At 40.6% G+C, this 72,089-nt stretch overlaps 3 protein-coding genes across 4 annotated transcripts in view; all 3 read left to right on the forward strand.

Moving 5' to 3' along the window:
• Positions 1-8,048: 8,048 nt before the first annotated feature.
• On the forward strand, positions 8,049-12,657 carry COMMD3 (COMM domain containing 3). Its single transcript, XM_024199560.1, has 8 exons — positions 8,049-8,194; positions 9,851-9,962; positions 10,062-10,125; positions 10,211-10,245; positions 10,586-10,646; positions 10,734-10,790; positions 10,886-10,945; positions 12,016-12,657. The coding sequence occupies exons 1-8, from the start codon at positions 8,056-8,058 to the stop codon at positions 12,073-12,075; spliced, it is 588 nt and encodes a 195-aa protein (XP_024055328.1). The 5' UTR covers positions 8,049-8,055; the 3' UTR covers positions 12,076-12,657.
• A 2,259-nt stretch (positions 12,658-14,916) lies between these two features.
• On the forward strand, positions 14,917-25,870 carry BMI1 (BMI1 proto-oncogene, polycomb ring finger). 2 transcript variants are annotated; one of them, XM_024199535.2, is made up of 10 exons: positions 14,917-15,353; positions 20,357-20,490; positions 20,851-20,947; positions 21,683-21,738; positions 21,838-21,888; positions 22,168-22,276; positions 22,363-22,408; positions 23,002-23,100; positions 23,608-23,688; positions 23,774-25,870. In XM_024199535.2, the coding sequence occupies exons 2-10, from the start codon at positions 20,379-20,381 to the stop codon at positions 24,101-24,103; spliced, it is 981 nt and encodes a 326-aa protein (XP_024055303.1). In that variant the 5' UTR covers positions 14,917-15,353; positions 20,357-20,378; the 3' UTR covers positions 24,104-25,870. The 2 variants fall into 2 exon arrangements, with proteins under 2 accessions (XP_024055303.1, XP_024055313.1); XM_024199545.2 differs by lacking the exon at positions 14,917-15,353 and adding an exon at positions 19,660-19,693.
• Positions 25,871-41,311: 15,441 nt separating this feature from the next.
• SPAG6 (sperm associated antigen 6) overlaps positions 41,312-72,089 on the forward strand; it is a 53,392-nt gene continuing 22,614 nt past the window's right edge. Inside the window, exons 1-6 of the mRNA XM_024199486.1 lie at positions 41,312-41,421; positions 41,559-41,654; positions 59,380-59,546; positions 63,472-63,655; positions 70,017-70,222; positions 71,184-71,357. Coding sequence (XP_024055254.1) covers positions 41,397-41,421; positions 41,559-41,654; positions 59,380-59,546; positions 63,472-63,655; positions 70,017-70,222; positions 71,184-71,357 — 852 coding nt within the window. The 5' untranslated portion in view covers positions 41,312-41,396. The remainder of the gene's footprint in view (positions 41,422-41,558; positions 41,655-59,379; positions 59,547-63,471; positions 63,656-70,016; positions 70,223-71,183; positions 71,358-72,089) is intronic.

The raw sequence follows: 72,089 nt of genomic DNA on the forward strand, positions 1-72,089 counted from the left end.
GAATAGACTTGGATTTAATTGCTTAAGTGTCTGCAGGATCTGACTGTATGAGCACACTAGTTATGTCAGAAATGCTAAGCATTGGAATTGAAATATGTGATGTAACTGTAAGAAATCTAACACATTTCCTTCACACAATCTGTGAATTGTTTGATGTATAGAATTGTTTCAATGCAAGGGCCTGATGCTTCCCTCACTGAGTCAACAGGAGCAAAATAGAGCTCCAAAGTTGTCAGTACTCCTTATCAACATTAACTTTCATACACTATTATAGTTTCATAGATGATTAAAAGTGATCAATGCAATATGTAATTGCTGATATGATCAAACCAAAATAATTTGACACCATACATAAATTCGCCCAATTTTGAACACAATGCTCAGGTTACTGTAAGTATTTCAAGAAAACATCAATACACTATTCAAACTGTACTTGCTTTGGGATATGCAAGTATGTTTTATGGTAGCTGATACCCCTTTTGAGATAATGTATATGGATGAGCGTTTCAACTATTGTAAATCACTGTAACTCCAGTAATTCAAGGAAGCTGCACTGATTTAAATAATCTGAAATCCTTACATTTTCTAAAAATTGCTCAGGTATTCCCCACAAACTGTAACAGGAAATTTTGCTGTAGGAGGACCACAGAATTTTATTTATCTACCCTAGCTGTTTCTAAAGTGCCTATCGTTTTGGTATCTAAGCATCATTTTGGGCCATCTGTAAAACAAACATTTTCAATTAAACGCCTCCTTTCCTCCAAATGTCAACACTTTTAATTCTACAAAAATACAATATAGTTTCATTCTGGCATCCACTACAGTTTTTACTTTCCTATCATTGTTACAGACCACACACTATCTTTGTGGCTCTTATACAAATACTTTTGCTGCTTGCAACTGCTGAATCTTTCATGTGAATAGAAGTAAAACTACCATAGAAAAATCTCTGTAAATGTCAGATAATAGATAACTGTTTATATTTTGAGTATCTATCTTCCTTGATAAGAAGCTAACTAGATACAGAGCTAAGAAAAACACTTTCTGTTTGTTACATAAACATAAAATGATTTTATCAATTTGGCCACATGCTAAATCAGATTTTAGTGGCCTGATATTAAGCACCTGGAGACAAAGTGATATCTAAAAACATGTTCCCTTAATTTCTTTTGAGGTTTATCTATTTTATAACTCACATTTACTGAATGCCATCTTACAAAAATTACTCCTTTTTTGCTCTTCTATATGCTGCCTAGTATTAATGTGAATGCATGGTGACAATAATAATCACTGAACATAATATTCTCTGTATAGGCTTCCAACAGTGAAGCTATGATCTTTGCAACAAGGAGATATAAACAGGTAAAGTAAAACTGATTTAAAACATTGACAAGTCTTAAAATGTATTTGGTTTGCTCTCCAAAAATACTTGCAAAATGAGATTCTTTTCAGTAAAACTAAAGCATATGGAAATTTAAATGTGGAGGACAATTTCTCACTGTACTGAATGCATGTCTGTGTTTGAACCCTTCTTGGGAAGCATAAATTATATACACAACTTATAGATGTCTATAAATCGTTTCAGCGTTGTGATTTGAATGGTAGCAAAAATGTTCATATTAAAGTCTACTGCAATTAAATGTATGTTGTCCATAAATACAGAATAAAAATATGAAAACCCAGAAAGATTTATTTTGTATCATACTTTGTCAGTATTTCAAATGGTGTTTATTTGCAATATAAGACTAAAATTTACATAAAATGAAATCAGCATTTCTACTGAAGCAGCAGGCTTTACTTTTTGTGCTTCTCTGTTCACTGCTAAAGATTTGCACCCTTTATATAGGCCTCATTTATAAATCTCCATAAATCTGGTCACATATGCTAGAATTTTATCTTGAAGAAATATCAAATGTCTACATAGCTTACTTTCTTTGTGTGTGAGAAAGTGGGAGGCTGAGAATACAATAAATTGTAATTCATTTTATTAGCAAGACTTAAAAATGATCCTGAAACTCACAAAAGGGCAGAACTACTATTATATGAGATGTATTATATTATACTATATATTATAATGGTGCCTGCTAAAACATCTACATAAGTCTTACATTATTTTAATTAATAACCCCTTTTATAGGAGAGCAGGCATAAGAGTATACAAGGTATGTCAAAAAGTGGCACAGAGATATGAGGTCTCAGCCTCAAATCAATTTTATAGTGAAATTTGGTTTAAATGGATTTGACATTTTTAAGTAAAATGAGGGGCAAATGTAGAACCTTTATGCTTTAAAACACTTGCTTGTATTGTTATAATTCAGAACTGGCTTTGATTCTTTGAAAGAGCGCAATTTCCCAGACTACTTCTGCTTCTGAATATGTATTAAAAGAAAAAAATTCAAATGACTAAGATGTTAACTTTTAAAAAGTGGATAATTCAGATATGCAGAATATAGACCTTGATAAAGATTTTTGGTTTTTGTTATCTGGGCATATGGGACTGTTCCCATGTGCTAAGGGAAAGTGGAAAAACAGATCTAAATTTAACTTTATTCCTTGACAAATAGAAGTAATTTGTGACTAAGTCAAAATGAAGTCAATTAATAGCAAATAGATAATGCTTCTTTTTCATTTTTGTTTTTAACACCAATCCCACTTAATCCAGAAAGCTTACAAAACTGGAAACATTAGTTTTCACTGTAAAACTGGAATAAGGAATTTTGAATACATGATTAGAAATAAACTAAACTACAATAGTTTTCATCAGAGGTTACAGAAAGTATACAATACATCCTTAATATTTTTGATATATTTCACTTAAAAATTGATTTGTTACATTATTGATCAGCACTATCTCTGGGCCACTTTTAGGCATGTTTTGTTGGAGAGGCCCTTTCTACAACCAGACAATGTATTGTATTGGATCAAGGATTCAATACTTATCCAAAAATTGCCAGAAAAGCTGCAAAATTATTTTTAGAAAATATATTATGACTAGTTCTACACTTATACCTAATGAAAGAAATACCTACAAGAGCCTTATCAACAGCACAATATGGGTCATGGTTTGGTTCAGGGCAGTATTTTGTTTTCTGCTAATGAAGATGGGAGAAATGTTCCTGGGCCATTTTTGTGTGTATGTTCTTTTAGTCTATCATTGCAATCATCGTTATTACAACAGTGATTGATCTAAGAAAGCAAACAGGGCCTATATTTGTCATGGGTTTCTCTTTAGATATGTACCAAATGAAAGTTGTGTTTCATGGTTACTATTTAATTATTCCTTACCATTTTTCTTTTTCTCTTATAATCTGTTTCAAGTATTTTTTCCAATAAAATATGCTTTATAAAAGGAAAACTCATTACTTACCCGAAAGAAAAGGGCAGGATCCTAAACTGTATTTTGAAATCAGAATTATTTGTACATGCTGAATAAACTCAGTGTTACATAATCATGAGCACTATCCTTTACTTCTTACCCTGGCAAAATTCCATTCAGTCAATCTCTGGATCAAACTCTCATTGATGTCTGTAATGGTTATGCATAATATCGATGGCAGGATATCTTCCTAGATTATCACATCTTCTTTTCCACTGGAGAAGACTACGTAGAAGACAAGATGCAAACCTAGAGCCTATGATTTTGGTCCAACTTCGTACACTTCATGAATAACTATTCTAGGCATGCTAAATGATTTATCATTCAATTTTGAATATTATTGCAATGTTAGTTTTAATGAATTCTTTATAGCTGAAAAAAATAGACAATGGGTTGTGGCAGTTAGTATGACTGATTAGTTATTGTTCTAATCTTAATGTATTTACTTTGTACCATTTTTAATATTCAGTTTAGTTTTCTTTTGGAAAATACAATCAATAGAGTTTTTACACACTATGTGAGAGCAACAAAGTAACACTTGTATTAACCTGACAAATTTGTGAATCAACTTGACCTTCTATCTGAAAAGACAAAAGACTGAGATATTGGGGCAGATTAAATTAAAAATATGATTTTTGCAATGAAGATAAACTAAACTAATGTATAATCTTTTCATGAATTTCAGGCATTTAAGGAAATACATTGTTAATTATAATTTAGTTTTCAAAATGTTGTAAATTTAAAGAAAACTCTAGAGTATGAATTTCTGTAATAGGCTTTTGTGCTATTTATGTGTATTTCAAAATCTTTCTTTGAGTAGTTATCCTTTATTTTATAGCTGTGATCTCTTTTCCTCTGTAACTCTATGTTCATATTTCTGTCCTAGCCTCCATTTTATGTTATCTCCTCTCTCCTCCATTTTATATAGTCTCTTTCATATGTGGGTCAAACAGTGACTATATACTATTATTATATGACACAGCTGCACAGATAGCCTTATTTTCTCTCCCCTTCTTTCTGTGGTCTTTCACTATTGCAAAAGGAAACTGACCAAGATCCCTGTCTGCCCAGGCTTCAAAGATCATAACTCCGGTGACTTTCACTTTGCAGCCAATGTGTCAAAACAGAAATATTGTTTCAAAATGCATAGCAGATTTCTAATGTTTATTTTCTAATAGTATGAATGCATTATCTTGTATGTATATATCTAGTATGGTATGTATACAATACATTACATTTTAAGTGCCTGGTCCTGCAGTCACTGGGTGCTACCCCCACCCCTAATTAGGAAGGTGACTGGGCCCTAAGTACACAAACTCTGTTTATACAATAGCTTGACAAGACAGCCCATAGTACAAGAAAAATGGGAACTAAATGTTGTTGTTCTTACCCATTTACATTATAGGCTGTGCCAATGTGAACAGTCATATACAGACTCTTAGCCCATTTATTTTTCTTTTTTAAATTAAGAAACATAAAAATGTATGTTAGAGTAACATTAAAGGATTTACTTAAGTAAGTCTACACAATGAGACTGTCTTCTTGAAAGGAAAACTACAGTAATTCTAAACCTATAAAACCAAATCCTGCAATTCTTACTCAGGAAAAACCCTCATTGGCTTTAACTGCAGGATCAGGCCCTTTAGATATCTATCTATCCAGCTATCACTAGACAGAGAGATAGCTACCGATATGAAAATTGTAAACGTTTTTAAAGCTAATATGCTATTGTTTAATCACCTTGATAACTATAAATGGTGCTCGTAACTCCCAATGAAAACTGTCTTTTCAGTGCTGCTTCCCAATCTGTCCAATCTGCTGAAAGCCCTGTCATCAACCTGCAAACAAAAAGTGATAGCAACATACTTCAGAAGATGAGCAAAATGGAAGTCTCAATTTATGTAATAATTGTGTTGATTTTAATTATAATATTTAATATTAAATATATATATTCTTTACCTGTTATTCTTACAAATAACAGCTAGGATGAGTAAAGCTGAAAGAAATTAGAGAAAAGTATTTTTCTTTCTATTTTTTTTTTACTTTATGCATTTGGCAGCACAATGTGTATAGACAGACAGTTTCACTGTTTCCCCTGTCATTTGTGTAGGTCTTTAACATAGCAACAGGGGAGAGAGAAATCTTTTTAAAAATAGGAAAACGTGATTTTAAAATCACAAAAATAGACAAGGACACTCAGGAGCAGGTGTATACTTTTAAATCATATTTTAAAATTACCTAGATTTTAAATTGATGGTGTCCCTTTAAGAAAAATTCTCCTTGACTTTAGTGGGAGTTTTGCTTGATTAAGGAGTGCTAGATTATACATGGAATGGCTAAAGAACATTCACATATGCAGGACAAGTATCATGTCTAAAAATGTTTTAAATTGTTTTATTTTTTATTCAAGGGTTGTCATTTTATTTTTATGCAACAGAATTCATATATTATCATGATAAGGCCTTTTACATGAGGATGTCAAATGAGAGTCAATCACATGATTTGGTCCTTAGCTGACTCACAAATACATGCCATCAAAGGGCCTTATTACTTATTATAGACTGTTAATCTTAAAACACAGCATTTAAATAACAAGTAAACAAAATATAAAGTGCTTATATAACATATTATGTCAACACCTTGTATCTCAGGAATATATTACTTACATGGTCATCAATCAAAATAATACTATTTCTCAGGTGGCATCTATCTACACCAGTGTTTTCTATATGTGAGAATGCATATTATATTGTTGCTATAGTGATAATATAGTTGCAGTTAAAGAAGCATTTTGCTTCTAAGCCCCTATTTTGGTTGCTTATAACTTAGCAAAACTTACCATTTTGGTTGACATTTCTCCTGGCAGTTCATTAACCCAAATATGACTTACTGGGAAAGCTTGGTAAAATTCCATCCAGCAAGTTTCAGATAAAAGTTTGTCATGTTTATGAAATTTTTAGGCTACACTTTTTTCAAACTCATATTACTCTAAACCAATTTAATTTGAAAAGTTATGCTTTAGTAAATTTGAAAAAATATTAAGAAATAAAAGTATTAATGAGTTAAAATAGTTGTGCTGCAATACCTCATTTTCCTTATTGTTTCAAGGGCCAAATCCTTCACACAATGAAGTCATTGGAAGATTTGCCACCGACTTCAGATAGGAGCCGGGCTGAGTCCACAGTGCAATAATCCAGATAAACACAAACTATGTGCATATATCTGAATATGCTCATTGAAATACAATCACTTGTGTTTATTTTAATAATTACACATTCAAGCAAACAGTGTATTTGTGTCAATGTGTGATCATTTGGATCTAACTCAAGTAAATGCACAAAAATTCTGTTTTTGTATTTTTTTTAAAGACATACAAAAAGTACATTAATAGAATGTTACAGATGAGATTTTAAACACACAAATTACTCACAAAATTCATGGATAGTGTTTCCACAGCAACATTACATAGTTCCTATATTTAAAGCATAACTATATTGCCATATATATTAATAGAAAATTCTACATATATGAAAAAGAGCTGAGTTATATTTGCAGTGGGAATCATAGCATTAAGGCTTAAATCCACAAAGGTATTTAGTCTCCTAACCTCCACTGATTTAAATGGAAAACCTTGGGGGTCTAGGTCTAAAGTTCTCTGACTTTTGTGTATGTAAACTCTCAACCATAACATTATACTGATATCCGTTTTTTTCATTTTATAGGTATACATATTACAAAATGTCTGTATGTACAAGAGAAACATTAAGGCCGCAATCCTACAAATACTCATGGGACTAATAGTATGTAAAGTTAAGTATGTGAATAAGTGCTTGCGAGATCAGGGCCTGTTATTGTATTGCATAATGGAAGAACAAATACTAAATCAGACAGATTCAGATTTCCACAGCACTTGAGAAAGTATCAGGTCAAAATATAAAATATACATCTACCATTCCAGCTTTTAAAAAATATTATATAATAATACATAAACAATAATTATTGTTGTAGACAATTCTAATGACCTCTCTCCATAGTGTCCATCTATCTACAGTATACCAGTAGAGTTATTCAGCAATTTATTTGTGCAATTCCTAGAGGAAAGAGAGGCATACAAAGGTCTGGAAGCTGCACATTGATGTAAATAACATGTAATACATTTCACAAATGATAATGTAAACCATAATAAGATATATAGCAGAAAAGAGGAGAAAAAATGCATTCCCTGGGGCTGGAAAGTTATTGAAAGTTCAGAGCCAGGGTAAAGCCAGTTTACAGTGTGCGCATGGAATTTCCTTGGCTGTTCCCTACAAATAAATCAGTGGTGGTATTTACACTGCAAAAAAACCGGGGTGGGGGGGTTAACACCAAAAGTGTGTAAAATTCATGGATGTCCATTAGATTTTTATTATTTTTAGTTAAAAAATGGCTTTGCTACTACCCTGGCAAAGGAGACATAGAGGACATTGAAAAGCAGAAGCGGGGGGTTAAATACAAAAGCACTTATGTGTGGTGTCTAGCTCGGCAGAAAGGGTGCCTAGCTTCCAACAGCAGCAGCTCCTCTCGCTTTCTAGGGCTGGGCTGTAACAAGCAGCCGCCGCCACTCTAGCTCCTCCGGAGCTGCGAGATCAGCTGAGCCTTGGTGTCACGTGGGCTGTGTGTCGAAGGTCACAGCGCTCACAATGGAGCTGTCGGAGTATGTGCAGAGCGGCTTGCAGATCCTAGCCGATTCTGGCTGCTTTTCTCCTAGCGCCTACACGGTTCTGCTCCAGACGGCTTTCCAGAGCCTGCTCAACGCCCAGGCGGACCAGGTAGCTTTAGGTAAGCGCTGCTTCTCGAGTAAGAGCCAGGAGAGGAAAGGAACCTGCAGTGTCTTTCTGGGCGCTGGAGAGAAACAGGGAAATGGATCTATTTTTATCTTCTGCTACATTATTGTGACTTGTGTTTGCAGCTAATTGTAGCTAGAGCCAGACCCCTAGATCCCTGTACTGTAACGCATACTATGCCACCTGCACCAAGCAAGACAAACACCAATGTAATCGCTTCCCCACGGAGTGTTCTTCCCCCATGTTTGTTATTTCACTGCAGAAATAACTGTGCATTTCTCGCTTGTGGCCTAAAAGAGATTGCAAGCTCCAGTTAAATGAAAGGAGCTTGGATGTTTTGGACAGTTGGGTAACTATCACTTCTTGCCTGGTTGGTTATTCGAAACAGCTCTGTAGGGAGGTTAAGCTACGTATATTTGCCAACGGGAGAGGTTAAAATGAAGATGGCATGGGTCAAATGTGTATGTGGCAGTGGGTTCAGTTTGGTTTTGGCAGCTGCAGTCCCAGTCTTTAGTTGATGTCCCTTATAAGTATTTTTAATTCCCAGCTCCATTTATTTTCAGTGCAGTTTAGGTAATAAAAATCTGTTGCCTGGTCAGTAATTGCACATGCAAAGTAATCGTGTGTTGACATTTGACATGCAGCTTCGCACAGCAGTAGGGTGGAACAACAGGATTTGTTTTAATTATTCGGCTAGTGACTGCAATATAGTCCAAAATGTTTATTGGGAAATGCAAATCACTTTGGGGGGTGATTGTAGCTAAAACTGTAATTGTTGAACAAAATTCGAATTTACTTGGGGGAGGGGTTAATCAGTCTTTTGGTGAAATTTAATCTGCAGACAGTTCCGAAGTAAATTGTTATTCGGAGGAGTATTTACACTAAACGCGAGTACTTGAGTGTTTAATTGTGTGATGTATATAGCAATTAAAACGAAGGCATCCGCCTATTTGTGTCCGTGCGTCCTCCTGGGTCACGAACAAAAGTTGTGTTTGTTTTGTTTTCCCTGTGGGATGTTTCTTCCTATGGCAATCCCAACAAATCCGTGCAATTAGTTTATCATTGACATTATTCTTAATTGGATCATTGAATTTAATTCCATAAATGAATTGAATAAAATGGGGGTGGGGGATGGATGGAAGGGGCGATTAGGAGAAAAAGAGCTAATATACTCAGAAAATTTGTGAAACCTTTGTATTTATATTCTTTTAAATTTTATGAGCCGGATTCTGATCTCGGTTATACCGGTGTAAATCCGGAGTAATTTATACTGGTATAATCGAGGTCAGATTCTAATTCCATGTCTCTGGTGATAAGGCTCTGAAAAATGCTTGCGGGTGGGTGATGGGAAGTTAAGGGTTTCCCTATGATACGTAAGAATTTTAATGGATTGAGGGAAGATGCATGTACCCACTTATTACTGAAACTAACGTATTAGCAATGATTTTCACAATATGAAAATACCTGTCTTTTGTGCTGTATTTGGTTTAATAACTTGCCTACATATTTAGTTTCCTGCCACCCTCTAAATTATGAAACATTTTACTTTGTAACTTCTTAGAACAGTTCATTTTAAAAAGAAAGAGACGCCCTTTTAAGTTGTTTTCAGGCTTCAGGAACAAGTATATCATCAGTAATTCATTTATTTTAGATCACCCAGTCTTGAAACATATTGACCCAACAGTATTAAAACATTGTCATGCAGCAGCTGCAACTTGTATACTGGAGGCTGGAAAACACAAAGCCGACAAATCTACTATAAGGTATTTTGAAGCCACCCTATTCTTCTAGTGGCTGTTACTTTAAATTATACTGCTAATTTCTATTCAAAGACTAATACACTTCTGTTTTTCTCTCTCTAGCACATATCTAGAAGACTGTAAATTTGATAGAGAGAGAATAGAACAATTTTGCACCGAATATCAGGTTTTAAGCCAATTTTAAACTATATTTCCCTTTTATAATTATTCATTCAGTAGAAGTTGGCAAATACATGTTTTCCTTTTTTCAGAAAAACAAAGATACGTTGGAAATCATATTGGGAAGGTAGGTTATTCTGTCAACAGAAATCATTTTTCAGTTATAGATATTATTTAAACAAGCAAACAAAAAACCCAAATATATTATGGGGGGATTATAATGAGCTATTTAAATGATTAAAGTAACAAAAATCGTTCAATTGTATTTAATACTTTTGAACACAAATGTAAACAAAATATGAACTTTCCTTTCCCCATTTAACACTCTCTTCTTTAAATAAAGTTGTGAACTTTTGAACAATCATTTGAGAAAATCGTAAAAACTTGTTAGCATTTGTTTACCAAAAGCCTTGAAGAACTGACCTTTACTTTTAGGATAGGATACACATAACCATTGTATCTTTCAGTATAGGCAGGTGTCCTCTGCACGTAACCGATGTTTCTTGGCGCCTGGAATATCAAATCAAGGTAATCTTACCACATTAGGAAACTTTGATTTGATTTCCTTCTCTGTGGTAATGTCTGATTTTTGTGTGTGTTTCGTTATCACTTTAGACCAACCAACTTCATAAAACGTATCGACCTGCCTATTTGGTGACCTTAAATGTGGAGGTACTGTATATCACTTTTCCCAGTATAAGTAGATAAAAGGCAACTCCAGGCTCAGGACACATTTTAATTAAACAGGTGTTATTCTTTTCCTTCAGAACAGCGACTCAAGATCACACCCTGACGTTAGTTTTAGTTGCACTATGGAACAGTTACAGGTATTTTCTTATATCATCACTGTTTCTGTATTTGACTCCAGCGCTGTGAATTTTGATCGGGTGTCAATCAACTGCAAAGTTTGTAAACAGTTCAAAAAATATATGGGGTTGGGAAGAATGCCTTTTGTAAAAACATATTAAATGAAATATTTTATTGTATCTGTACTTTTGATGTGAAGCTGCCAGCTACACGAAGTTAGTTACCTGGGAATTACTCTCTTGTTGGTATGGCTTTAGAAACGGATGGAAAACATTTCTTAATGTAATGCTAATCTGAAAAGAAATCCATCAATTTTGTACAACTTTAATCTCCTGTGATACAGAGAAAATATAAAGGAGAAAATGGTATGGTATTTGGATAACCACTGCATGATTGATTAAAGTGTATAAACTGAAGAGTTTTAATCGGTGCTAATTGCACCTAAGGAGGAAGTAATGAATTGAAATATACATTGATCTCTGCTTAGCAATTAAGCATGTAATTAAGTAGTTGGAGGGCTGTTATACTGAAAAATATTAGGGAAAAACTGTGAAAGGCTGGGGGGGGTAGGGGGATGCAAAGATATTCCTATTACAAATTTTAAACTCAAGTGAAATGTTTCCCAAAAACTTTGTTTTACCTGCAAAGATATATTTTGGTTAGGTTTAGGTTTTGCTGAGTTAATTAAATTTGACATGCCTTGACTGCAGGATTGTGTTGGCATAAACGTTGTCATTAAATATTTTCAAAATATTTGAAATTTGCCTATGGCTATTGTGATAAGTATCTTTTAATGTTAACTGTGAATACACTGTTGATACAATCTTCATTTTACAATGCACTTTATTATTTTAGTAACGGATCCATGTGAAAGGCTATTTTTTGCAAATATATGTGGAACACTTTAAGCATTGAAGTGTAGTAAACGTTATTGCTTTAATGGACATTTACATTTGTATCAAATATAAAAGTCCTCTGAGGCAAGTGCTGCTATTCCCATTTTGAGTATCTAAAAATAATGTATATTTGTCTCTATTAATAGCCAGTTTGTCGCAAAATATGTTCTAAAATGAAGTACTCCATCTTTTAGGATTTAGTTGGAAAACTAAAAGATGCAGCAAAAAGCCTAGAAAGAGCATCTCAGATGTGATCGAAGGAAATTGACAATCCACCGGGTTCAAGAGGAAGAAAAGTGCACTGACTCCTAACAGTTTCTTCGTAGGGAACATGATGAATCAATTTTCTTCTTTTTAAAATATCATGTAGTCACAAACTCTTAGACCTTATTACTTATGTATCAGCTCTTGAATCTGAAATTCTGTATTCTAGTAAGTGTAACTACTCTTTCTGTGCAGTCCAATTTATGTTCTTTGTTAAAGTCCTGTTTACTTATCACAACTATTCTTACATTAGATGGCTAGATAATTGATTTGTCTTTAAAATATTCACTTTATTTTACTTTGTGCTTTCTTCTGAAATATTATTTTTCTGATATTTTTCCACACGTTATAATAAAATGGATTAATTTCTTCTCTCCATTTTTGTGGATGAAAAGTTCCCAAGGGGAGGAAACAGCAGCTCCGTTTATAATGACATTTCCTTGGAGGAACAGTATTATCGTTCAAAAGCCAAAAACTAGTTCAGTGCGATACTGTTAAGGTTCTAGCGATATAATTTGTTAGTTTGTAATGCCGTTGTCCGTCCATTGCTGTATCCTTCACTCTAAGTGATGTTGCACCTTGTGTGAGATTAAAATTCACTCAAACTTTACAGTTGGAGGCAAAACTGCCAGTCGTTGATCTTGCCCCGGATTTACTCATTTAAAAACTCAGAGCAAGCACCACTCCACAGAGGCAGGCAATGGGTCAAGGTCTGCTCTCGTTGAGAAGTCCATCCTCTGTTATTTCAGTGCGGATGTAGAGTTGGAACTGAAATGGGACCTGCGTTGTCTCCACAACCTCTTCACACACACACACACACCTTCTGCCCTACTAGCTGGAAGCTTGTCCCTCCAGAAATTATACCCTGTGTATGAAATCAGTGTTGATACATAACTCTTCTCCCACTGATCCTCTTCCTCGCAGCCGCTGTCTTTAATCAACCGGCGGGGGGAACTCAATTGCTGAAGAGAATAAACACCGGTTTAAATGCAAAAGCGGGGTTGGCTCCTGCAGTCCTGACGGGCAAAACGCGGAGGCGCTCAGGTGAGGACTGCCGCTGTTGGGTACAGCGCTGCCACTCCTTCATTAAAGCTCCGGAGCCAGGCAGGGGGGTTTATTGCTCTGCAGCGATCCTAGGACGTCAAAGGAGGGGAAGTTAAAATGGGACTGGCCTTGCCCACTCCCCTCCCCCGTCGGTCAATACCCCCTGGTATGATCCCTTCCCTCAAGGACCCACATTCTCTATCGCAGCCCCTCTGGCGAGCAAGCCCCCGGAACGGGCGGAGAGCGGAGCTTTAGCCTTGGCAGCTTTACGCTGTGGTGCTGTGTCCAACACGAGGGAGCCTCCCGTCCACACAGGGGCTGTGTCCCGCGGGGGAACAGGAGATGGGCACAGCCCCAGCAAGCAGCGCCGTGCCTGGGGGAGCGATAGGAGGGGCCGAGTCAGTCAGGGTGGGAGAGGAAGAAGGAATATGCCCGGGGGGTAGGAGGGAGCCAGGCGTGAGCGCAGGATGCACTGGGGACAGGGTACATGTGGCGGGAGTGGCGGTGTCAGGAGGTGTCAGGGCGTGTGGAGGATGCAGTGAGGAGCAGGATGGGTATACTGGGGGTGGAGGATGCAGAGGGAACAAGGGTATGGATGAAAACGGAGACCAACGCGTATGTATAGAAGAGAGCGAGGAAGGGGTAAGAGTCTGGGGGAAAGGCGGGTCCGGGAAGGTGGTGTGTGTGGGGCGAGGTGGAATGTGTGTCTGGAAGGGGGCAGAGGGTATGTGCAGAGGAGGGGGATCTGTGCTGAGTGTAGAGGGGAAGGAAGGTGGAATAGAGGAGGGGAGGCTGATGGTAGCATGTGGATGTGGAGGCAGCAGGATGCAGGCGGTGTGTGAATAGCAGTGTGGAAAGGCAGCCGTGGGACTGTTTGCAGATGGAAGAGGGACAGGAGCAGGATGTGCAGAGTGGGGGCAGGAGGCAGGGAATTGTGTGTGTGCATCGAGGGGGGCAAGTGTTATGTGTCGAGGGATGGGGGGCGGATGCGTGTGCTCAGTGGGGGAACTCCCGGGCAGTCGCACAGAGTGCGGGCAAGGACTGGAGGAGATGCGTGGAGTGGAGGGGGGAGAATGGGCACCGTGTGTGTGGAGCAGTGAAGAGAACCCGCGTGGTGAGCGCGGCGGTGGGATAGAAGGGGGTGTGGGCTGAGCGTGGGGAAGAGGCAGCTCTGGGTGTGTACAGCCCTTAGCTGTGCAGAGATGGGGCAGGAAAGGTGGGCAGAGGAGGAGGCAGCTGGTGTGTGTAGATGTGAGGCGAGGAGGAGGACGGAGGCGATGTGTGTCGAGAGGAGGCATGGACCGTGTGTGCAGAGCGGGGAGTGTGTGTGAATGGAAGGAGGGGTAGCAGGGCTCGCAGTGTCTGTAGCCAGCGGGGGAGAAGAATAGGGATCGAAGGGGTGTGGAGGGAGAGGAGGAAAAGGCAAAGTGTGTAGTGCGGAGGGAAGCGGAGAAGTGGGGAATGTGAGTAGAGGGGGGGGCCGGGGCAGCGTGTGTGCAGCGGGGAAAAGGAGGAATAGGCAGGGTCTGTGTGTGTGCAGGGTAGGGGGAGGAGGAGGAACAGGCAGAGTGTGTGTGGAGTGGAAGGGGGAGGGGGTGGCGTGCGAGGAGGGGGAGGTGGCGGCTGAGTTGTGGGATTGGGTCATGGGGAGGCTGACGGGCTCCGACTACACCGACACTAATTCCCAGGCCACCCTTAAGGAATGAGGAGCCCCACGTGATGCTGGCGGGGCGGGCGAACTCTGAGCCATTTTGGGGACGGTGTCAGTTTCCACTGTGTGCCTTCAGCGTTGCATTTTTTCCCTCCGCCGCCCTCCCTTCCCTGTTTCCCCACCAACAACTATGAAATAATAATAATAAAAAGGAGACCAAGAGGCAGAGCAGGGGGCCGAGGGGGAGACAATGGGCTGGTGGAGACAGAACCCATCCGGATTAGAAAGATTTTAAACTCCCAGCTCCTCAGCCACCCAAAAACCAGACTCAGAGGGAGAGAGACAGAGGGAGCGAGAAGGGTCGGTGGAGGAGAGGAGAAAACCCGGTTGTTTTGTAACTAACATGAGCTGAGAGCAGCAGCAGCAGCAGCAATAAGCTTATTGCAATTGACAGCGTCTGCAGTTCATTTCAAGATGGCCGCTTGGCTCACATTCATTTTCTGCTGAACGACTTTTAACTTTCATTGTCTTTTTTGGCCGCTCCGATCATCACCCACCGGCTCCTTTTTCCGGGTATGTATAAAGCGAGGTGTCTCCTTGCCAAGGACGGGGGGCGGAGGGGGCTTGGCGGCGGGTTTAGGCCGGTTTGGGGGCTGCAAAGGGGAGCCTAGGTGTCCCCCAAGCTCTCCGTATGCGAAAAGCGCTGACAGGCTGCTCCAACCACACACACACACACACACACACACACACACAGACTCACACAGCAGCAGCAGCAGCCTGTGCACTCACTTTCGTTACGCACCCACATTTGCAAATTTTAGTTCCTTTCTTTCCCCAGCTGCCCTCTAAAATGTTTCTGTGCACATGGCCCCCTAGGAGAATATTTATATTTCCAGTCCCTGTTTCCAGCCCGGCCTCAGCGCCCTTTGTTTAAAGGCAGATTTTGATTAAACGGGGACGGTTCATGAAATCTGGAGCTGCCTAGGTCAAGAGATTTCAGTCCTCTCCGAAAGAAATATGCTTGGGGGGGTTTAAAGTGTGAAATACTGCACCCATTTTATAGAGATAGGGCCACTGGGGGGTAGTGATCCTGCTGGGGGGGTTGTTAGACCGGGGGGGACCGCAAAGAAAATGTTATTAACTTAAGTTGGACAAACACTTCTGTGAAATTTGATGGCTTGTAAGATGGCGGTTCCCAGTTGTTTCCAATGCCTCCGTTTGCATTTGTGCTTAAAATGCTAAAGTTTCTGGGCTTGTACCTGTTGAGGGGGGACAGGGGAGACCAAAGTTGAAAAATAACTTTTTGTGAAGAAATCACTTTGACTGTGATCCTTGAAAATTGGGTGTGCAGATTTACCATAGCGAAGATGGTGTGACTGCAGGACATAATGGGTTTTTTTGAATGACTTTTTTTTCTTTAAATGGTATTTTCCTTCTAAGCCCGGGAAGGGTAAATTAACATGAACTTCTTGGTAAAGTCTTTAAGGTGCCGTGGATTTACTCCTCGTGCTGTTTATGGGTGGCACTAGAAAGTTGATTGTATATGTTTATGGAATTGTGTGTGGCCTTGACAATACACAACTTGGCGCTTTGCTAGCCATTTATTGTTAATATTTGGAAGTAAACAAGAAAAGAGAAGCAGAAAAAAATCAATTTATATAAAAGGAAAATCGTCATTTTCCAGAATCTAAAAACTAAGCGTCGTACCCCGCTCTCCATAAAGTTTAGGAAGATGTAGACATATATACCCAACGCCAAGTATAGCATTCAATAGTTTTCTGCATAGTTTATAGTAGCCAGTGTTTCTTTATTTTACAGGACTCTTAAAGACTAGAGAGAGTCTGTCACTCTGGAAATGTAATCCACTAAAAATGCTTAGAGGCGCTATTTACAATACATCCCGTAAACTAAGACAGACTTTTGTTGCAATTTACCAAAGATACAAACTATTGATCTATACCAGATCATGGCGATACCTACAAATTCACGTTAGTTTATTTAGGTAGACTGATTGGGTACTTCAAGTAGTTAAATTTATGAGCCTGATTTTAAAGGCTGGGGGATTTTTACCCTCTGCTGCCATTCTTCAGTTCTTTCTTTACTACAATATGCTGTGCAAAGACGTTCTTTGGGGAAATACTATCCTTACAGCTCCTTTAAAACATATGTGGACATTCTTTAGTGAAGGGACAATAATAGTATTCATAGTAAAAGTGGCTCTTATTCCTAAAGATAATAAGGCTTTAGATGACAGGCTTGTTATTACTGAACAGCCAGTTCTTCGAGTGGATATAGGTGCAAAGTACGCAAAACCGTCTGAATGAAGTTACCTATATTTTAGGTATACTTTGTTACACACCTGGAAAACCGAATTAGATAGTTTATTGCACTCAGATTTTTTTCATAGTCTAGCTGATTATAACCACAAGAACGTGCTTCTGTTTTTCTTCATTTTGACATAACCCATGTAAGGCCTCTAAACAGTCAGTTGGCTGTCACTGTTTACCGCTAGCAAGTTTTACCATCATGTACTGTTACATTTAGTTGAGGTTTTTTTGGTTGTGTGTGTAACTATATATATATTCATGTTAAGGGACAGTTTGTGTTGGCTGTGGTGAGTCTATGGATTCTTAACGTTAATACCAGTAGAAAAACCTGAAAGGATTTTCCTCTAACCAAAATATGATGGTCAGGTTTTGCTGTAGTAAAATATATACTGTGTGTGTGTGTATAATGGATACACACATCTAGAGAAGTGTGTGTGTACCAGGTGACTTGTAGTGAGTATTTGGGTGTTTGATTCAGTTTGCTGCATGAGATCACAGATTTCAAAGACAGCTCATAGTATGCGATTAGCAGAAAAAGAGTTAACTTTAGGCTATAAATAATATGCGGTAGGGGATGCTGCGACTAAACAAGGATCACGGTTGAATTAAATTCTCCATTTAGGAAGAGGCTACGCTTGCGTGAAATAAAACATGTGTTAATATCTTTTGAAGGGCTGCCCTGGTATATCAGGGCTTGGGAAGAATTCTAAACCAACCGTCCTATGTGACCTCTGCCACGGTTTATTTTGCAATATAGATGTGTATGATTTACACGGTGTTGGGTTTAACAAATAAAACACAGAACAGTGAAAGCAGCAGCCTATTCATATTTGAGTAATGTAAGAAACCCCAGGTCAATGGCATTGCAGTAATATACTTCAGAGACTGAAGTAAAGCCGCCTTGCATTTATCCTCTCGTACAAAAACATGCTGTCGATATCAATAAAAAAGAGTGGCAGGTTGGAGACTGTTGAGGCGATCTTTGGAATCAGAATACAGTGACATTTGTGTCTTGACTCCCTGCGCGGTGCCACACTCAGCCTTGGGGATATCACCTCACCATAGCCCTTTGCACATGGCTCGCAATCATTTCATAGTGGAGAGTTTGTCTACTGTACATAGCTAGTTCAGAGAGTCTCATGTAGCAGCAAGTGAAGTTTTCTTGCTCAGGTCGCTCGTGGGCGCTGTGGACACTTTCTCAGAAATGTTGTATCCCTCACCTGGCCAGTTTGACTGACATTCACAGCGTTTCGGAACCTGGTTGGTATCGTTGGGTTTCACTGCTTGGTATCAAAGCTTGCGAGGATCTGGGGAGAATCTCAAGCACTATCCAACAGTGAGTTTCATAAACTCAGACATTTCAGTCGAGGGTAGCTTCTAGACTTTGTCCCAGGAAGGGTGAGATCAGGAAACTTGGTCCGTGGAGTGGGAGCACTGGAATGGGGAGGTGACTGGCATGCATTTGAGCAGCATTGTTATGTCACACTGTTCAGGTTCTAGTTGAAAGCAAATAATTTACTGTACAATTGGCGCAGCTGGCGATTTTTTTTTTCCTCCTTGGAGTTTATTCTTTTCCCTCTTATTCTTTCCTATATATGATTTTTGTTCGTGTTGTTGCAGCCGATGGGGGTTTGTAGGCTGCGGGCTGGGAAAATGACATTTGTTTTTCACTCCTGTCGCTGCACAGCGTTGACAAGGTGTTGATTTAGCTTTAGGAATGGTCAGGTCACGTGGTTCTTTGCATATTGTCACTCCCGCACTGTTTAAAGTAGCTTTTATTGCTCAAAAGGTGATTTGTTCAAACAGTCTGAGATTTGCACACCGGCTTCCTCCCAAACGGACACCTCACCCCCTTATTGCAAATCTCTTTTCACCTTAGCAAAACTTTGCACCGTTCCTGTCCGAGCCGCGGAAGAATTTCATTTTAGACCCCAAAAAGCGTTAAAACGAGACCCAGTTAAATAAGCATCTCTGTAATGCGATCGCAGGGAGCTGGGGCGAAGTCTACAGCTGGCGAGCTAGGGGGATCTGCCTGGGAATGCGGTTCTGCTGGGCTGGGCTGGAAGAGGGAGGGAGCAGAGGGGAAGAGGAACGCTCTCAGACAAGCTCCTTGCACCGAGTCGACGTGGATAGAGGCCCCTGAGAGGATCCGAAATGGCCGAGACTCGGGAGGAGCCTCTTGCATTTGCCTCCACTAGTCTAAGACCCCAACACCGGCTCGGCGCAGCTCTCTGGCCGCCCGAGACCCCTCCCACCACCAGCTCCGCTTTCAGCCCCCACCCCCACCCCCATCCTTCTCTTCCAAATCCGGCTCCGCTCCCTTTGCACCCTGCGGGATCGTGCGGCCGCTCTGCTGAGCCCGGCTCCACCAGCCCCCTCCGCGCCGGACACCACCTCCCCCAGCTGCACCCCAGCCCCAGCCTAGGTTCCTTCAGGCCCAGGCTCTGCCCGGCGCCGCTTCGCAGACACCCGCAGCCTGGCCGGGCCGCGCCCCCTCCCCGGCCCGGCTTCCCCCGGCCCGCATCCTCTCCCCGGCTCCCCCCCGCCTGGCTCTCGTGTGTTCCCAGCGGTGGCAGGATGCCAAGTGTAAGTGTAAGTTGCTATAGCAACCCCCTCGGATAGCTGAGCAGTCCCGAGCCTGCACCGAGCGCGGCGCGAGGGGGGAGCGGCCGCCGCCCGGACCCCAGCCCCGGCCGGGTGGGCAGCGCGCAGCCCCCGGGGCTGGCCGGAGCAGCTCCGAGGTGCGTGTCCCCCATCCCCACCCCTGGCTCTCCGGAAATGCCAGGGCGGGCGCAGCGGGAGACGCCGGTTCCCCTTTGTGTGGCTCCCCTGCAGCCCCGTGCCCGGCCCGCCCCACGGAGAGGGGACCTGGGTCCCTCCGCACCCCGGGCTGCGGGCTCCAGCCGCGCCGAGGGGATCTGGGCCAGCGAGTAACCGCAGCACCCGCGGGGGAGCGGGTAGGTGCTGTGCAGCAGGCTCGCCCTCCCGGAGCTGGCAGAGGGCTTGGACCCCGGCCCCCAACGCGGGGCTGCAGGCACCTCTGGCCGGGACATTTCCCTGGGCTGTGTCACCCGGGCATCGCGCCCGCCCGCAATTCCCTGTCTGGCCACTTCTCCCCCTCCGGTCTCCTTCCATATTTCCCTGCCTTTTGGGGATGCAACTTCAGCGTGGGTGGGGAAACGCGGGATCTCTGTCCCTGGGACACTGAGCTCGTCCCCTAGTCAATGGTCCTCTGTGTGTGTCTTTCAGAGCCGCCTTTTCTTAAGCAAAAATGCACCGAACAACCAGAATCAAAATAACCGAGCTAAACCCCCATCTCATGTGTGTGCTCTGTGGCGGGTACTTCATTGATGCAACAACCATCATAGAGTGTCTACACTCCTGTAAGTACAATAAGGTTCTTCGCATTGTCCCTGTGCTGCTTCGCACCTTTCCCGTGCAACCGGAAAAACGGAGCTATTAGCTAGAACATCCAATATGCAGATGTGTGCGAAAGATGATTTGTTCACATTTCATTTGACAAAAGCCTTAGTGTTTGTTAACGTAGTGTGTATATCTATATACACACCGAGTGTCTCAGTTTCACGTTAATTGCAGCTAATTAGAGAACTTGTTTAGCTTAAGCAGCGTATTTCTGACAGTGGACCATTTATTAGCTTGCATAGTGTAAAAATCGCACCTCTGTCCATATTTGAGTATTACCTAATAATATTACTAAAAGCCTTACGTGTTTTTACTTATAGTCTGTAAGACGTGTATCGTACGTTACTTGGAGACAAGCAAGTATTGTCCTATATGTGATGTCCAAGTTCACAAAACCAGACCGCTTTTGAATATAAGGTAGGAGAAAAGTGTAATTTTACTTTATAAAAGGGGTCTAGCTGTGAATATTTTGATGTTATCTCTTCATCTACAATTTAAATCTGAGAGGAGTTGTCAATTTACATGCTAACGTTTGCCTATGTGCTGTCTTTGGAGTCTTGTCACGGATTGAAATCGAAGACTTGACTGGATGCGAGACAGAAAGTTTTTGTATTTTTTGGAATACACTAGCCGCTTGAACAATGTCCTTTTCCCTCTCCTTATTTATCACAATCCCATATTTTGCATCTCCATGTTCCATTTCACACAGACATCCTGCAGTGCAACCTCTTAACTGTTCTTCAGAAACATCAAAAATATTTATGAAACTTAAAAGGAAAAGTTAAACTTTAAAAAGAAGTCCTCATCCTTCAGCAGGATCCTTCATTGCTCCTTTGTGATGTTTATCTGCTCATTTTGGTTGGTGGTTACAGGTTTTTAAAAGGCCTTCATTCAGACTGAGTGAACACTGTAGGAGATAGATTGCTAGTGGACAGAAAATATTTTCAGTCAGATAAATTGCAAAAGAGTTAAAATTTATTTTAATAACGTCAATTTGTAAAGTCTTGTGGGTTACTTTTAATATAGCTGAGCATTTTATTTTTGTAGACGATCCCTCATTGCTACGGGATTGATTGTAAATGAAGAGCTGTAACTTTTATTCAAGTGTTGCTGCATTTGCTTATTTGTATTTTGGGGTTGTTGTTTTTTTAGGTCAGATAAAACTCTCCAAGATATTGTGTACAAACTAGTACCAGGCCTTTTCAAAAGTAAGTAGTTAAATCAAATAACAATGCATAACTACTATGCTGCTTTTTTACCTCTAGTACAGAGTAAACTAAATGAAACATATATGCTTTCCCATCCAGATGAAATGAAAAGGAGAAGAGATTTTTATGCAGCTCATCCATCAGCTGATGGTAAAACTTCCTAGTTTATTAAACCTTTGGTAAAAATAACACAGACTGGACCTTATACTTTAGCTAAAACATCTTAGTATTTTCTCTTTAATTTACAAATTATTTAACCATAAATACATTTAAGACACCCTAGATTCAGGTTTCTGATTAAAGATATAATAATGGCTACTTAAATACTAATACATTATCTTAGTATTGAGGTTTTCCCTGTTACTGAGAATTGCCATTCTGTCTGATTTTAATTTAAAAATATAAACTATTGTGGAAATTTCTGTGCAGCTGCCAATGGTTCTAATGAAGACAGGGGAGAAGTTGCAGACGAAGACAAAAGAATTATAACAGATGACGAGATAATAAGCTTATCCATTGAATTCTTTGACCAGAATAGGCAAGTTCTGTGGGCAATATTTTATGTTTATCAATGTTAACAGCTCTATCTATTATTTGTTGTAATTGTTTCATTGTTTTCTCCAGATTGGAACGGAAAGGAAATAAAGAGAGAGAGAAATCAAAGGATGAGGTAAATAATCTATCTTTACTCGAGACAAAAGCCTAGACAGAAAAACAAAAATTACTTTTTGGACAGTTTGGTGGGTGAGCTAAATAAATAATTACATCTATCTGCCAGAAGAAACAACCCCCATAAAAAGATATTAAACAGAGGTTTGCAACCTCTTACTGTTATAGATAGAAAGAAATTACTTTGGTAGACAAAATAGAAGCTGTGTTAATACTTTTAAAATGGAAACTGAAGTAGTTTACTTTTATTTTTTAAATGTCCTTTATTAGAAGAAAGACCATTTGAATTTTTAAAATATAATCACTTTTTAAAAATATTATTAGTAGAGATGTTTCATCTGTTTTGGCCCCCTTACATATACAATTACTTGTATAGTATTTGATTTTGCTCTGCATTTTTTTTTTTTAGTATTTAGTGCCTATTTTCAATTTTATTCATAAGGAATTCTCAATAGCAATCTTAAAACTGTAGTTGGTCATTTTATAAAGTTTGTATGCTTTTATTCAATTATACTGTGTCATCCTAAATTAAACAGTTAAAATGTGCTGTTTGTTCTCAGTACATGGACTGACTTTTTCCAAATATACTGTTAGGTGAATGACAAAAGATATTTACGCTGCCCAGCAGCAATGACAGTGATGCATCTAAGAAAGTTTCTCCGAAGTAAAATGGACATACCTAATACTTTTCAGGTACCTGGATATTTTTTTGTTTTGTTTTGTTTAACAGTCCTTTTATTCTAAACCTTCCAGAGCTGGTTAGCTGTATTGTTGTTTATTTATTTTATTTTAAAGTGGGTTTCTAATTAGTTGTTTAACTCAGAACCAGAAAATAAAAAGAACTAACCATATTTAAAATGTATAATGTAATATTTTGTAAGAAATAAGAAAATACTTTAAAATCCCACAGAAGCATTTGTGTTTGTGCTGTAATTTTTTCAAATGTATTTCTGCCCTCTAAATACTGAGGAAGTTATTTTGCATAGACTTTTTAAAAAATTAAATACTCTTTTCATATATGCCAGATAAATAGTACGTATCAAAAGTTCTCCTTTGCCAGGCAGTTTTGGAGTAAAAGGTTTTGAAGTCCCATTGATAATATTGCTTTCAGATCACTTTTCCCTGGAAGAAAAATATATTATGCTTTAAGTTATTCTATTCTGATACTTATTAATTGAAGGGTTAATGTCTTAAAAATAGATCGATGTGATGTATGAAGAGGAACCTTTGAAGGACTACTATACACTAATGGATATTGCCTATATTTACACTTGGAGAAGGGTAAATACCTGCCGTTCCTCTTCTCACGCTGTAATCTTTACTGGTGCAGAGAGTGTGCTTATAGTGCCTTCTCTTTGTTTTGCAGAATGGACCTCTTCCTCTGAAGTATCGAGTTCGACCGACTTGCAAAAGAATGAAGATCAGCCACCAGAGAGAAGGCTTAAATAATAGCGGAGAATTAGAAAGTGACTCTGGGAGTGACAAGGCAAGCAGCCCAGCAGGAGGCATCCCCTCTACTTCATCTTGTTTGCCCAGCCCCAGCACTCCAGTGCAGTCTCCCCATCCTCAATTTCCTCATATCTCTAGTACTATGAATGGAACCAGCAGCAGCCCCACCAGTAACCACCAATCCTCCTTTACCAACAGAGCGCGGAAAACATCAATAAATGGCTCTTCAGCAACTTCGTCGGGCTGACACCTCAATGAGACTGCCGAAAACCCTGATTTATATAGATCTCTTCATGCCATTACAGCTTTATAGATGCTAATACATGTGACTATCGTCCAAATCTCTTTCTTTTGTAGTGACACCGAACTTGGCTATGAAAGATGGACTAGGTGACTGTTTATATGGACGTTAATTACAACGAAAGATTGTTCTGTAAAGAATTATTTTCAAAGGACTGGGAAGCAAACAGAAGTATACCATGATGTGTTAGGAAAGAGGTGGAGTGATTTCTGTCCCCATCATTTAGACGTGGGAAGCTCCGGAAGTGGATATAAACCTTGGGATGTAGTTTGTTAATCCAGACTAACTCCTACATTACATTCTCTTCAATTGTTATTGTTATTATGCTGTTTTGTGAACCTGTAGAAAGCAACTGCTTTTTCATCTTGAAATGCAACAAAACGGAAAGAATATGCATAGAATAATGCATATATGTAGCCATGTCACTGTGAATAACTATTTCTTGCGTATTAGCCATTTTGATTCTTATGTTGCATCCTTACTTTTCTGTTGCTGCGCAGAACCGATCAAAATGAAAGTAAACTTCAGTTTTACAATTTGTATGCCTAAAAGCGGGTATTACCGTTTTATTTACTGACTTTGTTTAAATGATTCGCTTTTGTAAGAATCAGATGGCATTATGCTTGTTGTACAATGCCATATTGGTATATGACATAACAGGAAACAGTATTGTATGATATATTTATAAATACTATAAAGAAAATATTGTGTTTCATGCACTCATGATATGGTTGTTAAATTTCCAAACTGGTTCGACCCTTGCAGATGCCACCTGTTTGAATTTTGCTGATATTGCAGAGAACACTTTGTATGTGTGTGAAAGCTTCAGTCTTTGAGAGCTATCACAAATCTCTGTTAACCTGAAAGCAATTGGCAATCTTAATAGGATTTTATGGGCTTTATCTTGTTTCAAGTGATATATTTTTACTTTTACCCAACGATACTAATAGTTTAAATGGTGCAGTGAAGAAAAATTAAGGAACATGGAAGTGATTTACCTGTTTGGTTAGTTTTATTATTTGGTGTGATGGAATTGTGTTTTTTAAAAGCACATGGAATCATTATAGAAGCCATAAAATATGTGGTATAAATTTTAAGGAACCAGCAGGTTGCTGGATGAAGGCATTTTATCTAAATTTGTTTTAATATATATGTATATGGTACAGTACTAACTTCATTAACATTTAACAGGTACTTTAATATTTCCAATAAACTGTGGAGAACGCCTCCACTTTAATGTTCTGCCAATAGGAGCATTTTATCAGAGGCTTCCAAACGTCTTATTTTTGAACTAGAAGGAACACTTTTAACTTAAAATATGAATAGCCCCGAACACTTTTCAGTTTGTGCTTTGCTTTGGTCGAACTTCATGTGTGTTCATCACCCACCATTTATACATTTGTGAGGGTGTTTATTCTATATGGATATTGTTTCATGTTTGTACGGGAAAATTGTAGTTAAACATTTCATTGTCTCCAGTTTGCAACAGAAGCACAATTCTATTGCTTTGTCTTGCTTATAGTCATTAAATCATTACTTTTGCATATAAATTGCTGTTACTTGTCCTGCTTGTTTTTATAGATCAGGTGACTGCAAATCCGCCACAGGGATTATTGATGTATAATGTCTTGTTAAACGAGATTTGATATTTTTTCCTGTAGTAAACATGTACAGTTCCATTTCAGCAGTTAAAACGTTCAGTTTTATATACAGGAATATCTTTCATTTATAATTGATCAAACAAATAAAAGGGATACTTCATTCAACAAATAGCAAATAAGCTTTGTTAATCATGTGATATGAAAGGACAAATAGAATGTTGTTACTGAAATACTCTGTGTGTGTGTATGACAGGTTTCGGTAAATAGAACAGGTCACCATAGAATGAAAATAACACAATTGTCTTAAGAGTGCTGATTTATTTCAGATGCATGCATAGTAAACAAGCAGAGTTTTTTATTTCACCTGAATAGTTCTTGGGACTAAGTGGTTAATTCTCAAATGTTGACAAAGGAGATTTATTTTTCTTCATATCCGTCCTACCCACACTTTAGGAATGGTGGGGCTAGGGGGAGTAGAGACTGTGTCTCTCCATCTCTAGATTACCTTTTTAAAAACTTCAATGGAACAAAATATTTTTTAAAAGTAAAGATACTTCAATCGCACGGAGAATTGTCTTGGCCTGGTTCCCTATCCTATATAAAATATGAATTAATTCACAACAAAGGCCGGCATTGAGCCCAAAACACTGAATTGCACATAAATCAAACTAAGCTTCTTTATTTTGGAGCCAGTTCAATAATGATAAATGTTGCAATAAAAACTGAGTTAATATTGGTATACACAACCTTTCCGTCAAGAATAAGTGCAATGAAATGTGAGTTGCATAATTCCCTTTAGAACTTATAAAATTTATATGGTACACTGGACTTCACTTCATCCAGTCCTTCTAAAAATGATAAGCCCCTCTAACGATCTAACGGAGATGTAGTACGTCTGTTCTACACTAGAAAATGTTTTGCTACGTGCTGTTTTGTTACTGTGATGCACATATATTGCTACATTTATTTGGGAAAAAATACAAGATAGCATCTTGATGCTTACATCAAAGCAGTTCAATCATTCTCCTGGTTTCACGAGATTGTCTTAGCAAGTAAAATGCACTGTTGTCAGGGGAAGAATGGGTAAGTCTTTAAATGGTTCTTTATAGCCCGTGAAGATGAAATGGACATTTAATGTGATAATACAAGAAATTCCTCATACTCGGATTCATCTTAAAGATTATTTTTATCGGGAAAATAAGCCAAAGTGTGCGATGTCCAATTGCATTTGCTGTAAAAACATGTTCATCAATCAAATCTATCCTATACGTGGATAAAGTTTAAGGCAGGTTTATTTTGTATGCATAGGAACACTACGTTTTTCATTGCTCGTTGCTCCAAAATTCGGTTCCGGTTCAGCTGACAATTGCTCCACGCATAACTTGTGTCCACCCAGAATGGTGCATGTGAATTTAATGGCCCACTCGATCCACTCTTTTGAAAAGTATTTAAGAACTTTTTCCCCACAAGCAGAATTGTGTCCCCTGAGTTACGAAGTAGTGCTTAAAACAACCCATTTCATTGTCTTTCAATAGGCCAATATCAGCGTGTAGCTATTGCAGTTCCAAGGTGAACTCCAAGGAGCCTTTAGCGTCACGTTATTAGACAGGAGAGCAAGAAGCTTCTTTCATTCACATGCAAGGTGCCTGAGAAAAAAGGCATCTTTTTAGATAACTTGGTTCAAAGAAGCTTTTCTTCAGTTCTTTAGAAATGAATGGGGGCATTGAGACTCTGATGTTTCAAATTCAAAGGCAGAGAAAATTTAAGAGTAAGATAAACATGTATGTAAAGTGCAGGTAAATTTATTTCTTTCATTCTCCAACACTGTCAAGCATGTCATTCCATTCCCCACCCTCACTTCTGCCAAAGATTCGACCTGTTTCGTTAGGAATTTCCAGTGAGAAGCCACAACGACTCTTTGCAAGGCTCTCGCGGATTAATACTGAGGGGGAAGCGTGAACACTCTAGTTTTTTACAGCTCTATGACTTGCAAGCGATCCTTCATATTGACCCTGTCCCTGAATCTATTGTACGTATCCTCTCCTAATATATAGCTGGTTATTACCTTTCAAAACATCACAAGTGAGCTCTTGCAGTTCCGACCTTTACCACCAAACAGATTCACAAAGATCGGGTGCTTCTAGATGCACATGTACAGTACAACGGGCTCCCGTTTTCTAGCTAGACAGAGAAAAGCAAAGGCAACCTACACTGTGAGTTACCTGGGCAGGACTCTGATAGTTTTCCTCCGTGCAAGCACCTTCTGCCTTCCTAATTTTGATATTGTCAAAATACTCTGAGACAATGTTTACGTAGATAAGCGTTTCCTGTTTCCGCTGTTAATTTTTAATGTCCTTGCTTCTACTCTGGGTACTTGAAACGGATTTCCTTTATTTTAGTACTGTATAGGCAGTTTCTTTTTCTTCGCCTTTTCTTAATAGGTCCTATACAAGGAATGCCTTTGCAATTATTTATAGGCGCATCTAAGGGGCTGAAGACATTAAGTGTTCCGATCTTAAAATCGTTACCATGTCAGGAAACCCCAACGGGACAGCTGTTTTAGTGCCGTATGAATTCAAATTCTGATATCGTAGTTTTCCAGATTTGCTTCTTGCATTCCCTTTTCTGCAACCAAACAGAAGAGTCACAGAAAGACAAAAGATCAAACCCTAACACCTTCCAGAGTCTCGGGTGTCATCTCAGTGCTTACTGGATTTGAATATCTATATTTATTAATGCACCGATTAATTGTATGCATTTAAAAATGTCAAACGCGTGGCTAAAAAAAGGACCCACGAATACATTTGGGGCTCGTTTCTCGAAGAGAAGAAAGAAAACTTGCATTCTGTGCTGTCGCGTTGAAGCTGGGCTGCAGCATGCAAATGTCTTGAAACCATGAAGAGAGCCACGGAGGCGATTTTGGTGCTTAAGCCTGGATACCGAATTAGGGATACGACGTTCTCCTTTCAGTTCCTGTGTGACTCGCTACAGATGTTAATAGGAGCCATGCAGCAGCCTTTTTTAGTTCTCTCTCTCTCTCATCAGCACATCGCACGGAAACTGATGCCCGTACCTCCATGTGGCGACTGGCACATATTTTCCTTCTCGAATTTGGAGGAAGCGAAACTAGCGGTGTTAAGCGCCGAAAATGAATTGTTTTGCGCTTTTTGGAGGGTGCAGGCGGTGAAATGCAGCCCTGCCGTTACCTGGGGGTATTATTTTCCCGCATTAACGCGCGGTTATGTGAAAATAACCACATTGGCTTCTTCATCTGGAGCAGTGAGCGTCAAAGAAAATATGTGGCATCTGCAAATTCCCCCCACCCACTCCGTCCGCTGCGCGTTTGCTCAATGCCTCCACTGAAGCGTACAAGGCTCCTCGCTGCGGCGGCTCATACCAGGGGAAGAGGCCATCTTGCGCCTGCGCAGCTCCGCTCGCTGGGTGAACTTCCCACTTCTCTACCGCCAAATTCAAATGGGAATTTTCAGGCCGCGCACAAGGCAGAGAGCGACGGAGCAATCGGGAAGCGGAGACGCTGCGGGGAGCCCTGACGTTTCTTCTGATCAGCCGCCAGGCCACAGAAAGACACATGCTCCTTGCACAGCCATCGCAAGCCGGAGAGCTAAGGGGGAAACGAAAGCAAGAGAAAAGCACCCACCCTTTTTACAAGTAGCTTGAAAATCATCATTGCCAGTTTGCCAGTTGCGATCATGAGCGGTCGCCACGTAGCAACCACTGCCCGCTGTAACCCTTTGCCCAACGAGCAGCCACAGCCAAATTCATCCCTTAACAAAGAATCAACCATTGCCAGTTGCCATCTTTCTCCCCGGTAACTGTACCCAAAGCAAGCACCCATTGCAGTAGCGATCCTGGGCAAATTAACAGTCATTGCCAAAGCAGCGATATTTGCCATACAACCAATAATTCCCAGCGGCCACTGTTAGCAAATAAACAATGTTGGCCAGCTATAACCATTTCCAGAACGAGAGCCATTCCCAGCTGCAGGTCCCTGCTCATTCTGCGAAAGAAGCATTCTTTCCAACCAAGGCTATGCAGATCAACTAACCCCACATTTCTCTGGGCATTGCTGGAGAAGGGAAAGAAGAAAAAGCTGCTCCTCTTCTGTTCTTCTGTGGTGACACTGTGTAGAGGACACGAATCCCTCAGGCACCGATCGCCGTCCACACACACACATAACTCCAAGCCGGGACACGAGTGCAATGCAACCAAGTCACAGACAGAGAGACGGGTTTATTTAATAACTAGAGAGCACTGATCCGTGTAATAAGGAAGAATGTCCCTTGAGAAGCCGTGACCCACTGACACGCAGGTCCCAGAGTCTGTGAATCACGGAGTCCCCACACACACTCACACGTGTTTCCTTACGATGCTACTGGGAGCCCTAAAGAGGATCCTGTTTTGAGGGAAAGTGAACTCCTGACCACAAGGTGAATGGGTGGGGCGGGGGGTGGCAATGCTCATTGGCTGGTTTAGAGCAACCCCCGCACTCCAGCAGTCTCAGTTCTCCATGGGACTTGCTTCGAACGCGAAATATTTAGCTTACAGGGAGGTCCCTCCAAATTCTGCCTGCATCCAGCGGCAAAAATAGGAAACAAAGCTCCAGCAGACCAAAGGTAAGGCGGGGCCATTTGAAGAAATCCAGGCCTCCCCCCAATAAACGAAGGTGACTGTAGATGCCATTTGGTGCTTGTATTTTAATGGCACGTTGCTGAATATCGCACCTCAGATACAGAGACAAAGGGCTGTATTTTTGATCGCTGTAAAAAAAATGCAAATTCTTTTCCCCCCTGACCACCTTGATGCTATTTACATTTTCCACTGCAGTGTGGCTTCCCCGTAGCGACTATTTCGCACAAAGAAGCTCAATGAAATCTCCTTGATGATACAGAAGCATTTAAAATCGCACAGCTAATAATAATACAAGAAAATAAAAACTACCCCCTAAAAAGTTTCCTCTGGTGCTATTTCCCAGCGACAGTGGTGAAATTACAGAGTGACTCAAATCCCAGATTAGTTGGAAATGCTCTTTCTGTCTTGTTCTGACCTTTGCTGAGACTAACGATCATTGACATTTCCCTCAGCACTGACATTTTTAACTCTTCAATTCTGAATCAGTGAAAATGATCGCCAGGAACCTTCTCTACCCAGGCACTTTTTGATCGACTAGAAAAGAGAATACACAATCTCTGAAGCTGCTGCTGCAGTGGAGGCCTCAGAGACTGACAGACCGTAGGACTTGCTTTCAGGTGGAGATGTTCGAATGATCAGAGAAAAATGTCATCAGGGCGCCTGGTGAAACCTATGCAATACAATCTCTGCCTCTCGTGTAGCCTCAGCAAGCAAACATAAAGCAACTCCCTTGGCTCAGATGTATTTCTTCTTAAAATAAAATAATTATCTTGGTAACATTATTTCTGCTGCTCTTGGACTGTGCATGCGAGTGGGTGAGGAGGACGTCTGCTTTCTAGCAAGGGGTGGTTTTTGGTGCTAGTGAGGCCGCAGCTCGTGCTGGAATTAAGTCATTAGGGGTTTTGATTGCACATAGGTGGCAGTTTGGGAAATTCCCAGGTGACCCAGTTTGTGGCTGAGACTTGGGGCCTCAATCGCCGGGCGCGGAAATACAGAGTTGCATTTTCGCAGTGGGTCACCCTGAGGGGGGGGGGGGGGGGAGGGGAAGAGGTTGTTGTAAGGACACGGAAATGCGATGACAAACGAGTATGAAGAGGGCTGCATATAACCTAATCACATACGTACGAAGAAGGGTGTCTATAACCTGATCCTAACAGGATTAAGTATGCCATCCCCTACGGACACTGGAAGGGGAATAGATAACTTCCCACTCTGTGCTCTGAACGGTGTGTACAAGTCACCCTCTACAAATGGAGAGGCGTGTATGCAATCCACCTTCCGTGCTCGGAGAGGGGTGTATAATACCTCACCCTCCTGACATGGGTAGGGAGGGATATATATAACTTCACTCTTTATCCTCGGAGTGGGGTGTATATAACTTTGCCCTCTGTGCCCTGAGGGGCGGATAGATAACCTCACATTGTAAGCACTGAAATCGTATCTCCTTTGCGTTGACTGTGACCACAGCTCCCATGCAGGAAGGTATACAATCCACTTATGCAGTGAGGGGATCTGCCATCTTGTCTCTCTTTAAGTGGATTGGCTTTTCCTTTCTTGAAAGTGTGTGCACCCAGTAACACGGGGCCTGTCGTAGGAGTACCTTCCTCCCCTGCCTTGGCAGCTGCCTCGCGGGGTTCCCAGGCGTAGTCCCCTTCTCCGTGCTCTCTAGGTGACTCCAGTGAGCCCAACAAGCGGTGGCCTCTCTATCCCCGGCGCTTTGCTTGCCACCTCCCTGCTAGGTGCTTAAAGCTCGCAAGCTGTTCAGCTGATTTGTTGCTAATAGCAACCACACGACAGCGATTTCCAGCCCGCTCTGCTGCTGGTGCCTCTTGTTACACCTCCTTTTTCTCTCGCAGACAGGGGCATCTTATCCTGTCGGCGCGGCATTTATTTGCCACCACCCTTACACGCAGCAATTGAAGGAATAAAGTGTGTGTGCTTTTGTGTCTTCGCTAGGTAACACACAAAGCTGATCTTCGCGGTCAAGATTTCAATATTGGCGTGCCAACCTCTACGCCTTATTAGCACAGACGTTTACTTCGCATTGTCTGGGAGCATTGTTTTACATTACCAGCGTGCGGATATATCTCAGCTCTCTCTGTGCATGTTCTGTGTCTCTATCTAGATAGACACGAACAGTCTTCAGCCGTAACTCAAATTATACACTCACACATATTAATAGACACACAAAAAAAGACCTAATTGCTTTCAGATCCTCAAAGTAATTTAAGGCTTCTTTCAGTTTTGGAACACAACATGCTCTTCTCTGTGTCTGCCCAAGCTCTGAAGGTTCTACAGGAAACCAGTGATGTAACTATACACACGTGTCTGCCTCTGTCTGAATAAAGTATTCAGGACTACGAGGTTATATTTGCTGGTTTCTTTTATGTAAACTGACTTGTATTGTTTTACCTTCCTTTTAATTTAGTTACATTTATTTTGTTACGTCGTTATTCTTATCCTTTCTCTGAATTAGTACTGTGACCGGGTACTAACTTCCACAAAGCAAATGTACACGATTCAATACCATTTACAAACCTCTGTTAAAATGCCAATGTTGCTTTTTCAAGTCATGAGAAAGGAATGACTAATTTCTAACGTGTTTGACATTTCTTTAGGTTTCTGGCATCAGTCAACAAACTTATTTTAAAAATATATGTATTTTAAAAGATTTTGTAAATTAAACTTATCGACAAAAATCTGAGAAGAGGACCCACAAAATTATTCTATTTAGGTATAGCTCAACATTTAGGAAAAATGGAATATTATGTTGTTCTAATTGTACTTCTCTTATTGAGTCTCTGTAAAATTAACTCGGGGGCCAAGCCAATGTTAAAGTTAATTAATGAACTAAAACGACTCGTTGACTACATTTTAATATAGGAAACACTATGCCATGACGATCCCCAAGACCAATATATTCTTCTCTAAGAAAGCATTTAGTTTTCCGGACACCCTAAATACCAATAATAATTCACTTCGCTGGGGAAAAGTTATCAGCTGAAGTTAACAGCGTTAACCTCTAAGCCACAGAGGAAATCCAGTGAGCTCTCTGCATCACTCTTTCCACCAAAGCCTCAGACCTGCTAAGACTTAAGTGATGGCGACACTAGGCAACTAAAACGTCATTTTGCGGACCTATCTGAATATTCAAAGCAGTTATTAACAAACTTAAACAAGTCTGGTTGCCAAGATAAGTTGTAAGTATAATGCAAGCAAATAAATACTACACAAGACTAATGAGTAGCAGGAATTCTGCTATATTATTGTAACTTTACATAATTCTAAGGAACATAGAAAATGTGATTTAGGAGCTGCAAGTTCTGCCATCAACTTTTAAATCCTTCTCAGACACTGGAAGCATTAACGGATTGGCTTGAAGTCGTAAACAGGAGTCCTTAAGACTGTTACATTTAGGTGATAATACAAATCCAGGACAATAGAATACATAAACCCATCAACTAAATGTAACTCGATTTCAAGCAGTCTTGATATATTTCTCATTCTTTGTGAATATATAATTACCTATATAGTCCAAAGCAATTATGCCATTTAAATGAACCATATATGTGTGATGATCTTAGACTCCTTCCGGGAAAAAAAAGTTACCTCCAAACTTCGCACAATTTAAACACAATTTAAGCGATAAGAGGATATAAGAAATACTTACCTGATCTCATACAGGGAACTGAACAACCTGTTGCAATGCATCCTCACTGACACAAATAAGAAAGTAAAGCATGTGAAAAGTTTTTTTCTTCAGAGTTTCAAAAAAGCACAGGCCAAGAACAGCTGTGCTATGCACTGAGTTGAAGTGAATATCGTCTCATTTTCTCATGAGAACTGCATCTTCTAATGAATCAAGGGACAAGATTAAAGACCATCCATATTAATGTGAATTGGCGCGATTCACTTGAATAATGGTTGGGTTTCTTGTTTTATTTTAAACTTGAAACCAGTAATGCATCAGCTATCACGTTAACATGCCTAAGGCTACAGGTTTTCCATTATAAGCACTCACAAGCCAAGCAATTAGGTCTGACAACCACGTCATTTCCATAAATGACTTTCTGTCTGGAGCACTTTTGCAAGAATCAATGATGTCTCTAGACTGAGTTTCTATACGATTTTTCATAGTTTATTACTATTCTATGTAAGTAGACCATCACAACGTACAGGAACGAAATAGAGCAGGAATATTTGGATATGTTAATTATTATAATTTTGGCTTCTTAATATCTATGAACACTTGACTTGTTTAGCCAGCCAAATCAATTATATCTGTAATTAACACCTTTACTTCTTTAAAAAACGTTGAACATAAATCATTAGTGTTTGTTTATTTTTGTAATTTAACTTAAGAACCCGAAATTAGAATGACAGAAATGTGTTTAACAGCTGTTGCCTTTGTCAAATACACGTGGTGACAATTTCCCAAAATATTTTCTGTTGCAAATGACCTCTTTGACAGTCTCATTTGACGAGTCCTATTTATTTTTGGAGCGAAACATACAGCCACTTTTTTTTAAGTAGAAGTTTTTGAACTAAATATACATTGAAACAGTTGATTATGGTGGATAATGCTGTTAGTTTCAGTCCATTTTATTTGCAATTGAACAGATTTCACGGATTATTTATTAACGTAATATAACTTTCTTCAAGCCTGGGTAAACTTTGCTAAACTTTTAAATGGGGCTGAAAGAATAACTTCTTTCAACTGCAAGGTATTCAAAAACCTTTCTTATTACTTATCAGATAACACGTTCGTGTCATAAGTAATATTTTTCATCGTAGTTGTTACATTTAAAGCCTTAAAGAATAACAAACAAACAAACAGAAACAGTTTCCAAAATCATGATGAGATTTTGTTTTACATTTTGAGCTGTATAGCTTTCTACTATCCATTAGAATTTGAAATACATCGGACATAGAGTAACTTGGCCAATATTTGGGTTAACTACTATACAAGTAAGAAGTTTTGTTCACAGATATCCAACTTATTTAGAATCACCATCAAAGGAATCTGGAGCAGGGTGTGCAACCTAGGTATGTTCAAACTCTGTCAATCTTAATTTCACATTTCAATCCTACTGTTTACTTTAGATGCTATAATGATGACCTCCGGGGTTATATTTAGTTATAAATATAATCTTAGTTCTGCGAGATCAACTATAAAGCCAGACTCCAAATTTGTAAAGTAATTATGATACTTGGCATGGAGCTCATTAAAGAGAGTAATTCACAAACATCGTATCCTTCTAGTACTGGAGTTTTAATATCCTAAGAGTCCAATGCAGTGACGAGGTTATCTAATAATTTAATATCTGGAGTCATAAGAACGGCCGTACTGGGTCAGACCAAAGGTCCATCTAGCCCAGTATCCTGTCTACCGACAGTGGCCAATGCCAGGTGCCCCAGAGGGAGTGAACCCAGGAGGCAATGATCAAGTGATCTCTCTCCTGCCCTCCATCTCCACCCTCTGACAAACAGAGGCTAGGGACACCATTCCTTACCCATCCTGGCTAATATCCATTAACGGACTTAACCTCCATGAATTTATCCAGTTCTCTTTTAAACGCTGTTATAGTCCTAGCCTTCACAACCTCCTCAGGCAAGGAGTCTTTTTTGAAAAAAAATATGAATGTTGTAAACCACAAAGATAAGCAGCATACCTGATGAAAACAGAAAGTTGTTGCTTACATCCCACTGGCATCTGTACATTACTCCATTGTCACCAACAAATACAACCTTTCTTATTGGTTTTAGTCCTGGATACTGCATTAGAAATTACCAAAAGCTATCAGAGAGACAACTCTATCGCGTACAATATGCACCGCATTAAGCTCTCACACTGACAGCCTCATGAGCTTGGAACGAACTTTCTCCAGACATATGCAGTAAATAACTCCCGCTCTTTTAGAGGGGAAGAAATGGAATTTTCTCCTAACCCCAGTTTTGAACGGCAGAAGCCACGTGGGCGCCCCCCTTACTTAACTTGCGCCTGAAAAAGGCAATAGCTTTTATTCGAAATTACAATCGATTATTCTTTATTAATTAAGACATCAGCCCTCAAGTCTGTGTACGTGTGTACGAGTACGTGTGCCCAGACAACTGTGTGCTGTGTACACATATTGCATTATCATAAGGAAGCGAGTCAAAAACAAAATTTATTTCTCGGCTGCACATGCGCGATGCGCAGCGCAGACCCATTGCCGGCTCAGCGTCAACACTTGCCCCAGTCTCATCAACCAGCTGCGCGCTGCTGCTGCTGCGGGGGTTTGGGTGATTTTAATCTCACTGCGATTCGTGTAAAGGAAACAGAACAAAGTGCCCGCGCAGTGCCTGATGGCGAAGGGCTCTCTGCCTAGCTCATCGATCTGGTGACGAGGGGAGGGGAGAAACGGCTCCGGAGCAAGCCGCGCGGTGTGCGCCTGTCGCCTGTGCTCCGAGGCGGCTGCTCACGCTCCGTTCCTGCCTGTGCCGGGGCTGGGGGAGCCGATCTGGTCTCTCCCCGCCGGAGCTTGGGGCAAGGAGCGGCCTGCCCGTGGCGCGCGGGGACAAGCTGCGCGTGCTGCTGAGCAACCTCAAGTTGACGAAAAGGGCTCGGTGCTGGGGAGAGGCTTCGGCTCCTTCCCCCGCCCCTGAGGGTTGGGCGGAGCTTCTTATTCTGCGCAAATGGAGCAAATGCCTGATGTTTCCAGTGACGTGACCGAGAGCGCAGGGCGGGGGGAGTCCCGGTGCCCGTAAAGGGCGAGCGTTATGACTATGACTGATCTGTTCGAAGTACAAGTTGTCCTGGGGTGCAAAAAAATAATAATTCCCCTACTTCCCCCCTCCGCCAGCGGCTGCCAGTGGGTGACACACACAACAAGCGGTTTCACTATAACGATAAACATCCCCCCCGCTTTCCCAACAAACAGAAAAGGCGTTTCCCCAGCGGCTTAGCAGCAGCACTTGGAAGTCACCCGAAGTTGTTCCTTGCTGAGCAGTCAGCCAAGAGTCGCCGCGATGGAGATTTATTTTCTATACAAGACACTCAATGGAGCAGCGGCTGCTTTTCCAGCCAAGTGGTTGGCAGCAGGTCTCCTGCCAACCCCAAACGTGGGATTAGCGAGGTCACCAAAACTAGCAGCAGCCGCGTACGGGCTGGGTCGCTGCCTGCAGCAGAGTCCTCAGCAGAAGCAGCAGCGTCGGCATGCAGAAGTCACCACCCCCCCCCCCTACACCCCCCCGGGGCCAAGGTTGCCGCTGAGCTGAGGATTCAGTAGGCGCTGCCGGCAGTTTGTTTGTCTCCATAGGGAATCACCACGAGATAGGACGCTCCTCGTAATACAGACATTGCTCGGGCAGCGAAGTGAAAGGAGGAGAGCCCGAGCCTGGAAACATGCACTACCCCCGCGTAGTGCAGTGCTTGCTGCTGCGCGCAGTGCCGCGGAAACCCCCGAGGGTAACCAGAGCTATAGACCTTAGGCAGGGGAGAGTCTCCAGGGAACGTCCGCAGGATCGGGCCCGTGGGGTGCAGCTCTTGGGAGCAACAAGAGCCAGGTCTATACGTTGCCTACTGCAGAGCCGCCCCCGCCTTTCGGTCCTCCCCAAACTCCCGCCGCTTTACCAGGGCTCCAGAAAGCCTCGAACTCTGGGGGAGGCGATGCGTGGGGGTGGGTAGCTGCGCCCGCCTGGCGCCTCGAACAGCTCAGTTCCGTTCCTCCCTGCTTATCCAAGGGGACTTCTCTCCTCCGGCTTGGGGCTATGGCTTCAACTCCCGGCTGCTTAGCGGAGAGCAGCGTGCAAACGCAGAGGCTGCCGATTTCCTTTTAAAAAAGTAAATGTTTTAAAACTGGGTTAATTCTTTAATCCAGTTACAGAGAAAGGAGAGGCAAAGGCAAATTGTTTCCGATGCTTAAATCTTTTTTGTGAAGACCTTAAACAGTTGCAGGAGACCCAGCTGGGCTTTGTTAAAATGCCATTCGAGTTCTTGTGAGATATTGATTTTCACTAAACACATTACGTTTTCATCCCCTCCAATTAATAAAGCGGAGGGAAAACCCAGAAGTAATGAAAGCAAACAGGGTTTTAAATTAAAACACAAAAGTAGACCTGCTAAATCTCACTCAGTTGAGGGGGTGAGAGATCCCTTCATTTGAGATTAATTTTAAAGCAGCATTTAAAGGCTTTCCCTCGGGGGAGGAAGGATTTTGCTGTGGCTTTCACTGAAGCACTTAAAATCTCATAACTGTATGAAATCTTTCTTCTCTGGAGCCTAGCACAAGCAGAAACAGTGGAGATGTTTTCCTTATAGGTCATGAGCACAGTAAATTTCAAATGAAGCTGAGGGTCTTAAGCACCTCTTAAAATCGGACCCCTTGAATGTGTGTGTATGTATAGAAGATAGAAATGTCTGTATTATTTTACATATACTACAATGACTTAGAATGACTCTCTCGCTCTCTGAATATATATATAAAACCTAAAACTTGCCACTTAAATACATAGTTGAAATATAGGTGATTCGATAGATAGATAGCAAATTTTAGGTGACAGATCTGAGGAATTGTCCCAGATTGCAGTGTTGTTAGAGGAGATTTTGGAACAAACCGATAAAATAAACAGTAATACTTCACCAGGATCAGATAGTATTCACCCAGGAGTTTTGAAGGAACTCAAATCTGAAATTGCAGAACTACTAACTGTGGTATGTAATTTATCTTAAACCAGCCTCTGTACCAGATGACTGGTGGATAACTATAATGTGACACCAATTTTTTAAAAAGGTGTCCTGGTAATAAGGCCAATAAGCCAGTACTAGGTAAACTGGTTGAAACTATTGTAAAGAACAGAATTATCAGACACCTAGATGAACATGATTTATTGGAGAAGAGTCACATGGCTTTTGTAAAGAGAAATCATGCCTCACCAATCTTAGAATTCTTTGAGAGTGTCAACAAACACGTGGACAAGTGTGATCCAGTGGACTTTCAGAAAGACTTTGACAAGATCCCTCACCAAAAGTTCTTAAGCAAAGTAGGCAGTCATGGGAGAAAAAGGAAGGTCCTCTCACTGATCAATAACTGGTTAAAAGATAGGAAACAAAGGGAAGGAATAAAAAATGGTCAGTTTTCACAGTAAAGGGAGGTAAATAGTGAGGTCCCCCAAGAATATGTACTGGTACCTGCGCTTTTCAACATATTCATAAATGATCTGGGAAAGGGAGTAAACAGTGAAGTGGAAAAGTTTGCAGGCCATACAAAATTACTCAAGATAGGGTAGTTAAGCCCAAAGCTGACTGCAAAGAGATATAAAGAGATCTCACAAAAACTGAGTGCCTGGGCAAGAAAATGGCAGATGAAATTCAGTGTTGATAAATGCAAAGTAATGCACACTGGAAAGCATAATCCCAACTATGCACACAAAATGGAGAGGTCTAAATTAGCTGTTAACACTCAAGAAAGAGATCTTGGAGTCATCATGGATAAATTCCCTGAAAACATCTGCTCAATGTGCAGCAGCAGTCAAAAAAACTAACAGAGAATTAGGTACCATTAGGAAAGGGATAAATAATAAGACAGTAAATATCATAATGACATTATATAAATCCATGGTATGACCACACCTTGAATACTGCATGCAATTCTGGTTTCCCAATCTCAAATAAGATATATAAGAAAAGGGAAAAAAGTAAAGGGAAGGGCAACAAAAATAATTAGGGGTATGGAACAGTTCCATGTGAGGAGAGATTAAAAAGACTGGGACAGTTCATCTTAGAAAAGAGACAATTGAGTGAGATCTGACAGAGGTCTATAAAATCATGAATGGTGTGGAGAAAGTGAATAGGAAAGTGTTCTTTATCTCTTCATATAACACACGTATCGGGGTCACCCAATGAAATTAATAGGCAGCAGGTTTAAAACAAACATAAAGTATTTTTTCACAAAAGACACAGTCAACCTGTGGAAATCTTGCCAGGGGATATTGTGAAGGCCAAAAGTATAAAGGTTCAAAATAGAATTAAATAGGCTCATGAAGGATAGATCCATCAATGGCTATTAGCCAAGATGGTCAGAGACACAACCCCATGCTCTGGGTGTCCCTAAACCTCTGACTGCTAGAAGCTGGAACCAGGGGATTGGGGATAGATCACTGGGTTAATTTCCCTGTTCTGTTCATTTCCTCTGAAGGATCTGGGACTGGCCACTGTCAAAAGACAGTATACCGGGCTAGATGGACCATTGATCTGAATCACTATGACCATTCTTATGTTAATTAATGTGCGTGTTCCACAAAACACACAAAGGCAAACAGGTAATGGGGAGACAGCTTTTCTTCTAGGGAGAAAAAAGGCAATGAAATAAATAAAAGCACGATATAACGATGTGATAAAATACATGATATGGTGTATATGTCATTATAGTAGAAAGACATGCCATACATTTTATGTGTCCGCTAGGACAGCCGGATCCTGCACTGACGCACTTGTTTAACTTTATGCACAGCGCAGTGTATAGACCGTCTATAGCTCGTAACAGACTAAGCAGCCAGCAGGTTCATGGCACTTTCCCCACTATGTACATACGCTGCTAACAGCCCCCAACGGATCTGCGTAGCAGGTTCGAGCACCCAAACACCCGCACGCTCTGTGTCCATGGCCGGGGCTGCCCCCGCCCGCATGCGCGACGTGTCCCGGGAGGAGCAGCTCCGCGCGCTAGGCTGCGGGGTCAGCCACCTGATGTCACAATCCGGCGGAGGCGGCTCCTCCCCACGCAGGCGCCCGGCTTCCGTTTGGTTACCTAGGAGAAGATACACACTGCGGCGCGGCGCGGCGCGGGCCAGGCTGAGCGCGAAGCAGCAGCTGCCTGGTCCGGCGCGGCCCTGCTCGGCCCGGGAGTCAGCGTGAGGGGATTCGCGCGCCGCGCTGGTAGCCCAAGTAGAGAGCGCCAGGTGCCCCCTCAGCCCCTCCCATTGACTCGGGAGCTTCTCCACCACCCGGAGCCATGAGCCAGAGGCAGGTCTTACAAGGTATTTACTTATCGGAGTTGCCACCTTGGGGGCCAGGCGCAGCGAGCCCCTGGCTCCAGCCGTGTGCGGGGCGGGAGGGACTGGCCCGGCTCGCGATCTCTTCTCATGCTAACTCTGTCCCCCTCTCCCACCTGCAGTTTTCGAGCAGTATCAAAAAGCCCGAACTCAGTTTGTTCAAACGGTTGCTGAACTTGCTACTAGGCCACAGAACATCGAGACCCTCCAGAATGCAGGTAAAGCGCTTCCCTTCTTCCGCCGATCGGGGCCACAGCCCTCTTGTGCGGGCACCAGACCACAACACATGCCCAGGGTGACACTTACTAGTCTGTACTTAAAGTATTTGCACCTTAAGGCCAGTCTGCATTTGCTTATCGAACTGACATGTTCACAGCGAAAGAGATGTAGTTGCACGATTCGTTTCATAGTCGCTATGCCAGGAAAAGAGAGGAAAGGAGGATCATACCCACCCCCCCCACCCAGGAACGAGTCTGTAGTTAACCTTTTTTACTTCCCTCCCTCCCCCACTGCAGTTTTATGAAGGAGAAAAATAACGCAGGTGTTACATTTAAAGAACAAATGCTAGGGTTTACAGTCTGCTACTATCTAATTTGTGTGTTTAAACTATTGATGGTAGAAGGACCGCATTTTACTTTGCCATTATAATGGTGTTTCACAATGTTGGAGTAGAAATATTGATCTCATTGATAGAGGTGAAGAGGAAAACTTTACAGCTTTACAGAAAGACTTTAAAATATAAATGGTTCCTGTTAAGTTCACAAAAGCTACAAGTATTTTAGGCACAGTGTGCTGAATGAGAAAATAAAATATTTGCAATTTTTTAATATTCAGCATTTATCTGTGGAATTCTTTTAGAGACCGCTCAAGACTTTTTGTTTTGTTTTTGTTTTACCTGTTGCTTAGGCTTTCAACTCGTCAATATGTAGATACTGTATAGTTCTCATTGCAATCATATTTGGGCACCCTGTCTGTTGTATCTTCCTGGGTGAAATTTGGAAGTTTAATAATACCCTCGGATTGCACACACATATTGTCTTGCTCGACTGCAGTTTTATTTCTAATTTTTTTAAGACTATGGATACCTTTGATACGCTCTCCTACAAATTCCAATTTATTTGTATTTAAAGGAAAATTGGGCAGTATAAATGAACATTTTTTATTTTGTAAATAAAATTGTATTTGGAAGCATGAGGAATCATTAATAAATGGACTATTAAATGAGGCTAATATTGTAAAGCAAAATCCTACTCAAAAGGTAAGCAGGTATATATTGTGATAGTTGTTTATAAATTGTTGAATGCTTGCAGCCTTCTCATGTGTTCTGCCACCATCTAGAAATTCAGACTTATTGCTATTATGGAATTTAATAAACCAAAATAAGAATTGTCAGGCATGTGAACTGATGAATAATACAACCCGACTTTACTTATTTTATGATATTGATGAACTAATTAGAATACTGTAAGCATTTTGTTTTAAATACTTGTTTTCCAAGTCTGTTAAACTGGTAGTTTTCCTGAAATGCAATAGACACAAAGAAAACATGTACAACTCTATTAATAAATTTTGAACCAAACCATGCCACTATACATAAGTTCTTGTTAAAGAAATGTTGAGCTTGATTGTGCAAATGATCCATGAACGGAACACCCATTAAGTAAGTCTTTTATAGTATTATATGCCTGTGCATACTTCTTGATTTCGTCTTCCACAAAACCAGGGTATACACAAACTGATCTTGGTGTCCTTACTGATGCAATTTGTCCTCATTTGTGAAACAGGACTGTTTGGTTGAATATGAACTACTCATGATTAAAGGATTTGGGATGGGGCCGAATATTTTAACAAATTGCATTTCTTTTGGAAACAGTTCTGCAAACTATTCAAGTCAAGATCAGGCCTTATATTTGCTATTTAAAAAAATGCCTAAAGAAGGTTATTGTTTTCAGAGAGTGAACCAAAAAACCCAACTAATCAACCAAATCAAACCCACCAACCAAACAAAACACCCCTAACTTCCAAGCACAGTTGTACTTTACTTTATTATTTTAAAACATTTGTGGTTGATTAACTTAGTATAAAGCTATTTGGTTAGTTGAAATTCTGATCACTTTACAAACCTGAAGAAAGAAGTGCAATGTCTCTACAACTACCTAACAATTAGAAAAAGAAAATATAAAAATAGACTTTTTGAACTTAAGTAAAATGAAAACAATGATGTGGTTTAGATGAACGATAACTAATTTTAAAAATAGGAAATGTGTTTAATGCACTAACTAGCTTTTCACCCCAATGTCCTGAGATCAAATAGTAGACTAGCTCAGGGGTTCTCACAACAAATTTTTTGGTGACCTCAGAGAGCAGCCATCAACTCTTGCTGGTGGCTGCTATGACATTTTTTTCTTAAAATACTTAATTAACTTTACGAAAAACAAATAAATATGCACATATACATGTCCAAATCATTGTAATTTATTTATGTAGGGTTTTTTTGCAGACTCAATAATAACAATAATGTACAGTTGTCCCTATTCTTTACTGGACCTAAATAGAATAGAAACACAAATAAGGTGCTTTGCATGTTTTGCTTTTTTTTGGTTGATTTTTTTTTTTTAGACTTGATCGCTAATATGTCTGCTACTGTGAAAAGTGATATTTGTATAGTTGTTAATATCACTTTGCACAGCAGACTCACTCATCCAAGCTGGGGGACAAATTAAACCCTGGATGGGGAGGTGGGTAAGGAGGCAGGAGGGCCAGGGGTGATGGGGGACTGGATGGGAGGATGGAGGAGGCAGCGGGGTCAGAGCAATGGAGGTGTGTGAGTCCGGGGCTGGAACCTCGGGTCCTGGGGGCTGGAGACAGCGGGTGCCAGTGGTGAAGTGAAGAGGGTGAGCCCATGGCCAGAGCCTGAAGCCCTGTGGCTGGGGGACAGAGCCTGCTGCCGCAGGGACAGAGCCTGCTGCCTACCACCCCAGGGCTGAAGCCAAAGCCCAAGCCCCATCGCCCCCAGGAAAGTGGGGAACTCACACTGGTTGCCTGCTCCTACAGTGTTTGTGGCTCCAGAAGGTGGCAGGGTCCAACCCCTGCTGGAGACCCTGGAGTAGGGGCCATTGCTTTGCCCCTCAAGTCACTACCCAGGAGGCTGTGGCTGCAAGAAGAGCCCCTGGTGGCTGCATGCGGCCACAGTGGCCACATTTGAGAAAGTCTGGACTAGCTTACAAGTGAGAACAAGGGCTCAATACTGCATCCACTGACATCAGTGGAAGCAGGACTGGAGGATGAGTTTGATAGTTTTATCCTAGTTTCCTCTTGTGCGCATCATAAAACCATCAAGTAAATTGGCATGATTCTGCCTGTTGACAGTTTCTGTTCAAAAGAGACCCAGGACTGGGATATCTGAAGTATTCCAGTTCAGGATTCCAGTTCTGTTTTTCTAAAATATGTGTTCTAGGAATTATTTTGGGGAAGTCCTATGGCCTGTGTTATACAGGAGGTCAGACTAGATGATCACAATGGTCTCTTCTGGCCATGGAACCTATGAGGGACCTGATACTGTATTTGTTGTGCAGCCAGAATTCCTACTGAGTTTTGGATGGACAAGGAATGCAGGATCAGGCCCCAGCCTACTGGTGTATTGGAACAGCAATGCACAATATTTGCCTGCCAGACATGTTTCAGTTTAGTCCTGTTACTCCTGTTTCATAAGTTTTAAATTTTCTCTCAAATTTTTAGATAAGAAAAATATTTGCAATGATAGTTTTTGTATAATTTTTTTAACTGCTGACGTTCAGACATTAAAAATGAAACCTGAATCCCTCCTTGAAAACCAATTCATAATCACGTGATTGTAACAACAGCTGTTAGTTTCGAAATACTTCAGCAGATGTGTCAAATGCACAATTTCTAAAACTGAATGTGGTTAATTGCTTTAAAAACAAACAAACAAAAAAAACCCCAAGAACCATATTTTGAGGCATTTTTGTCTAGCAAACAACTGTCCTGTCTTTTGTGGTGGTCCTGCTATATGAAGCTGTTTCTAATGAAACAAGGAGGGGGGTCCTTTATTACATAAGAATGAAACCATTCTATATACACTTAAAGGTTGTCTCTTTGCTTATCCTTATAAAGAAAGCTCATTATTTATTAAGCAGAGAACTGTTTTAAGAATATGTAGCACTTGATCCTGAAAGATGCTTACTGCCTAAACGTCCATTGACTGTAACAGGAGTTGAGGGTGCTTATCACCTTACAGGAGAGGGCCCCTATTGTGGATTTAAAGGACTGTCAGGCCTGATCTTGCTCCCAGTGAAATAAATGGCAATTTTGCCATTGAATTAAATTTGAGCAGCATTGGGCCTTTAAATCACTTACTTTACATCAGTCAGTGTAGAAATCCTTAGCAATAAATACATGAAAATTCCTAATGTCATTTCAAAAATGAAATAGAGTTTGAGAGGGCTTTTGCTGTTTATTAAACAGTGTCCTTGATCAAAAGCATCCAAGCTGGAGATGTTATTTTTAAAAATTTTGATTACACTTTAAGCACCACTTATCTAATATCATAATAGATGCCATTTGAGGAGGCATGTGAACCAATAGTGAGTAACAATATATGCAACATCAGTGGCAACTGTAGTAGATAGATAATAATACTAATAGTGTAATTGAATTTAAAATATAATGGCTCAGATTGCACTCCTAGATCTGCGCACACAGATCTCCACCACCTTTTGCACCAAAACAGGGTCAGCATCAGTGCTTACTTTGTAATGAAAGAGGTGTCGGGACTCAAGCAATTCGTTTACTTTCATTACTGACACACCAAACCTAGGAGGTGCCAGGGCTCAGCCCTGGCTTAAATTAAACACTGTTCAACTCCCTTAGCAGCACCATTTTCCCCTTTCAGACCCTGTGGAGGCCTTTCGGCACGGTCTGGGCTCCGTGCTAGTGGAGACTGGGGATCTGTCTATGCTGCAACTTGGAGTGAACCTCTCAGCCTGGGTAGACAGACTCGTGATAGCAGGGCTCAACCACACTGCTATTTTTAACGCACTAGGATGTTGTGGCTCTGGTGGAGACTTGGGCTAGTCACCCAAGCTCAGATGTATGGGGTCAGGTGGGCTTGAGAGCCCAAGCGGCATCATCCACACTGCTATTTTTAGCACACTACTGTCTATCCGCAGTGGGAAGTTTGCTGTCAGCTGCAGCCTATACATACCCAGGGAGGGCTGAAGGGAAGATACACATCTTCCCACCCCAAATACACACACACCTCCTGGACTTTGTGTCGAATCCTCAGTAAAGATAATATAGCCCCAGGCTGCATTATTCTGTCTGCAGAGCCCCCGCCCCCAATCCTGTAGCTACAATTGACCTGGGAGCTAGGGGTCATTGCAGATAATGCTTCATGCAGGTGGCTCTGGCTTTCCTCTGATACCCACATTTGGTGCAGAGTGTGCAAGTTTGGAGCCTACCCTATGGCTTCTTCCATGGGGGAGCAATTCCCCTCATGGGACAGTGAGAGATCATTGCGAGAGAACCTTCACAGAGATTTCCTCCCCTAGAGCTCCTTCCTGTATGTGTGCTTTCTTGCTGGCCATTGCTCCTGCCTTGGATGTTTTTGTGAATGAGTCTACTCACATGAGTAAGTGCTACTCATTACTCAAAGATGAGTAAATGTTGCAGAATTGGGCCTCTTAATTCATAATTAATGCACATGTCTGGAAAGGAAAAAAAAATCCTCCCACAGAAAACCTGCGTCAACTGGTAAATGTGTAACTGAGACACTGAAAAACAATTCACTTATCAAATTTCATTCTAGTGGGCTGGGATTTATGGAAGAAATCTGTTTTGATGTTAGTAGTTTTACACATTTCTTTTAAAAATAAATCTGTTCCGTTGGCAGGCACAGCCTATGAATGTTGGTATCAGAATTAATTATTAAAAGAAAAACAATGATTTCAAATATTAGAAATTGCATATTTTCAACAATAATTAAATATGGACTTGAATCAACCCCTCCTCTCTGTGTGATCAAAACTTCCACCTGCCTTGAACTTTGGGATAGTTTGGAATCAAGTCTGAACTTTCGGCATAGGCCCATTTCTACTAGTGAAAATCTTATTCACTGTGAGCCTAATTCTGCCATCCTCATTCATCCTTAGAAGTAGAATATTCTGCAAGTAGTGCCACTGGAATGAATGGGATTACTTGCTGGGCAATTTGCTATTTAATAAGAATAAGTACAGTGGAATCAGGTTCTGTGAGTTTAGCGGTTTCTTAGTTTCTGGAAACCAGTTCTGTACTCTCACCTTCAGCTTGAGTGAGAATTTAAGCTATAATACATTTTCTTTCAGTGGAGCTTGCACTGATGAGGATTGTTGCTTTTAATTATGAAGTTAGACATCCAGTTGGAATTAAGAATCAGTTTTATTTCTCTGATTGAAATGGCCTCAAAGCCAACAGACTAAGGAACAACTCTTGCCATCCTTTCCCATGGCTGGATCATGCCCTTCCGAATGGGGTGGCAAGGAGTTGGGTAGAAAACTGAGGATGGAATTTGAGAATTTGAAAAATGGAATTTGAGAGGCAGTGTAGTCCAGTAGATAGAGAACTGGATAAGGAATTGGGAGACCTGCTGGGTGACCTGTGCAAGTCACTTTACCTCTCTGTGCCTCTGTCATGTCTATTCAGACAGACTGCAAGCTCTTCAGGACAGGGGCTGTGTCTTATCTGTTTGTACAGTGCCAAGTGTGATGGGGGAGGGGGCGGAGGAGCTTGATGTCAGTTGAGGCTTCTAGGCACTATTGTAGTACAAATATGAAACATTTCTAGCTCTCTATTGGTAGGGTGGTTTTTCTAGAGAGGGCTGAGTGCATGGCCATAAAAGGGTAGTGAGGACATAGAGTGCATAGAAAGGAGGATGGCCTTTTTGTTAAGATAGTGGACTGGAACTCAGGAGATCTTGACTCTATCTCAGGTCTGCTATGAGCTTCCTATGTGGCTTTGAGTAAACCATTCAAGCTTCCTGTGTACTTTAGTTCATGTAAAATAGGAATAATTATACTACTTCTACCTCAAAACAGTGTTGTAAGGTTAGATCCATGTCTGTCTGTGAGGCTCTCAGGTACAAGGATGATAAGCATAATGACAATGCTTATTAATAATAGTTAAGCTTCCGAGAGACCAAAACCATGATCCTGTGGAATGATGTAGCAAATGGGTGCTAGTGAAAATGGAGATTCCTGAAAGCTGAGACAAGTAGGATATTGGAATGGAGTAAGTGGAGCTGCTAAAGAGTAGGACATGGAGTGGGGTCTACTGAAATTTTCTGCCAGAAATTTTAATCTGACATTGTACATTCTGTTTAGGAGATGGGATAATGTAATGCAGAATACTCACTGCTGGCTTCAGCTCTATCCTGAGGTCCACAGCCTTTCAAAACCTGCAGTCCCAAATTTTCAGAGGTGCTTCAGCATGCTTTTACTTCGAGGAGATGGTGCTCAGGTTCATCTTGCTCCACATGTGCATGGACTAGCCTGTATTTCCACAGTTTCCTCCTCTTCTAGGACACATTTGGATGGATGATTTAGTACTTAGGGCCAGATTTTTAAAGGTATTTAGGTGGCAAAAGATACAGATAGGAACTTTTGAAAATCCTACCAGGCACCTACTACATTGGTAGGTGCCTAAATGTCTTTAAAAGTCTGACCCTTATTAAAGCAAAACTCTGACTCAACTGGGAGCATTGCCTGAGTAGGGCCTACAGGATCAGGCTCTGACTAAGGACTTCAGGGGTTTTGCCCCACATTTAACAAAATGTAAAAGAATCTACTCTTCTTTATTCCATAAACTTGCAAAGCTCTTTGCAAACATCCTGTTGATGCCACTGGACGCGCACTAATAAGGGCTTGAGGATCAGATGCATAGAATAAGACATGTAACCTGCTCTAGGGAATCTACATTCTAAGAGCTGGATCCTGCAATTGATTCTGCGTGGACAGACTCCTGTGCTCATATGGATCCAGTTGTAGGATCTGGATGTATGAGCCCAATCCTATGAGGTGCTGAATTTCCTCAACTCCAATTGACCAACTTCAGTGGAAGACAGAAGGTAAAGAATGCTGTTGAGGTGACTAGGAGTTTGTGAGAGGAGAAGTGAGTGGGGAAGGGGAATAACTGATATGGTAAAAGCTGGGCGAGAAGCATGTGAAGGGGAGAATGGAGATCAAAGCCAAGAGATAATCACTGGAGTCATGGTCGGAAAATAAAGTAGGGAAGTTGCTTTCTTGGGATTTTGTGATTTGGAGCTGTCCATTGAAGGAAAGAAGGAAGTGTGTTAATGAAAGTACCAGAGATATCATGAGGGGGAAAGAGGAATCATCACCAGGGCTCAGAAAGTAGGCTTTGAAAGGGATTTGTTGCTCCTGGATCCTCTGTCTCTTTTGTGTCCGGCCTCTGTGGATGAAGCCCACAGATAGTGTAGGGTAATAAAGATCCTGTTGGCAGCTGCTGGTTGGCTTCTGAAGTGGCCAGTAAAAGGGAGCAACTCCTTTTGGCTTCCTTGATTTTGTTGCTCCATGCCTATGTGGAGGAAGCCTGTACGGGATTTGGGTGGGAGATCCTGCTGGAGGTTGCTGATTAGCCACAAGAAGGGCATTTTAGGAGATCCAATTCTCCTGGATCCCTTCTGCCTCCAGCCCATATGGAAGAGGCCTATGAAATAGCTGGGAAGGTCTTAAAAGGAAGTGGCTTGCTACTCCTGGCTGCTTCTGGATCCTCTGCTGACAAAATTAGTATTTGTCATGTTCTCCACCATCTGTTAATTACATTGAAAATTGCCCAGTTATCCAAAACATCAGTTATTGAAACATATTCCGTATCCCCATTAATATCTGGAGAATCCTAGCTATACTCAAGCAGAGGATTGGTGGTGGTAGGAATGCTCTCTCAGAGAAATGAATATGGGGCTGAGGATTTCTATTTAAGGGGTTCTCTGAGAGGGAATGTCTTGAGACAAGTGAGTGAAGGCTCCCTTTCTCATTAAGCTTCAGGGAAACTTCTTCCAACCTCCTCTAGTTAAGTCTTGCTGCTACACTGTTTCTAGGGGGGAGGATTTGAGATAATCTAGGATACTATTCTATTTCCACTTTCTCCAGACTCCCTAAGGCTTCTCCTGTTAGTTGGTCTTGGGTCTGGATTTGGGAATCAAGATTCCTGAAAACTCAAGGTTACATGACAATTGCTTGAATATTATCATTATTAACTTATTGAATGTCCTCCACATATGCTGGGCACTGTACAAAACATAGAGTACAATAGATGGACAGCACAATTCAGATACAAAATACACTGGTGGGTCACAAAGTGGTGTGGAGTTTTTTTTTAAAAGTTTTTGTGGAAGAAATCTGTTTTTAAGGAGGGCTTTGAATGAAAATAAGGTGATTATCAGGTGCAGACTGAGAGAGTTCGAAGCATAATGGGTGACATAGAAGAATCTTCTCTTTGTGTCCAGTTACACTATTTTTTTCTTTTTGAGTTTCAGGTGTTCTCCCCCAAGCAGTAGAAAGAACCAGACAAAGGCTGCTGTCTGTGGCAGATTACTCTTTGTTTGGCTACAGAGTCTTGGAAAGAAAAACCTGGAACCTGTAGCTACCCTGAAGGTTTTTCCCTGATAAAGTTTTTCCCTGATAAAATTTGTCTCACTCTGCTGAAGTGAGACAAATCAGGCTTTTGCACAACACCACTACTTGAAATGTGTGAGTTAAAGGTGATTCAGCTTATAAAGGCTGTAAGGTTTCTTTGAAACAAAAATGATGAATTAGAAACTGTGGATAGAAAGGGGAATCATTCCCTGTCCAAGGTCAGTCACTGGGAGGTTATGTAAAGGAGAATATTTGTATACTGTTCTTTTTTACTCCATCTCTGAATAGCTAATAGGATCTCTTCAAAGACAAATCTAGTCTGTTGGTATAAGTAGCATACTTTATTGTTATTCTTTACTTTCTACATTGCTGCATGCAAACAAAAGTTAGGGAATTTGTGAGTAAAATTTTCCTGCCTCTGTAACAAGAGACTTCTCTACAGCAAGACCAAAAAGCAACCCCCCATCAAAGCTCTATAGTAGGGCACTGCTACTCCCAGTTCTCAGTCTGCTCCTTCTGTTTCTCCATAGGAATTAGTTCAGCTATCCCCTAAATGGGTGGTAGTGGTGAAACAAAGAGCTCCCTATGCTTATTTGGCTGTGTGCCGAAACATTATGCCCCCCTCTATCCAGTACATTTTTCTTGTTCAGTTCCACATACTTGGGTGTAGTGATGGCAGACCCCTATAAGATGGCTTCCTTTCCATCTCTGGTCATCTGTATTTGTGGGGCAAGGAGGTAATGTTTTTCAGGCTACTTCCTTTCCATAGAAATCAACCATTTTGGAGCTCAGTCAGGTGATATGGGCCTTTTATACTTGTTCCCTCAGTAATCATCTAGGGAAGAACCTTCCCTGTCCCAGTGAGCCAAACTACAGCAATTTGAAATAGATTGAATCTTCTCTCAGAAGGATTTGGTTTTGCTTCTGTTCTATTCAGGTTCTTATGTTGAGCCCATCATCATGGTATCTGAGTACGTTCCAGAAGAAAGAAGACTAGTATCTGTTGTGTGCTATGTGTTGCTTAGCAGGGAAGTAAGGGTGAAGAAGAAAGTTTTGCATTTTGACTAGAATGTGATGAGCATTGTTGATTGACATCCCTGTTAGCAATGTTTGTGCCAAAAATTACCCAATGCACTTGCTTTGAAGAGGTAAATAGATTGTGTAGTCACCAAGGCCTGCTGAGCATGCTGTGGGATAGTTCCTAAGTGGGCAGTAGTAATGTCGTAGATGGCGTAACAAAAAGGGAGAGCATGCAGAAAAGCAGTGGAGGATGTACTGGGATTAAAAAACATGGGCAATGTGAGTTGTGTTGGAGTAGGATTAGTAGCCTTTCTTCTCTTAAAGGCACAGACTTGCTAAAATGTGTAGTATTTTATGTTATATAAAACATTTTAAATCTTATGATAGGTTCCCCTAGCAGGTAAGCACAAATCTTTGTTTTGTTGTTTGTTGGACAGGACCTAGCTAAAACTGCAGCAGAACTGATACTATAACTCCAGTACATGGTCTCTTCTCTCTGCTGTGCTGGGGTGATTGCTTATATTACTGGGGCAATGTCGGATCCCAGTTGCTCTAATATTGTAGCTAAACTTTTTTTTTAAACTATTTTTCCCTTCCCCTATTGGTAGCTATTGGTTTCAATGTGGGAAGGGAGGGAATGGAAATTGGCTTGTGTGGAGGTATGTATCTGGTGTACAAACCTGGATGAGGAGGGGCAGGAGTGGTGGTGACAACTTGTTCCCTCACGTACAAAGTTCCTGATCCTTCACATGCTTATGCTTGTGCATGGTTCCATTGAATTGCATGAAACTACACATGTGTAAAGTTACTCATGTGCATAAGTGTTTGCAAAATCAGGGCCCTAGATTGTGTGGGAAGCAGGAGCCAGCTAGAATATATAGACCTTTTATTAGAGGACTAGCAGGGCCTTGAAGCTAATACTGAGAGAGCTGCTATTATGGTCTTACAGGGAGAATAGCTACAGCCTTTTTGTTTTTTAAATTAATGTAAAAGTTCTTACTGATGTTTAAAAAAGCAAACCAAACCTAAAGAATTCTTACTGTTGGGCTGGATAGCCTAATATGTGTGTCCATATAGTCGTAAAATGAAGAGGTAGTTGGGAGTTTCTGATGTCTAAATGTTGTACTGCTGTTCTAATTTTCTGCTTTGCTTTTTAAAATTAATGTTACAAGTATTTTGATTCAAATTTTATAAATTCCCGTGGGGTGCTGGTTGGAACATTTTTGGGAGATAGAGGGTGTGGACTTTGCTGTAGATGTGGATGCCAAGGGAAACAGGAGCTGTTGGGAGGGGAGAAATCAGGAGACTGTTGGAGTTGGAGTTGCTGCTAAGTACTGGCATGTTAAGGGAAGGAGCATGTACAATGGGTCTTTTGATTTTAGTGGGGCTGCTTGCATGAGTAAGGATTGCTTGAGTGAATAACGGTTGCAAAATTGGTCTCCAAGGACCTTTTACTGCTCCCATTGAAGTCATTGGAAAAACTCCCATCGACGTGGGAACAGGGTTGAGCCCACCCCCAAAAGGAAAGTCTCCCTTTGTGGCAGGCTGATCTGCCCTTTGCAGACAGCTGTCATCAGCAAAAGCTGTGGAAAGGGAGGTGGATGCCTTTGCTCTTCTTACAGCCAAGATTGAGGTTAAAACTTGCACTTCAGAGGAGAATTTACAACCTCTAAGTAACCAAGTTGAATCATATATATGGAAAGTATAAAACTATTTCACAAGTGCTAGTCAGAGAAATGCTCTGGCACACAGTAAATGAGAAATCATGGGATGTGGGGGGACTTTTATTGAGGAGTGGATTTTTAAGAGGGGGCTGATAGGATCTAGACCCGGAGAATCAAACTCATTGTGTGGAAGGGTCCAGCTTTTGCTTTTAACCATAGCCTGTGGGTATAGTATAGCTTTAGAACCATATACCGTCCTTAGTGAATCTCCCACTGATGTCAATACAAGGTTTACACGTAGATCAAGAATAGAATATGGCTGCTTTTAGTTCGAACAACAACAAAACTTTTGTTCAATACCTTTTGTCTCATTGAGGTATCACTCTGGGAAAATATGTTCTCCTCTATGATCAGGGAACTGGGATTGTTTAGTCTGCAGAAGAGAAGAATGAGGGGGGATTTGATAGCTGCTTTCAACTACCTGAAGGGGGGTTTCAAAGAGGATGGATCTAGACTGTTCTCAGTGGTACCTGATGACAGAACAAGGAGTAATGGTCTCAAGTTGCAGTTGGGGAGGTTTAGGTTGGATATTAGGAAAAACTTTTTCACTAGGAGGGTGGTGAAGCACTGGAATGGGTTACCTAGGGAGGTGGTGGAATCTCCTTCGTTAGAGGTTTTTAAGGTCAGGCTTGACAAAGCCCTGGCTGGGATGATTTAGTTGGGAATTGGTCCTGCTTTGAGCAGGGGGTTGGACTAGATGACCTCCTGAGGTCGGTCCCTTCCAACCCTGATATTCTATGATCACCACTACTACTACTCTTTCTCAACCTTTCCCATCTTTCTCCTTTCTTCCCATTGCATATTTCCTCCCCGCTCCATTCAATGGTTTTCACACTAAATCCCTTCCCTATTGCATCAGCTAAAATGATCATCAGTGAAATATTTAACGCTAACATTCCAAGTGGTGTCACTAAGGGTATATCTACACTTCAAGGTGGGGGGGTGAGTCCCATCTCGAGGAGACTTACAAGTGCTAGTCTAATTGAGCTAGCGGACTAAAAATAGAGTGTAGATGTGGTAGTGTGAGCTCTGGAACAGGCTAGCCGCCCCCAGTACATGCCCATCCAAGACCCTGTGCCTGTACTTGGGATGGCTAGCCCATCCTGTCACTGGCACTGCTGTAGCTATACTCTCTTTTTAGTGTGGTACCTCAGTGAGAGCTGCATGAGTAGGTCTCCTCGAGCTGGGAATCACACCCCCACCTCAAAGTGTAGACATACCCTGTAATTCAGCTTTAATACTCAAATGAAATTATTAGCCAGCAGGAGAGTTTCCCTCATCAGCACAATTGTTTCAGGCTCAGGCTGTCTGCATTGTCTCAAAGACAAATCTGCACCATATAGTCTTGAAAGCTTAATCAATTATGTTTTCACAACCACAAGGGCTAGTAGTATATTTCTGAGAAATGAAAGCTTAAAATTTGCGGAATCTGGATAGGTCATGCAGGCCAAAAATGTCATCTAGTGTGGATCTGGCACTTGGACCCCTCAGATCTAGACTGCTTCAGTCTCTGTTGCATTCAAAGTTTGAGCCACTCAAAATGTTAAAAAGGTTTGTTGACTCTCAAGCCCACCCACAGATGTTCATAGAAATGCAGGTTTGGATAAGGCTTGGAAACAAAACATGTAGAATGTTTATTTCCTTCTGCTCTGTTGGCAACTTAGAACATTTTATAAAATGACCTGAAAAAGAGGGACCTGTGCTTCCTGCTCTGACAAGGGAAGTTGAGTGCCACAAATTTAACATACATTAAAAGCAGAAAACCCATCATAGTCAGTGTAAAAGTAGCACTGTTCTTGTCTACTGAATTCTATGTAGTATGGAGTGCCTAAATACTCTTGAAAATCTGGCCATTAGTCTGTGTGTTCATACTACTACTAGAGTGCCTGATCGCTCTGTGCTCAACCGGATCTTCAGTGGGCATTTTGCATTGTGTCAGGAATGGAGGATTGAGCATGCAACCTGTCATTTTAAAAGGCAAGATAAGAAATTATTGGCTGCAAAAGTAGTAACATCTCATGAATGGGAGGTTGATGGTTTATCAAAGGATGAGATTATAAAAATTGATAACAAAATTTTTGGAGTTGGCACCAGGCCTTATCTTTTTACATACTCTGTAAAGAACCTAGCATATTTCAAAATGATGTATAAATAATTTATTAATAATGATAAACTCCTTTCATCTCACAGCGTGGGTGGATAATAATTTAGTGGCCAATCCTCTGGGATAATAAGTGTCTCCTGCAAAGTGTTGCATGAACTCCCATTGATATCATATCGGAAGGCGTATGGGAGGATCAGGCCCTTGATCGCTGTCGAGACTCCAAAGACCACTTCTTAGTCTCATTGGCTTCAGCAGAATATGCCCCAAATGTACCTCTATGACCAAAGAAATATTTATATAGGGCCCAGTGTTGCCTTTCTTTGGAATATGGTCCAATGATAAATAACTAGAAGATTTCAAAGTTACCATTAAAAGAAAAATCCTGGTTCATTGTTAACTTCAGAGCTACTATCAGTGCTTTCATAATGCTGTGCATGTATTTAGAGTTTAATTTTGGCTTTCCCTCATTGAGGGGGCCTCTGCATATTCTGATTTGTAGCACTGGGCTTTAGGAATTTTCTGGGAAGTAGTGCCCACCGGGGTTGCACTCTCGCAGCACTTGATGTTCTGAGATGAGATTTTTAAAGGGTCTGTGTGGGCCTAGATGGTTCCGTTACTTTCTTTTCACAGCCAGTTACAGACGTAGGCTCATTCTCTCCTGGCCAGGAACAGAGTTTTTTTCTCGTGATCATAAAGCTCTTCATTTCAGTATGTTATTAATTTAGTCAGCTAGCTAGTAAGTGTCAGGTAGCTGTGTACATTAAACTTTATAATGGACCTAGGCCCTTAGGTATTTTAGTCATGACCGATCAGGCCTCTGAGAACTAAATAATGAGGGTGGAATCAAGTGGTGTATTTTGTGTTCTTTCATGTTCCCAGAGGCGGACCAGCATTCTTGCTGGCTGTTCTGTTTTGGGGAAGCTTATTTCCTGATTTGTTGCTTGGTGTATAGGGCCTTTCCACCTTGAATATGCACAATTAGGCAGGCGAGGCTCTGTGGCTCCCTCGCTGAGGACAATTTACAAGCCTGGCCATGGATCTGACATCATCAGATTAACCATCTATTCCTGTGATTGGACAGAATCTGCCACTTTCAGCTTCAAACCAGCCAAGTCAGATGACACCGGCAACAAAGAAATTAGTACCAGACAGATTGAGATCTGTGGCTGTAGTGCCTAAAACTTTTTTAGGCACAGAGGCCTCATTGGCAGTGAGAATCTCAGCAGTGTTCTGTGCCAGAACTTCACTGATGCCAACCCTGATTTTGCCTCCTACAGAGCCCCTCTGTGCAAGTCTTTCATTGGTGATGGGCTAAGTAACTTGGCACAAAGTTGGTAATAATTCATCTCCACATTATGCATCCCCATAATCTATTCTGGATTATTTCTTGTACTTGGTCTCTCATCCTCTCCTTGTCTTCTATCCAGGTGCGTCTGTCTGAAACGCCAATGTATAATTTGCCAGTGGACAGTTCTAAATTTTTTCAGTCACTCACCATCACAAGACTCATAAAAATAACTTGTTCCATCATGGGCCCTCAACCTGGTGCTGGCAAAGTTGATGGTCTCACTGAGCCCTTGGGAGAACCCCCTCTGTTCCATTTGTCACTACAGACAGTGGGCTAGATCAGCTGATGCAAACTGGTGTAGTTGGAAAAAACAGAGACAAATGGAGTATAATTACCATAGCTCTGAACATTCGAGGCTGTGATGCAGGGCTCTTGTGCCCATTGCAACCACTGCTTTACAACTGAGGTAGCACATCCACCAGGTCTTAGCATATGGAGGCAACACTTTCAAAGAGCCACAGTTAGTATAATAAGTAACCTTCCCTCCTCTACAAATTGTGTTCTTTATGCAGACATGCACGTATCGCCTAACTTTTGTTTTGTGTTTGTTCTTTAGGTTATATTAGATTTGGCTCTGCTTTATAGGGTATTTTATGTCAAAAATAAAATGTGGTTCAAAACTGCTCTTGATTAAATTGTTTTATCTCTCTGCATAGTTTAATTATGTGAGGAACAATGTACCCAAACTCTCAATTCAGCAGGGTACATCCATTATGTAAGCTCCTTAGGTTAGGGAGTTTTCTTTTTTTATGATTGGCTAGCATGTTGTGGGCACTACCTTAAATACATAATAAATAATTATTACAATAATAATAATAATGAAATATGAATAACTCTTCTATCTGGAGAGCAATATATTACAGCTCTTGCTCCCCAAATTAGTCACTATAATGTATGTAATGTAATCTGGTGTAATTCCGTCAATAGGTTGTGGTGGCAGCATAAATCAAGAGGAACATCCTAATATTTCATCACTAGAAGCCCAAGATGGAATTTCTTGTGCATATTTGCATTTCCTTGGTAGCATATTTGTTGTTTTTTTAAATAAGAGTTTAAACTGCTTCCATTTGTAAAGGTTTCTGTTTATAGTTTTATATTTGAAAAAATTATTAATACTAGTGTGATGTCCTATGAGTATTTTAACTTTTATGTTTGCTCTTAGAATGTTCAAAAGTGAGACTGGAGGATGGTTAATTATCTCTAAACTGTGTTTCTAAGAGAGGACCAAATCCGGGAGTGCCCTATGGGCATCTAAGTCCCAGAAGCACTTTAAAAGCTGATTGTGGGGACTACAAGGGGGTAAAATCAGCAGAGATGTTGCAAAAGAAGATTCCACATTCCTGTATGCCCAGCGGGTCTTTGCAGCTCACTATGGAGGAAGAGAATGTAGATTAGCCATAAGAGGGACAAGGGCATAGCTGGTAGATCTATAAATGTTGTGGGTGAAAAAATCTGTGTCTGGCAAAGCAGACCTGCTACTCTTCCCATAATCTGCTATAGGAGCTATAGCCTCTGTCCAGATGTCCTGGCCTGTTGGGGTCAGGATGACTTCATGTAGAGCAAAGCTGAAATAAAAAGATTTTGCTTGTTTTCTCAAGATTTGCCCCAAAATACTCACCTGCTTATGTATATTGTTTTATGCCAGATGGACTATCAGGAGAGGAGTGGAAAGATGGTTTTGTGATTATTGTGCTGGACTGGGAATGAGACTTGCTTCTTCATATGAATAATAGGGATAACAATACTTCCCTACTACATAGGGATGTTGTGGTGATAAATAAGTATCCGAGAACTTTACAGACATTAATTCAAGTGCTGGGAGGAGAGGAGGGGCAAATCAGTACCTAGATATAATACATCGCCCACCCATGTGCTGCAAACACATCTTTACTTGCTGGAAAGCAGGTGGGAATGTTATAGACATTAGCAGGAACAGGCAAATATTTGATTAATTTTCAATGGAACATTTGTGAATTTATCACAAGTTTCTGCTACTTGTAAGAGTCTATTTAATTAGTTTTTATGAAAAAAAAGTCTGTTTAGATAAATCTTTGCTTATAGTATTGCCTCTTTCTTCTTCTTCCTAATGCAACTCAGGTGTAATGTCTTTGCTGAGGCCTCTTCTGTTGGATGTGGTCCCAACTATTCAACAGACTGCTGCTTTGGCTCTTGGGAGACTTGCCAATTATAACGATGACCTGGCAGAGGCGGTTGTTAAGGGAGACATTCTTCCACAGCTTGTATATTCACTGGCTGAACAGAATGTAAGGAATTTTCATTTTCTTAAACAATTTTAACTGCCAATGAAAAAAAACTTAATGAACTGTCTTGACTCTTAGTGCAGTAATACATGTACTGAAGTTACATACAGCATGTGCATTGGTCTCCTGGTTAGTCAGAATTGTAACTCAATGAGACATTTAAAAATTCTTATTCTGTATTATCTGTAATATATTCATGGAAGCTTTATTTTTCTGAAGTGTTAATGAAAGGATTTGTAGAAGGCTGTTGTTTTTTTTTTTTTTTTTTTTTTTTCAAATAATCAGAAATGCTGTACAGATAATTGGTTAGAATTTGTCTTTAATTCTGAACGCTTATAAAATGCACATAAATTGAACTGCAGTTATCCTGTAGTTAACATCTCCAAACATGAACATTTGGAAACTTGTATAGCATGAGGAATATAAAATCTAATTATTGGCACAGACACAGTACAATACATTAAAAGGGTTTAATCTGCTTGTTTGTCAAATAAAATGTCATATGATATAGCACAAATATATCTGACAGGCTCTCCTCCACTTTTCCTACAGTTTTTGGATGGATTCCAATTTTAGGATCCTAACTTAGGTTAACAGCAATGTTTTCAAACATGGTTCCTTGGAAAATACAGAAATTTGAAAGTTACAATATGGCTACAATTCCAATTTATTTAACCGCATTTAGATTGTAGTTTTGTTGTTTTAGATTTAGAGGAATTCAGATATCAATGCTTATCACTGAAATGAAATTACATCGTTTTTCATCTTTTGAGAATTCAGAAGTAATCACTAATCAAATAATATTTTCATTGTTGCATATCTGATTAATACTTCTACAGTCATAATAAAAATTACATATTATTATTGAAGGGAATCACCCATTCATTCTAAAATATGTATATAGTATGGAACAAAGTAGGACTTAGACACAGTTAAATAACCAAATTATTTATAACTTTATTTTAAAGAGAGAAAATTATGGTCTTTGTTGTTTATTTGATGTTACACCATTTATTTGATAGGAGAAACTATACAAAGTTAGCATAGATACCTTGACTTATCTTTTCCATTTTAGTGTCTATACTGTCAATGCATCCAGGAGACAGCTGTGATTCAAAATCACTTGGGGCATCAGCAAGATTAGTGTGAGGTCACAGAAGGCCTACCGTGCTTTAGTAACTGAGGGCAAGTGAAGGAAACTAATTATCCAGTTCATACAGAGTTTAGCAAGACATGCAAGTAATTTGTTAGTTCCTATGGGCAATTCCCTATGCATTCCTGTTCCATTCATTTTATGCATCAGTATCAAGAAGGATCAGATCTTGTGAGCACTCCATAGTGGAACTTCCATTGACTTGTACATGTGCAGGACTTGCAGGATCAAGCATCTGATCAGTGTTTTGTCATATAAACTGAGTGAAAACAAAAAAGGTTTTATAGCACATTCTAAATGTTTTTGTGAATGTGTTTTATTTCAAAAACAACATATTGTGAATAAGAATAAACCCTAAAAAGTGTCTTTCCCACAGTATAAAAGGAATAATGCACATGCACACATAGGAGGGTGTATATTGGGGCAGATCCTCAGCTGGTGTAAATTGGCATAGCTCCATTGAAGTCAATGGAGCTATGCCAGTTTACATCAGCTGAGGAACTGCCCTATCATGGATATATTATTCCTATTAAATTATGCTTTGGGCAGAGAGACATATTTTTTAGGGTTATTATTTTTATTCAAAATATCTTTTTCATTAAAAGCAACCCATTTTTCTATTTCAGAACCAGGTCCTTCTGCCACTGAAGTCCTGGGGAGTTCTGCCATTTTAACTTCATTGGGATCAGGCCCTTAGGCTAACCTCTGTCAATTTGCACATTAACTACATGAAGACTAGATTTTGCCTGGCTCATTTTTATAGGTGTAGCACAGTTCAATTAGGGAATTGCCTAGTAGGTTGGCCACAGCTCATCAATTTCCAAAATCCTGAGGGAGGGGGCCTTGTCAGGCAGTCTGGGGGCATGGTAGCCAAGTTACAGTCTGTCCTTCTCTGGGTTGCCCTCAGTTGGGCTGGGGCAGAGGGAAGGGTAGGGAGAGTTGGGACCTCCTTCTCAACTGGATCCTGGGCCTGGGACCAAAGGGAGGATGGGGGTGGGGATGCTTCCATCTCCACTAACTGATACCCCAGATCAGCCTCCCTTGGGCCACTTCCTACTTTCCCAGTGCTCTTTTCAGTTTGGGGCATGGTCACAGCCCTCTGGTTCCCTCCTCACAGAAGGTTGTTCAAGCAGTCTCAGTGATTCAGGTAGTCAGCTGGGGTTTCCAAATTGCGATGTCCAATGTTTTCCCCCTTGTCAGACAGAAGGGGAAAGAAAAAGCGGTCAGGCCCCTGGCTGCCCAGTAAGGCCTTACCCACGGTCCAGGTCCTTCTCCGAACTGGCTTCCTTCTTGCAGACAGCCTTTCCTTCACTCTCGCCACAGCTTGATTGCCAGGGTCCCATTTTAAGCAGGTCCTCCATTTGGAGCATATTCTGCAGCTGCTGAGGGGCGGGCCTTCTTGGCTTGGTCTTGCTCCTTTAGTCTTAGTGAGGGGTCTGTAAAGCCCATGACAATAAGCATGTAGGAGGTGTTGTCCCATGGATGCTTCACAGTCACCAGTGCAGTCCCCACACAAAGCCAAGGCACAATCTTGGTATCTGCTCAGAGAAAGCACAAGGACTGCTCCCTTCTAGTGCCCACAGGGTCACAAGGAACCCAAAGGGGGTAGGGAAGAGAGATGGCCAGGTGCACAAAGGGGAGCATGCTATGCTGTCCTAAGAGAGTTAGGCTACGTCTTCACTACCCGCCGATCCGGCGGGTAGCAATCGGTTTATCGGGGATCGACTTACCGCGTCTCGTGAGGACGCGGTAAAATCGATCCCTGATTGCTCTGCCGTCGACTCCGGAAATCCACCTCGACAAGAGGCGGCAGCGGAGTCGGCGGCAGCGCGGCAGCGGTCGGCTTTCCCCCGTCCTCACCACCAGGTAAGCCGACCTAAAATACGCAACTTCAGCTACGGTATTCACGTAGCTGAAGTTGCGTATCTTAGGTCGGAACACCGCTGTAGTGTAGACCTAGCCTTAGAGAGGAAGGGTGATCCAGTGTTTAGGATACTAGCTTGGGACTTGAGAGACATTGAGCAGGTCATTTAGGGCCAGCGTTTTAATGGTATGTAGGTACTTAATGATGCACATAGGCAGCCAGAGGGATTTATAACAGCACATGAAGCAGGCTAGGTGACTAATTCTCATTGACTTCATTGAAACTTAGGCACCCAACTCACTTAGGAACTTTTGAAAATCTTATTAGGCATCTATCTGCATCATTAGGTGCCTAAATACTCTTGAAAATCTGGCCATTAGTCTGTGTGTTCCTCATCTATAAAATGGAAGTAATATTATTGGGCTTGTGAGGATAAATACATTCTACAGTATTGGAGGCCATATAAATACCATAGACAGAATCTGTCCTGGAGCTTGCCCTGCGCTGGGGGCAGATTGGTGCATATCATACACAGTCGGATCCAACAGGTCAGATTTATTGTATTTGTCTAGCTCTTGTGAGCATTCATTTATGCAAATATATGTATCTTTCCTGTTATCTTTTAGTCACACCTCGTCAACCCTCCCATTTTGTCTGTTTGTTTACCTATTGCATACTGTCAGCATCTTAGATTGTGAGCTGACTAGGGCAGGATCTGTATGTGTTAATTGTTTGTCCAGTGTCTTGTACAATGGAGCCTTCATCCTTAATTTGGGTACTTATGTGCTACTGCAATAGGAATTAATCAATAGTAATAATAAAATACTTCTTTTAGTATTTGTTCTGATCTTCTTGATTTTTGAAGTAATTGATATTAGTAAAAATGTATGTTTTGTTTCCAATTTGTGTAGCGTTTCTACAAGAAAGCAGCTGCATTTGTGTTAAGAGCGGTTGGTAAACATTCTCCTCAGCTAGCTCAAGCGATAGTTGATTGTGGAGCACTGGATACACTTGTGATTTGCTTAGAAGATTTTGACCCTGGAGTAAAGGAAGCTGCAGCCTGGGCACTTGGGTATATTGCCAGACATAATGCAGGTAATAGGTTTTGTGTGTGCTATCTTACACCATAATATTGTTTGTTTAAAAGTGATTACACATTGTGATAAGTTGATTTATTGTAATTTATAACTCAGAAAATGATTTTCCCTGACATTAAATCTTACATTTGGAACTGAATTCTACTCTATTTTACCAATCCACCAAGTCTCAGATCTTGCGTAACACTGCATATTTGGCATCCCTTAATGCCTGGCAACATGAGAGAGAGGCATTCCCCCATGAAATGCCCTTTGACTTAGGAGGAGATGCATTGGGGTGGGGGCCAGCAAGCCACAGATTCTGACTTCGCCTCTTTTACTGAGTGGTTTTAATATTTCTGTGCACTTCACAACCCTTATTACTGAACAAGGACTCCTAACTCCTCCAGCATTCATTCCCTTAATTTAACAAATAGCATAACTGAGAGGTTGTGCAACATCACTTCTGGGAAAACTTGGAATAGAACTGATGTCACCTAACATCACAGAACCAAATCTCATCTGCTTGGCTGCACTGCCTTTCAGAACAAACGTGCCAAATCTATTGGCTTGACTATGCTGTTTGTAATCATTGTTCTTAACCTCTAGACCACATTCTTCTCCCAGAGCCAGGAACAGATCCCAGGAATCTGGTACCCAACAGTCCACTACTCTCTCACATATAGTTGTGTAATGCTACTTGTAATGTGTATATCATGTTCCTATTTAAGGGCTGATCCAGGGTAATAGCTTACTTCTACCAGCTGTTCCTTTAGTTCAAGTGGTAGAGGGTTGTGCTGTGGAGTTAAGGGTTATGAGGTCAAACTCCCCTGACCACTTGTATTTGGGGGGGAAATAGCTGGTGTTTATTTGGATGAAAGAGCTTAGTGTGTTGACCCTGGAATAATTGTAGCTGTTGAAATGATTTTATATTCTAAAACATTGTATTTAGTATGAATTTGAATGTTGTCTTTTGTTTTTATGTGGGTGGGCACTTGATTATAGATTGTGGGAGATCTTTCTTATATGTCCAGAGAGTAGGAGACCTTGCTTGTGTAAGCTCCAAAAAAGGTCAGCACTTGACTTAATAAAGTCATCTTTCCAGAACTTCTATCCAGGTAGACCAAGCTCTTACCTCTTCTTGATGGAGCAGCTAAATTTTTGATAAAATCTGACTTTTCATTCCTGTCCAGCCCTCTTCCCATCCTGGTTTCTTTTAGTGAATCACAGTGCCAGCTCTTCCAGTCTGACACTGCTACTTTGAACATTATGATACCACGTTGTGAGATGATTTGAGCCATAGGTGTAACTGTCTCATTACAAAGGATCAGGCATGGTCCACAAGCTGGAGAAAGAAATCTGGGAAGAAAGGTGGAAAAGAAAACACTTTAATTTCCTATGCACACATATAAAAAGATCCAAGTGTAATTAATAAGAAATAGCTTCTGCTGGTTCTGATTCCCAACATCACCCCCAAACTTGTAAGTTCTAGAATTGCAGTTCTTTTTCAGGTGATTTCAAGTATTGTCTGCGTAATTGGCCCCAATTTCAGACTGCTTCAGTGAATGTGTGATCTTGTCCCATCAGGTCCACTTAGATAATTGGCTAGGTGATAGTACTGATGAAAAGGATCTGGGGGGTTATAGTGGATCACAAATTGAATATGAGTCAACAATGTGATGCAGGTGCGAAAAAGTCTAATGTAATTCTGGGGTATTTTGTCAAGAGCGTCGTGTATAAGACACGGGAGGTAATTGTCCCATTCCACTCTGCACTGGTGAGGCCTCAGCTGAAGCACTGACTGCAATTCTGGGCTCCACGCTTTAGGAAATATGTGGATAAATTGGAAACAGTCCAGAGGAGTGCAACAAAAATGATGGCAGGTTTAGTAAACCTGCCCTATGAGGAAAGATTAAAATAACTAGGCATGTTTAGTCTTGAGAAAAGAAGACAGGAGGGGAGGACCTGATAACAGATACGTTAAGGGCTGTTACAAAGAGGAGGTTGTCAGTTGTTCTACATGTCCACTGAAGGCAGGACAAGAAGTAATGGGCTTAATTTCAGGGAGATTTAGGTTCGATATTAGGAAAAATTTTCTAATGATAAAGGTAGTTAAGTTCTGGAATAAGCTTCCAAGGGGTGTTGTGGAATCCCCATCATTGGAGGCTTTTAAGAACAGGTTGGACAAACACCTGTCAAGGATAGTCTAGGTTTACTTGGTCCTGCCTCAGCACAGGGGGCTAGACTTGATGACCTCTCAAGGACCTTTCCAGCCCTACATTTCTATGATTATACAAAAACAAGCCACATTCTTGAAAGTGTAACACTAGCATGTCTCAGGGCGTTGGTATGAGATAGAGCTTTGCACCAGTTTGAATCCAGTCCAGTTTGTGTCTTCAATGTAGCCTTTACCCTTATGGTTGAAACAAGGAGAAGTCCTTGTGGCACCTTAGAGACTAACAAATGTGTTTGGACATAAGCTTTTGTGGGCTATAACCCACTTCATCAGAGGCATGGAGTGAAAAATACACTGCTTTCTCTTGTGGACAGAGAAGAACTGCCACATCATCCATGTGACCAGACAATTCCCCTTGTTCCCCATTTCAGGTTCCATTTCAAAACTACCCTTCTTGTTTTCTAAAATCTTTCAAGGACCAGCTCTAGACTGCCTCAGGAACCTCTCAACTCTCTGCTTCTCCTCCCTCTGTTCATTAGGCACTGGCCTCCTCTCAGATTCTCCACATAATCTTTACACTTTTTGTGATGAAGATGCTTTTATTGCATCTCCTTCCATCCGGATCAGCTTCCCTATCTTTCTTGGTCTCTCCATTTGCTTTCAAACTTCATCTGAAAAAATATTTTTTTCTCCCATTCCTTTGTGTGCGCGGGTGCGTGAGAGAGAGAGAGAGAAACTTTGCAGTTGTATAATTTAACTCTCTAAAGCAGGGGTAGGCAACCTATGGCATGCACGCGAGCTGATTTTCAGTGGCACTCACACTGCCTGGGTCCTGGCCACCGGTCCGGGGGGCTCTGCATTTTAATTTAATTTTAAATTAAGCTTCTTAAACATTTTAAAAACCTTATTTACTTTACATACAACAGTAGTTTAGTTATATATTATAGATTTATAGAAAGAGACCTTCTAAAAACGGTAAAATGTATTACTGGCATGCAAAACTTTAAATTAGAGTGAATAAATGAAGACTCGGCACACCACTTCTGAAAGGTTGCCAACCCCTGCTCTGAAGTGTCTTGGAGGGTATCATTTGAATGAAAAACACCATAGAAAGTTAAGCTATATTGAATCTCTTTTTGAGAAAAATAAATTTGGTTTTACATGTGCACTTGGCAAATAAACACAAACAAATGAGAAAGTGTCTGAAAACAGATGATGAGTGTTTCTTTGACCACTGCTCTTTCTTGCTGCATGTTGGCAGGGCTCAAAATGGGCTGCGTCGACTCAAAGAATGTATGGATGGAAAAAATCATTTGGCCACTAGTGGAGAGAGAGAACACAGACCTAATGACAGCATATGGGAAGTGCATTTGGGATTGTGGACACGGAGAGCAAGGGAAATGATGGGGTGGGGTATGGCAGTGAGAATAGGTAAAAAGATTGGGGGCAGAGGGGAAATGAATGGTTAGAATCTTGCATCTCTCCGTAAACACTGACATGAGCAAATATGGGGCCTGATCCCCTCCCCTGTGCTATAGGAAAGCTTATAGGAGAGGGCTAAAAGAATTAAAACCTTGTGGTGAACATCACAGAGATTTCTCTGCAATTTTTCTGTTGCGGGAAGAATTTGTCCCATCGCCCCCTAAAGAACAGGCCCCAGGGACCACACACAAAGCTTATGAATCTTGGGGAATCAGAGGTAAGCCAGGGACACTGAATTCGTCATTGGCTCTCTATATCTGACCATACTCTTTGGCAGCATAGCTCCAACAAAGCCATGCCAAGAAGGCACCCTTTAAATGGAAATTTTCCCATCAGTGTTATGCCCCAGGCCATGTTACATTTCTGTCTTGGGCTATGCTAGGCACTAGTGGGGGGGATGGGAATGATATGTGTTTCCCTGCAGCCCTATCTCAACCTGCTCACTCTTCTGCCAGCCCACCTGCCCCCTACCCTTTGTGGATCTTAGGGGTGCAATTGGGAGCCTACATTAATTATGTCTTTAGCCATGCAAACAGATACATCTTACAAACAATATCAGAAAAGCAGATACTCATGGTTCATATTGGTCATGTTTAAATAAGTATTTAAATGTCATCAGACTCCTAGACCTTCAGAAAAGATTTATACTAAATCACACTTAGTTTATGTTCCCTTTTAAATTTTGTGGATCATTAATTTAAAAAAAAAAGTGTTAGGGCTTAGCGGTGACCTTAAGACATTATAGAACTTCTCCTCTTCCTCCTCTCTCTTTATGAAAGGTAATGACAATATCCTGACAGTAAGCCACGAAATATATTTTTCCAGCATCATCACCTATCTCCTTGATGTGATTTCCTTGGCATCATCTCCTTGGCAGTCTTCAGGCAATTGAGATGGTGTCTTTGAAGTTGCCTCTAAAGAGGCTGTTACATTAGTAGGCTGCTCAGCTGGACTGTCTGTTTTTATTTTTCTGGATATTCTCTTTCTTTAACTGACCTTTTGATTAGGAGTAAATCATGTGTCTATATCAATTAGTATACAATACCAAAACATATTTTTGGTGGGAGGCAAGTATTACTTTGCACATTTTTCATTAGAAATACATAAAATGCAACAGTTTGTCACGTGCATTCAATATCTTTGTGCTCAAATAACCTTCTTTACTAAATTTAGTTTTGAAGTATTGAATCATAGATGCACACTCTAACACAGGGTTTTGTTGAAATCCTGGGCTTTGAATATACATGTATCTCTTTAGCTTTTAGGGAGAGAGAGATCTGCTGTGTGAGCTTGTATTAGACGCATATGCCTTGCGAATATACGCAAACCCCTAATTTTCAATAAAATAGTTATTTGAAAGTGAACCCTGGAAGATTAATTGTAATAATCTTTTAAAAATTCCTGTATGTATAATATAAATATTGCTTCATAAAAACTATTATTTTAACCATGTAAAATCCTAAGTACAGTGTAAAAACTTGTGTGTTCAATGCATGTCAGGGTGGGCATCTGTGGTCTACTAATTCAAAAAACACATATAGTCATAAAGATGATTTGGGTACTAACAAAATACAAGCCGCATAATGACTGCATAACTATACATACTTAATGAAAGATTGTGTGTGTGTGTGTGTGTGTGTGTATATATATATATAATTTCTTAATATGGAAAGCCTTGATCGATGGACTGTAAATGAAAAACTAAGCTAGGTCCTTGAAATACAATAGCCATATGTTGCCATGGTACTGTAAGCCAAGTTAAATGTTAAAGATAAGACTGGATGTGCATAACAAGGATAGAACGTAGCAAAACCTTATTTAAGAAGCTAACAGGTTATTTGAAACTAATGTATTTTGTATTCATTCCTCAACATCTTAAAATGGCTATCATGTAGTTTTTGCACCTCATTATCTAATAATTTCTTATTTCAGTACTGTGATTAATGCCAAATATAGGGAAAGAGCTAATGAATTTCTAATACTGCAGTTCTTGAATAAGTCAGCTAATTACGTGTGTTTTTTTTTTAATTAAGATGAAGTTAGCTAAGGATGTTGTGCTAAACTCAAATGCATAATCTCACAATGACAATACATCTCATTTAACTAAATATATGTGGTAGAATTTATATTTTAGTGCCATCAAAATGTCTTTTAAATGGACTGTGGCAACTCCTTGTTGGGTTGTGTTACAAAACAAGGTGCATTTTTTTTCAGTGAACAGTGTAAAATATATGTTTGTTTGTTTTTTAAATAGTATTGCTGTATTTGGCACATGATCCATATTAATATCTGCTTATAATTTAAACGGACAAAATGTTGTCTAATTAGGGTGGTTGGTAAAATTTTGGTACTTTAGCTTTCTCTGTTGTTAGCCATGCATAAAATGCTTGCCTATTGATCAGTGCAGAATAGCCAGGGCTTAAACAGCTGACATCTGCTTACTCTTTTTTTTTTTTTTTAACACAGAATAACAAACCATTTCAGCTTAATCTACCTCAAATGTGTGCATGTAAATGGGGGTCCATCTATTGACCTGTATTCTTTTCAGTTGTGGATTGGTCCACATGGTTTATGAAACCAGGAGGGCTGATTTGAAATGCAGATGTCGAGACAGTGAAGTACACCCTCCCTTTTTTTCTTTGCTCTATCTGTCAGGGTGAAAAATGGCTTGCACAAGGGTCAGTCACCCATACTCACTTAATTACTTTTCTTGGACCTACAGAACTGTCACAAGCTGTGGTAGATGCAGGAGCTGTTCCTCTTTTAGTACTCTGTATCCAGGAGCCAGAAATTGCTTTGAAAAGGATTGCTGCCTCAGCCCTCAGTGATATTTCAAAGCATTCTCCAGAGTTAGCTCAGACAGTAGTGGATGCGGGGGCCATTGCTCACTTAGCTCAGATGATCCTGAACCCTGATGCTAAACTGAAGGTACTTTTAATTTTTTTTTCTAAATTACACTAGGCATTATTTGTTACTAAACTGAGGACATTGATATCCATCTTTATTTAGCAAGATCTTATTGAAATGTCTAACAAAAAAAGCATACACAGTTGATAACAGAGTTCTGATTATGTTTGTGTGTTCAATAGCTCTTCAATAAGGAACAGTGAAACTAGTCTTTCAAGTGAATAGTGTTTGTGTTCTAGGCCAGGAGTGCACAAAGAGATTTACGTAGTAATATCTAAGAAACAAATTTGGTGTTAAATGTAAAATCCAAGCCCTAAACTTTAAAACCTGTTAGATGGATTTAATAGGTATTATGTGTACAACCCAGTTACAGGCAAGCAGAGTTACACATTTCTGGTTGTGTTATAAAAACGTTTTAGTTTAATATTTAAATACAATAATGTATTTGTTTTTGGAATACATTGAATATTTGTTTCAATAGCTGTTAAGTTGTCATTTATAGTTTAGTTTATAGAAAATATAGTTCCATTCCTGTGTACAGTTTTACTGTCTTATTCTTACAGCTATAAATAAATAATAAAATATCATTATTAAAAAGAATATAGCTAAATACTTACATGGAATATTTTAAATATAAGATCTGTGGGCTCAATCTTATGCTTTGCAAGCAAAAACAATTACTATAGGTTTCTATATTTTCTTTTAAGATATAGTGTTAAATTGTGACTTATTGTATTTGTGTTTCTGTTATATAGCATATTTTAAGAGGAAAACCTAAGGAGAAACTTTTATTAGATACTAGTAAATACTCTCAGCTATTAGACTTGCATATGAATTGACTTAATGAATTATATAATAGCTGTGGTTGTTTGCTCTGTGTTGCTTTGTTTTTTGATGGAGCAGATGTGTATATGATGACACTCTGTGTGTGTTGTGGGGTGTTTGTATAATAATAATTTATAAAACAATTTCTGTTTACCAGCGTCAGGTGCTTTCAGCTCTCAGCCAAATAGCAAAACATTCTGTGGATCTTGCAGAAATGGGGGTTGAAGCAGAAATTTTCCCAGTTGTACTTACATGCCTGAAGGACTCAGATGAATATGTCAAGAAAAATGCTGCAACTTTAATTAGAGAGATAGCAAAGCACACGCCTGAGGTAACACCTTGAAAATGCAAATACAAGGTTGCATCATTAGATTTTACATTTTAAATACAATGCCATATTATTCGGTCATTTGCTTTTAAAAAGGGAGGGCAAAAGGCTCTATGTAATTTCCAGTAGAAAAATATGGAAATGTTTTTGTTGGTGTTCTGAGATGTGTATTGAATATGAATTGGATTAGGAAACTAGGAATAATGTATATAATTAGCTTTTCCTTACCAGCAGGTGTCAGTGCAGGGAATGGGGAGTGCACTAATAATATTGCCAGCCAAGATACCCCCTTATCCCTCCAATCATGAGTTTGGCTTAAACATCATGAGATATTTTAAAATGCTGGGATTTTTTTCTTTTCCTTCTGGTTGTTGAGCCTTTAGGTGATACTTGAATCACATTTTCAGGTTTTTTCCACAGCCATAAAAACTTGCTTTTAAAAAGAAATGAAACCTGGGCTTCTGAACCACAGGAATCGGAGGCTTGAAGCTAAAGATTAAATATCATAAGACTCAAGATAAAATCACAAGAGTTGGCAACGATGGTCTGTGAATATTTGCAATAGTTGTGCCCTAACCAGGCTTTAGATAGAATCCTAATGACTCTCATTGACACTGGAAAGTTCTAATCCATAAACTTGACTTTAGACTGATAGCTATTGGACCAAAATCATCCCTGCTGTAAATCAACTGAAGGAATTTGTGCTACACTAGAGCTGACTCTGGCCCCAGGACT

Source organism: Terrapene carolina, unplaced genomic scaffold, assembly GCF_002925995.2.
Source record: "Terrapene carolina triunguis isolate 2854851 unplaced genomic scaffold, T_m_triunguis-2.0 Scaffold84, whole genome shotgun sequence".
In the NCBI taxonomy this organism is placed as follows: Eukaryota; Metazoa; Chordata; order Testudines; family Emydidae; genus Terrapene; species Terrapene triunguis.

Bases quoted from the DNA above. Each gene is read 5' to 3' on its own strand.
- COMMD3 (XM_024199560.1), top strand. From the start codon at position 8,056: ATGGAGCTGTCGGAGTATGTGCAGAGCGGCTTGCAGATCCTAGCCGAT. The intron at 10,246-10,585 runs GTAGGTTATTCT...TGTATCTTTCAG, and splicing joins TTGGAAATCATATTGGGAAG to TATAGGCAGGTGTCCTCTGC. The intron at 10,946-12,015 runs GTATTTTCTTAT...TCCATCTTTTAG, and splicing joins GCACTATGGAACAGTTACAG to GATTTAGTTGGAAAACTAAA.
- BMI1 (XM_024199535.2), top strand. From the start codon at position 20,379: ATGCACCGAACAACCAGAATCAAAATAACCGAGCTAAACCCCCATCTC. The intron at 20,491-20,850 runs GTAAGTACAATA...TTTTACTTATAG, and splicing joins CATAGAGTGTCTACACTCCT to TCTGTAAGACGTGTATCGTA. The intron at 21,739-21,837 runs GTAAGTAGTTAA...TTTCCCATCCAG, and splicing joins AGTACCAGGCCTTTTCAAAA to ATGAAATGAAAAGGAGAAGA.